At 45.0% G+C, this 72,089-nt stretch overlaps 1 protein-coding gene across 1 annotated transcript; it reads right to left on the minus strand.

The window, feature by feature from the left end:
- Positions 1-9,904: 9,904 nt before the first annotated feature.
- MRPL20 (mitochondrial ribosomal protein L20) lies at positions 9,905-47,690 on the minus strand. Its single transcript, XM_086921454.1, has 4 exons — positions 47,504-47,690; positions 23,020-23,130; positions 17,189-17,266; positions 9,905-10,740 (listed from the first exon to the last, which is right to left on the minus strand). The coding sequence occupies exons 1-4, from the start codon at positions 47,588-47,590 to the stop codon at positions 10,567-10,569; spliced, it is 450 nt and encodes a 149-aa protein (XP_086777580.1). The 5' UTR covers positions 47,591-47,690; the 3' UTR covers positions 9,905-10,566.
- Positions 47,691-72,089: the final 24,399 nt, after the last annotated feature.

Genomic DNA, 72,089 nt, shown 5'->3' on the forward strand with positions numbered 1-72,089 from the left:
CACGTTCTAGACCCCACCCAGACGGGCTTCAGACCGAAACACGGGACTGAGACCGCTCTCCTCATGGTCACCGAGGAAGCTAGAAAAATCCTGGATCAAGGAGGATCAGTGGCAGTGATCCTCCTTGATCTAAGCGCGGCATTTGACACGGTCAGTCATGACACCCTACTGGACCGTATGTCCTGCGCCGGGATTAAGGACAAAGTCTGGATATGGTTTAAATCCTTTCTGGAGAACAGATCCTTTAGAGTCTTTGAGGGTGAGTCCGTGTCCTCTAGCAGACCTCTAAAGTGCGGAGTTCCTCAGGGCTCCTCTCGGAGCACCGCACTCTTCAACCTGTATATGAGGCCACTGGCTGATGTCGTCCGCCCATTCGGAGTTAAGATCATCTCTTATGCGGACGACACGCAGCTGGTGGTCTCACTGGCGCAGGAGGCAAACCACCCTGCGCCAGGTGGGCTTAGAGAATGCCTAGAGGAGGTGAAGGCTTGGATGTCTTCATCATCCCTCAAGTCGAATGGGGACATAACGGAGCTGATGCTCCTAGGCCCCACAGATCTTGGCCTCCCCCCCCCTCCTTGTGGCCTCCGTGTCTGGGTCCCCCCCCCAGCCCTCAAAAACAAGATTAAGAGCCTTGGAGTGTGGCTGGACAGATCTCTGTCCTTCAACGTTCAAGCCACAAAACTATTGGCCACCTTCTTTGGCATCATGAAGATGTTAAATAAAATATTCCCCCTCCTTCCCATGGAAGCCAAACAGGTGGCCATACAAGGTCTCATACACCCACGCCTCGATTTTAACAATGTGCTCTATCTCGGTGCCCCAGAGTACACTCTGCACAGACTGCAGATAGTGCAGAACTGCGCAGCGCGCTTACTGCTCAAGATCCCTCGTAGACAATCAGTGAGGGCCGGACTGGCTAGCCTTCACTGGCTACCGGTTCGGCAGAGTTCTTTTTAAAGCAATGTGCATAGCCCACCAAGCATTCTGGGACACAGGCCCCAGCATTGCCCGTGACTTAGTTACTCACTACATTCCCAACAGAAGCCTTCGCTCCAGCCAGACATTTCTATCAGTGGCGCAAAGAATAAAAAGATCCAGATCAGGCGGAAGGACGTTCGCCTACAATGCGTCCAGAACCTGGAACACTGCCACTACATCTCAGAGCCAATCCGAACCTCACTGTGTTTCGTAAACAATTAAAGACTTACTTGTTTAATTCCCCCCACTAACCCTTAGTTTCCTCCTCCTCCTCTGCTCTTCGGTAGGTTCTGGTTACTTTAGCGCTTGGACGCCTCCGGGCAGCAATTTGCGCTCTACAAGTTTACATCTATTCTATTCTATTCCTTCTGCTGCAACTGCCCTTTCCAGCGCTGTATTGGGTGTTGTGATTGGTGCTGTGGTTCCTGAGATTACCCGCCTCAAAGGTTTGGGCTCTCTCTTGATAATATTAGTATAGATATAGATGGATGGTCTGCTACCTTAAAACTTGTTTAACTATTAGCAAACTGTCAGCTGAATCAAAAAGCTCCCAGCCCCACTTCACTCACAGAGCTGTCTGACTTTTGTTATATAGTCTTTTTGACTAACTTTTCTGTTGCTGTCTTGAAGAAAAAAAAACTCACTATATTCATTCACTGATTAAATGATTCGATATATTCTATACTACCGCCAGGGGATAAGGGGATACTTATCAGACTACAATTGGCAACGTTTACCATATACTATAGATGCCGATATCATCCCATAACTCCTTTAGTAAATATCTGTGAATATTTTTCAGTGCAGGTTCCAAACATGTTCCCTCACACCGATTTGTTATTTTCTTAGTACCGTTACCAATCAAAGCATTCTCTTCAAGATTTAAAAGCTCTTCTCCACTTCCATTTTGGAAAGCACAAGTAATTCGGTCTAGGAACTAAAGGAATTAATAATGCTCTAGTGTCAAGAAAACTAAGGCACATTGTTCAACAGCATAAATTAGGAATATAAAATCATTAGGACAATCATGCAAGGAAAAGAATACATGTTCCCTGAATTTTCCAACGCTTCAGATCCGGTCTTTCCCTGTGAAGGAATGGTTTATTACCACAGTAAATCCCCTGTTGACCTTAATGGCTCACAATTGCAGGGGAGTAATTCGTGATAGGTCTCGAAAGAAATCAGGTTTGTGTAAATGTGTTTGTAGATATCAATGCAATGGAGTCAAACCAATGTTTTGATGGTGGTTTAAAATCATGAAATCTTGTGGCAAATTCAGGTTTACTATCACACGTTTGTAGGTCAGCAAATACGTTCTTTATAGTGTCCCTATCCCAGTCACTTACAAAGATCCTTTCTGATAAGACGTCACCTAGCTTTAAATGAAGTGTGTAGCACAAGTACAGTCTGTGTGGCCCAAGGATCTGATGACTCTGGTCTTTTCAACAAATACCATCTTTCAGCGGGTTAGCCATTATCTTGACTGTAGACTCATTTAACACTCCTGGTGACTGTATAGATTAGTTTGTATAGCATCCAAATTTATTAGGGTCACACATGGCACCCCAATTAATTGGGGTCATATACATGCCTTAACCCTCAAAATGTAATACCAGCCATTGCGGAGAAAAGAACGGAGAGGTGTGGCTTCCCTACGGAGTTTAATTTGAGTGGAAATGAGCCTTTAGAGTCAGACCCTTTCCTGTTCAGAATCTTACCCGTGTGTTGCCGCCAAATCAGCAAGGAAAAACGCCAGTTTCTCTCGCAGCCTCCCCGTGTCCCTGGAGGGATTGACCGCCCGCCGCTATTCAACAACTTGCAGCACCCGCTTCGCGGGTGCCGCTACGCGGCGTGGGGTCGAGGCTGCTGGAGTGCTGATGAGCCAGAGGAAGGAGGAGGGAGTACAGCGAATCAACAGAGGGCGCGCGCTGCAGGGACTCTCTACACCAGGAGTCCCTGCGCTGCACAGGTGTGCACGGCCGCGCCCTCAGCAAGACACGCCCACCGGCTGACCAAAGCTTTTAAGCGGGAAGACACCCTGTTTGCATTGGGACCCTTTCCTGTTAAGAATCTTACCCGTGTATTGCCGCCAAATCAGCAAGGAAAAACGCCGGTTTCTCTCGCAGCCTCCCCGTGTCCCTGGAGGGATTAACCGCCCCGCCGCTATTCAACAACTTGCAGCACCCGCTTCGCGGGTGCCGCTGCGCGGCGTGGGGTCGAGGCTGCTGGAGTGCTGGTGAGCCAGAGGAAGGAGGAGGGAGTACAGCGAATCAACAGAGGGCGCGCGCTGCAGGGACTCTCTAGACCAGGAGTCCCTGCGCTGCACAGGTGTGCACGGCCGCGCCCCCAGCAAGACACGCCCACCGGCTGCAACACCCCCCCTTTAAGAACAGCGTTCTACCGCTCAGCGGGACGCCGAGCGAAGCCCGGGCAAAGGGCGGGCCCTCAGAGGCTGGGCTGGGCCACCCCCCTAAAATCTCCTAAGGAACCGCGTACATCAGGTATCAAAACGTGACTTATTTACTTCAGTCTAATCCATCCACCGCCCCAAAACCCTTTATCAGGGGATTATGAGGAAGACTGCAAAGAAGTCCAAGATGCCTACCCTAAGATCAAGCACTAAATCAAAAGCAGACCCCCCCCCCACCATTACCAACTTTAACTGCTATTGACAAGATGCTTAAACAAACAAACAATAGGGGCGGTATCCAATGCAATCGCAAACACAGAGAGAAGGCTATCCTTACCACCCGTGACTATTGTCCAAGAAACCCAGGAAGCCCTTATCAATTTATCTGAAGCTTCCCTAGTCTTGACAGAGGACCCGGACAATTGCTTGGCCCTTACCCCCTCTTCTTTTGTCGATCTCCTGTGTGCCCAGGTGCCCGCAGAAACTAGCACAGAGCGAACGGGTCTACAAATAAACAACCATAAGAAGAAATCAAACATCTCAGATAAAATCTTGCTCAAGGAAGGCTCCAAAAGGTGGGGTTAAAAAAAGGACCAACCAAAACTAGAAACCACAACCTGGTAACGCCCATAAATCCATCTACACCAGGAATACCCTGTTGGATCACCAACATGGTGGCAGACCTCAAAACGGACCTTGAACACTCCATCACTGTGCTGATAAAACCTCTTATAGCTAAAATCGACAGATTAACATCACTTGTAAACAAGGGGGTCGGCCTGAAAGGCCAACCAGCACAAGAGGGCGCATTATTAAAACAGAATGAGGCTACACTCAAAAGATCAACCAAAGACAAGGCCACCCCAACACCTGACGCGGTAGTAAAGAACTCCACCAGAGTCATACAAAAAAGCACTAAAGACACACAAAAGGTCGCTACCACACCGAATACGGGTATAACTAATATACAAATAATTGCTGAAACTAACAAATTACCCCCCGGACCCCCTCAAACACTGGAAGGAAACAACGTTCAAACTCCCAAAGCGAGTCTGAAGACCAATCCGACCCCTTCTACAACAACTACTAAAGAAAATAAAACAGCAACCCGCTTCAGGACAATTAACCTCCCGCCTGAAGCCTTACCCTTCGTAGTACTCTAAGGGAGGGAAAAAGGGAAACACAAGTAGAGCTAAAAAACAAATGTGCTCAGTGGTTACAAATACACAGACCACTGCCACCCAATATTCATGGGGAGATCCTTTCAGTAAGAAGGGGGGAGTGGATCGGTAAAGGCACAAAAACCATAGCAGGGGACATAATCACGGTAAACTTCAGAGATATTGCAGCAGTTAACTTCATCTGTAACGCCCCCCCCCCCCAGTTATACTGACACACAAATTCATCCGGTACACTTATCTTATTTTTATCCATTCACACACCAAAGACCTAGGCAGAGCAATAGACCATCGATGATTAGAATGCCTCATATGGATTTCCAATATGGCCCACCCCAGTGGCAAAGGCCACATTATGTGACCCCAAACTTCGACTCTTTCCTAATGCAGCATGCACATTGGAACAGGTTTAGCGCACTTGAAGAGGTCGACTGAGAGGGACGGGAAAGCCAACCCCCCAACAATGCAAGGAGTAAGGAGGAAAGTCCACTCATAACAGGCATGAGAACGGGGGCGAAAATAGATCAGAACCCGCATCAAGCGAAGAAGGCTACACCAAGCCGCCGAACATAAGTAGGGGAAAACGCGACTTGATAAATTCCCCAAAATACAGGTCAATCACTAAACAGAGCAGATTAGCTACCCCTTGCAGTCCACAACATAGCCCTGTCATTCCACCTAAAGTGGGAAAACCGGCAACGCCCCCAGCAAGAAACCCAACAGGAATTTCAAAGGAAAAGACTCATGAAAACTTACATGTTTTATCCTGGAACATTGCAGGACTAGCGGCCAAATTTGAATCCCAGGAATGGCTTAGCTACATAAACAAATTCCAAATGATATGCCTGCAAGAAACATGGGCCACCGACCTAAATGACCATAGCTTAGAAGGCTACAAAAGCTTTTCTGTTCCAGCTAAAAAGGTAGCCTCGGGGAGAGCCAGCGGGGGACTCGTTATATGCGTCAGTCTAGACATCAAGGGCACCTGGACTAACATCAAATGGGTCTCACACAACCTCCAAGCACTAAGGTTCGACTCACCAAGACTAATTTTTTTTCTAGTCAACTGGTATAACGCCCCCATGACAGAAAAGGGAACCGCCGTAAACGAGCTGGATGCCTGCCTAAAAAATTTGAACTCTTTAAATAAGACACCAAATCCCCCAAGTCTAATACTTATGGGAGATTTTAACTGCCACCTTTGTGATAAATTAAAACCTTTTAACAAAGACTGGTCAAGATGCACCATAATGAAAGGCCCACATTTCACTCACTCGAAAGAGGGATGGGACCTGGAGAGACTAACGAAAAGGTACAACCTGACCCAAACCTTAGATCTTGTCGTGCTGGGCGAAAAAGGAGAACTAACCCCAACATACAAAGGAAGAGGTTGCCATTCCTACATTGACTACGTTCTAGTCTCTCCCACATTAAAAAGAAACATTAGCAAAACTATAATAGACGCGAGCACCTTCAGTGACCACAATCCGGTTATTATCACAATTGAGGGCTTTGATTTTAACATGGGCTCAAAGAGACCCGACACCATAGAAAAAGCAGTGGATCAAGGAAGAAGAATCAAATGGGCCAGGATCGATGGGGAAAGATTTTATAAAAAAACGATAGCAGAGGCCTCAGAAGCAATAAATATATGCCTTGACCCAAACATGGATGGAGTTTTGGTGGTCAGAGCTTTTGAAGAAATTGCGTCCCATGTAAACAATTCCCTAAAGACCACCGGGACGAACAAAGTGTCCTCAAATCCACGCTGGTTTGACTCAATTTGCACCAAGGCGCTTAAAAAACTGAAAGTTAGCCTCCACGCCAAACCAAGGGATAAAATCATGGTTGCACAGAATAGAGTTGAATACAAAAAAGCCCTGAAGAAACGTAAACAAAGCCTACAAAATCAAGCCTGGGAGGACCTAAGGGACGCTGCTGAAAAGAAAGACTATGCTAGTTTCTGGAAAGTCATTAATTCCCCATGTTTTCAGGACCAAGGGGCACCAAAAATCACGAACATTATCTTGCCGGAACAATGGCAGAAGCACTTCCAGAGCCTATACAATCACTCAAGCCACTCAACTCAGGGGGATGCATCAAGGAGCTTCCAGCCGGCCAAACTGGACTTTTCCCTGAAAGAAGTCTAAATGGGAATTGCAGGGCTCAGTAAAAATAAAGCACCTGGCCCGGATGGAATTCCACCTGATCTATTTTCAAGTAGACCCGAGCTATGGGCCCCGTTGCTCACCAGGGTGTTGAACGAGGCAGTGGTGGCAGGACTGCCTCGGTCCTGGTCAACAGCGACCATAGTCCCTATCTATAAAAAAGGGAACCGTGATGACCCTCAATGTTACCGACCCATTTCCCTCATTGATGTGACGACAAAGGTACTGGGGCGAGTCATTCTACAGCGGTTGCAAGATTGGGCTGAGGAGCACCAGGTCCTCTCGGAAATCCAATATGGCTTCAGGGAGGGCAGATCCACCACCGACCAATGCCTAAACTTATACCTCCTGACAGCTAAATACACCATCGCTGGGAAGGGGTCCATCCATATGGGGTTTATGGACCTTTCAGCGGCTTTCGACCGCGTAAACAGAAGAAAGCTCTGGTCCATGCTGTTAGAACTAGGAGTGGATCCACCGCTAGTTGACACCCTGCAAAATCTCCACTGGAATACAACTGCAAGTGTGAGGTACAACCAAGAGGGAAAAAAAGACCGATCCCTTCATCCTCGCGCCCTTCCTTTTTTCCATTTATATCAATTCGCTGGAAAAAGACCTCCTCAAACTGAAGGTGGACTCACCCCAAATCGGTCATCGTGCAGTGCCTGTATTACTATACGCTGATGACGCGGTTTTGCTCGCCAGAACCCCTTTAGGACTACAAAAACTGATCGATGGGTTTGTCTTGTTCATGGACAAGCTGGATCTGGCGACAAACTTGGAAAAATCATACATCATGTCATCAGGGCAACCGACAAAAGGGAATTTCACCTACCACATTGGGTCACACAAGATAGACCAGGTCAAGACCTTTTCATACCTGGGGGTGTTTGTTCGACAACCAGCTTAACTTCAAACCTCTGGTAGAAAAACAGGCCATGAAACTGGCAGCATCAGTAGGAGCCATCATGGGGTATGGTCAAAGACTAGGAAGATGGTCTCCAGAACAAATAATGAACCTGTACAGATCAATTTGCTGTGCGAAGGTATCTTATGGGGCAGAAGTGTGGGGCTTCTTGGACAACAAAGCACAGCAAATTCAGATAGAAGAAAATAAATTCTTGAGAAGAATTCTGAAAGTGCCCCAGAGTGTACTGGCTCACATCATCCATGAGGAGGTAGGAGAACCCTTCATAGAAGACAGGATTAAAATTAAACCCCTCCTGGCATGGGTTAAAGTATGGACCAACCCAGAGGCGGCCCTAACTAGACAAATTATATTGGACTGCCTCAAACGAGATAATGGTCACGTTATCCCCTGGCTGAAGTACGTGAAGAAATCACTAGCAGAGATTGACTGTATAAACTTTTTTACATCCCCAGACTCCTTAACAATCAAGAGCAAAGCACTGGTGAAAAAACTCTTTCCGGTACGGCTTCAGTCACTAAGGGCGGAGAAAGAAAGCCACAAACCCACTAGTTTATCTTATAGTGAACTCACAGCAAAGCAAGGAATGGAACCCTATTTGAGAGTCATGTATAACGCCCAGGATCGTTACGTCATGACCCGCTTTAGACTTAACTTGCTCCACCATCTCTTTGCGGTTCAGGCCGGGTTCACCCATACAGTGGCAGAGAAGGGTACCTGCGGCTGCGACCACAGGTCTCCGCAGGATACCCTTCACTTTGTCCTATTGTGCCCTTTTTACACTGTACCAAGACGCAAGTACCTGGTGGGGATTTTGAAAGAGTTAAAGTTCAAACATGCAAAATTGGCCTTGAGGTTCCTACAGGAAGCTGAGGATGCTTACACCCTTTTCTGCACTATAAATTTTATTCGGATGGCAATACGGCTGAGTAACACCAGAGAATCTGGACCCTAACATTACCTGTCCCCTTGAACAATTAACTCCTGCTCCCCTAGCTCAATGAACTATGGTGCTAGATAACAGACAATTTTAACTTTTATAACTTTTTAAATGGAAATTTACCTTTTTTTAAAAACATTTTTGTGTGTATTTTGTATATGTGCTTTTATGGTGTCTTTTTAAGAACCGAATAAAGATTACAAATTGAAAATTGATTCAGACAAACTGGTCAAAGAATCTCTCACTCACAGGTAGTATGTATAGCGCTCTGTCCTGCACAACTGAAATCAGTAGGCATGCACAACAGTTGGCATTTTCCTTGGGGACCTCATTATACACATAGCAATGTGCATTAGAATAATTGCGAATATCATAAATTGCTCAGGGCCAATTGTGCATATTAAGACAAAGGTCAAATGCACCTTAATCATATACCATCACTCATTTTCTATTTTATTAGTTTTGCCTAAATCGACTGCACCCAAACTTCTAAAAAACATTGCTGACTACATTTGTATTAATTATTCTTTGTATACACTTTTCTCTTTAGTGGTCGCTCTGTATAGATTGTGGTTTGTTTGCAATGCCACTTCTGGATCCAAGTAAAACAAAAGTGACAGATAAATAGCTTGAATTAATCACAGCCACTGGTAATTACTCTTAGTCGGAATCCAATCCATTGTTTTTTTTGTCCACCAAGCCACCTTAGAGATGAGCCAGCAAAATGCAAATTGGCCATGGTGCTGCTTCAGCAGACCAATTAAAACCCCAGGCTGCAGCCACGATTCTGCGCAGCACATTCCAATCGCGGGTGCGGTCATGACGGCCGGGAGCCGTCATCAGCACACGAGCACTGTGTGCCATGACGGCTCCTGGCAGTCATCAGCATGGAAGGGGTTAAAATGCCAAGTCAGACCCGACTGAGCCATAACACAAGCAACCTCAGATCAGTTCCAGCTTATTAAAGCCTCATCACTTTGGTGCAGCTTAAGGGCTATGGCTTAGTGAGCGAGTATGGTACCCACATCTGGGCACAACTGTTAAACTAAAGAAATCAGTAAACAAAATGACGGGTGGATTGCTTGAAATACTTTATGCTACTGGTAATTATTCTGGGCCACGATCCAATAAATCATTTTTTTGCCCACCGCCCCAGTATGGATTTAGCAATGTAAAGAGAAGTATGCCAACAAAGTTCACATTATTTTACTCCCAAATGAATATGGATATACAGCATTAACTAAATGTTCACTCATTTGAATTAGAGGAAAGATGCAATAAATGAAGAAGCACAAAGGATAAATTGCCTGTTTTTTTTATTAAATAAATCTGAGGCAATGCACAAAATCCTTCAATAAATAAAACTCCTTTTTATGCCTGAATTGATCTTACTATTGGTGTCACCAGACTTCCATTTACTTTAGTCTCAAAATAGGAGTCCACGTTTTTTGGACAGTTTACCACTTCATAGACCATGCTAAAGTAAAGCTCTCCAGTTGAGGTTAATATTGAGATCGCTGGAGTGTTCAGTGATTATCAAAATGTCATAAAGGTGTCTCCTGTGACACAAATGGGCTTAGTATGGTATTAGAGATCAATTGTAGGAATGCTTACAAATTGTAAAGCTTATATCGCTCCAGGGATTTCACGAAATTTCAGGACCCACCATTATAAGCTTGAAACTGCATCTAGGTAACAAAGATGCTGGAAGATAACATTGTATCTTGATCTAATCGCTACTCATACCAATCCAACCACATCAGTTAACAAAATGCTTCTGTGCAAAATCACACAAACTAGATTTTGTCTACTAAAAATATTGCGTTATTACAGCTTCCACGCCCTTCAAAAGTTTCTGGCCACAAAAGGCAGGTTTTTTTTTGCATTCCGTAGTTTTTTGAAGCTTCCCGCACCATTATCTGAACAATGTAACACTGGTCACTCCAGGTATCATGAGCTTGCTAGTGATGGCTCACAATCCGAGAAAAAATTCCTTCTGGCTCCTTCCCATCTCCAAGGGCAGCCAGGAATCCTTCTTCTCGCCTCCTCTGTGCCAGGGCTGCCAGGGATTTAAATGTCTTTGGCTCATAGATAGCAAAATCGGAGATCACTTTTCGATTCAAAGCTACTTGACTCTGACAAAAAAGTAAGAGGTGTAGATTAAAGAATTAGCAAATAATATACATTTCATTGTAAACATAATATTTACAGTCGTTTTATGTCTTAATGGGATTTGTTCTGTAAAGAACCTGAATCCAAAAATATTTTACAGTTGTAAGATTCACTTAACAGAGGCAAAAGGCTGTATTTAGGGTCAGAAATCACAATTATCAGAATCAAGATTTCAGCAATTGTCCCACTGTAATTGCACATCACCATAAAGACAAAACCAATACAGTAGATTTTCCAGTCATGTAATTAGTATTGCGAGTCGGACTATAGGTATTAGAAGAGTGGGGAGGGTGGTGTTGGGCACTGGAATGCAGTAATATTCACAAATAGTTAAACACATTCCCAATTACTTTTCATACCCGCTTGTACAGAATGCTGGAACCATATAGAAATTTACATCCATGACAGCATATAACTATGACGGTGTAGAAATGACAGGTGTTTTCTGTGAAAAGTCAACAGTGATCCCCTCTCCATATGTATCCCAGTCGGTCTACCCCTATCAGACTCCATCTCATGTGGCTTCGCAGTTTCTTCACCTCCACACAGCTATCACTGTCCCACAGAGGGGTTTCGGCTGTCAATTTGTCCCCACATCCCAGGTGTGGATTGATCACCAGTCACGCTTGCACCACCGCCTGGGTGTGGAACGGAAGTGCATCTCCCTTCCCATATAGAAGGGCCGGTATGCCTGGTCGCCCATAGCCCAGTGGCCCGTTAGTCACTTCCACCAAACACCCAGCCATTCACCACTATCAACTGAGCCGCCCAATAACAGGCTCAGAGGTCGGGGACTGTTAGACCTCCATCAAGACTCTGAGCTGTAGTTTAGCTAGGGATACACGTGCCTTACCTCCATCCCAGAGTAGCGTCCGTAGCGCACTGTTAACCTTACTTAAGAAGCTGTTGGGGACCCTACAGGGAGTATTTTGGAGAATGTAAAGCATGTGGGGAAAAGTCATCATTTTAAAAAGAGAACAGCTTTTCCCATTAAGGAAATTGGCAGCGTCTGCCATTAGTTCACGTCATCTGGAAACTATCTAATGGGGTTGGGGAGGGGGGAAGAGTTGTTTTGTAGAAAGCCCTCCTCTCTTATGGTTACGTGGCCTCCCAGATAGCGGAGCCCCTGATTTCAGGCACCAGGGCAAAAGGGCTAGCTCTCCCCTCGAGAGTGGAAAGATGAAGGACTTATCCCAATTAAATTTGGTAGCCCGAATAGATAAAAAATGTGAAGAATCTGCAGAATAGAGAGGCGGGGTCTCGTCACGTAGAGCAGGATATCGTCTGTGTATAGGGATCCTGGTGCACCAAAACTGCCAGGGGTAGGGCAAGGATCATGAGCTTCAGAGGGCAAGGATCATGTGCAACAGGGGGCAACACTGTTGCATGCTCCTGCCTAACATGTAGGCTTGGGAGGTGGCTCCATTCACACGTACTCTTGCCATTGGAGCGTTGTGTAATGGATCCATGAACAAAATGTCGGGCCAAAACCACAGTCTGCGAAAATGTAGGCCCATTCAAAGCTATCAAAGACCATTCTTGCATCTAAGGAGAGCACTGCCGCCTCCTCCGCATCTGGTTTCACGGTCATATGCATAAGTCCGTATAGGCGCCATAGTTAGAGGCGGGTGGTCCGTCTTGGCATAAAGCTGGACTGATCCGGGTGAACCACTGATGTTATAACTTTTGTCAGTTGATTTGTCAAAGCCTTGGCCAATACATTGGGTTCCATATTGCGCAGCGATATGGGGCGGGACGAAGTACAGGCCCTCCTGGGCTCGCCCTTCTTGGGAATTATCACAATTGTGGCCATTCTCTGGTCCACCAGGAATCCCCCGCAGCCAGGTACATATTGAGGAGGTGAGGTGCTATCTTATGGGTTACGCATTTAAACAATTCAAGTGGGAGGCCGTTAGGCCCCGCCGCCTTGCCCGACTGGAGATCTGCGATTGCCCAGTCAATTTCCTCTGCCATCAAGCCTCGATCCAGCTTCTCCCGTTCTTCCTCCTAGAGGATCAAGGTCCGGGTCGATAGGAGCTCCAGGAAGTTCCTCCCAGTCCTACAAGATACGCATGTGTATATGTTCTTGTAGTATGTTGCAAATGTCTAAGCTATATTCCCCACTCACAGTGTGTACACTCCCCCTTGTGGTCGAAAGGTTCGGCGACCCAGTTCCTGTTTCGATCTTGTTTGTCCAGCCAAGCAATAAGTTTGGTAGCCTGATCATGTACGTCGTACAATCTCCTCTGTACCAAAGCAGTCGTATGTCTTTCAGTTCTCGCTGACGAAGATGCAAGGGGTGAACCAGGTCTTCCTCCAGGGACTCCCCCTCAGTATTTAGTCTTCTAAGGAGCTGATCTCCCTTTCCAAGGGCTTGTATCGTGCCATGCCTTTCTTTTTCTTGACCCCAATAAAAGCCTGGGCAAATCCATGTAATACTGCCATGCAGGCTTCCCAAAGGAAGCAGGGTGATGCCACCGACCCTTCATTATGCTGAAAGTTGCATTCAGTAACCTCCACTATCTGGTCCTGCATTTTCCTGGCCTTTAAGTGCCATGCCGCTATTCGGGGTGGCAGAACTGTCTCCCTGACTGGTCCTAAGAGCAAGGTAATCACCGGGTAGTGGTCCAAAATGCTGCGGGCTAAGTGCCAGGGTCCCGGAAGTGGCCTACACCAGCGCAGTGGGTGAGCATGCAATCCAATCGGAGAGGCTACCGTGTCTAGCTGAGAGGTGGGTGTATTAGCGTTCGGTCTTATGTTGTTATCTCCATAATCCTAACAACCCCATAGAGTCTGAAAAGGATTTGAGGTGAGTACCGCTCCAAGTCTCCTCCCTTCTCGTCTCCTCCCTTCTCGGCCACCTATCGTATGTCACAGACATCACATCATTCACATCTCCCCCCAGGATCAAGGAGCCCATTGGCATATCTATGAGCGATGCACCAAGTGCAGTGAGCGTGTCTTCCTGCATTCTAGGGGGGGCGGCACTCATCGACACGTCTGGCGTACGAATCTACCCAGGGAATCACACCAGGTCTGACCTATGGTGTAGGATGTTGCAGACCTGAGCAAGATACCCATTCCCCGTGACCCTGGGGAGTAGCCCACATGTGCGATCAGAGTATATCCAAGGCGTCTCTTGCTAAGAGGAGTGCAGCCAAGAGCCGAATTCTGGACTCCTGTATGCCTTTCTAAGGATACCACTCCTGCCCAGAGTTCAGAAGAAGATCAGGAATAACCAGGCCTATGTCGTCCTTGTGAGATTGGGTGCCAAAACCGTGGTAGCCATAGCTCATGGGCTTGAGCAACTGTCTTCCGAAAGGCTGCCCCTCCGGGTGGTCCTGCTGTCACAATAGCAGGGCAGGGTTCTGCATGCACCTTCGTAATCTCCACCTTCATGCATGGAGATGGAGCGGTGACAGGTGCTTCCTCCGGAGGGGGTTGATGTCATCTTGACAAAAACCGTATATGCCCATCATTGGGAAAAATTGGTGTTTTAGTGCGGCACATTCCAAATTGACCTTTTCAGGCCAAGTTATCTGACGTTCTGTTTTGTCTGTTGCCCTGCAAGGCTTTGCTTTGGGCACACTCAATGGGTACCTTCCAGGCCTTTTTACAGTGGCTAGTCCCACCTCCTAATTGGTACTTCAACGGTATCTATTTAAAAGGTGAAGAATCTGCGGTTCGAAGTCTCTATCAGAAGAACTTGTTACTTCCCTTCAGACATACTCTTTCTGGTAGTGATCTAACTACAGATTCCTCGCGACTCTTCCATCCTCCCCAGTCTATAAATCTGGCTCTATCCATTAATAAGATCCCAAATCTAGTAATATGTATATTGGTCAAAGCCAATTTGCTGTTGGGCTCTAGGCCTGGGAATGCAGACAGCCTCAAAAGCAACTGACATCAGCGCTAGGGTGTGGCAGAGCATGACGGAGTCAGGGCGTAGCCACATGGCAATCACTACTACTCAAAAAGTTTCCAGATCTTGTCTGACGCCTGAGGAGTATTCAAAAGGTCGAGGGATCTGAGGTTAGATAGTCTTCACCAGAAATAGTGTTACTGAAGGTGAATAACTTGTTCCATAATTCTAATGAGGCAACAGTGAGTCAGTTCAAAGAAGGAGACATTCTGCAGACAATTCACTTACATCAAATAAGCGCATAAAGACCGGTCTGTGTTTTTTTTAAATGTGGATTCACTTGCGAATGGTGAACCCCCACAAATGTACAAGTTATGTGTATTCCTTAATGTTTTGATGGTATTTACCTTCCCAATCAATCATTTTGGACTTTACTCTCGTCAAGGGAAGTGCAAACCGGTTTTTTGATGAGACTGAGGAGGGCCCATCCCCAAAATTGATTGATGGGGCTGTAGGTAGAGAAATATATTTCTCTATTGTGAAAAGGTTCTGCAAAAGTATTTCCCTGTGGACTAAAAGTTTAATGTTGAACTACCCTTTAGTTTTGTTTTGTGTTCGAGAATGAAAGCCTGTATCTTTTTCAAGGCATACAACTGAATATGCAATTTAGTATTCTTGGGAGTCAGTAAAATTGCAGATTTCAAAAAGTATTTAGGGCAATCTTTGCAAATTCTTTAAAAGTTATACATCTACTCAAAACATAGGTGTAAGCCTACTGAGATGTATAAATCGGTCCAAACAAATTTAGGAAACCAGCGGTCGAACTTTTCAAAGAATCCACCATTTCCAGCTCCTCCAAACTACTAAACGAATACTGTAATTCCCTTTTCTCTCTTCCTGTTTTAAAGTCTGCTGCGTAAGAATACGATCTATTGTTCTGCTTAAATTAACATCTATATACAGTTTCTGCCTGAAACACGGTGTAAGTACAACTTAATACTTGTTCCCTTTCAAGATTGTGAATCGCAATGTTGTTATGTACAGAAGATTGGTTGGATAAGACACCTAGGGTGTAGGACATTAAACACAAGTTTCCCTTTATGTTATCTGCATTCGTAAAGCAGCAACCACAGTCTCTAATATTAAACTTAGTTCATATTACTACAGGACAGAGGCCAGTCAGAGATGAAACCCATCCATATAGCTGAAGTACTTTAATGATTGTCGAGTACCTATTTTGCCATTAAGCTGAGCTGCAAATCAAGTACATGTGGTGAACAGAGGAAAGCTCTAGGATTGACAAAGAGTTTTAATAATCTGAAGCTGGTCCAAGCTGGTGTTAAAAGCACCACACACATTTAATGACTGTTCCTTGAAAAAAGTATTAACGTTATAGCCAACGTCAGAAAATGCCAATACAACACCATTCACCAACCTCCCATTTGAAACTATCCCTGGTTTTTTTCAATTCATTTTTGGTCATTACCTTAGTCTATGTAAATCTGTCTCTGTAGAAAAAGATTAATTGTCTAGGTATGGGCTTTAAGAGAAGTTTAGCTCTCTCACTAGACTATTGGTCTAGTTTAAAGTGCGTTTTATGTTATATTTTGTATTAGATTTAAATACCAGCTATTTTGCCCCTGCACCTTGGGCGCACAGTTACCTGATGATTTACTCTGTTTGTTTTTTAAAGTTGCCATTATATTGTGTTTGTCACACTACAATATTGCAGATAACAAACATTTGAGTGCTTGGTTTTATTCTAGTGTCCTTCACAAATAATAAAGTGTATTTCATCACTGAAAACCTTTAAGTTATATCAAAAAAAAAAATTGTCAGGCCACATCATTTAAATGTTTTTTTTTAAATGTCATTACAAGTGTACAGCACTGTTTTTTTAACACTAAGGAACAGACCCTCTGCCTTCCGTTATTAGTAAAAATCGAGGGAGAATGTGATCTACATCCTAAAGTTAACAGTATAAACCAGGAAATCTATGCATTGAATATTTTCCTTAAATTTTCTGTTTTTTTATATAAATGACCACCCCACCCCCCTAAGGTTTTACAATGACATTTTTAAAAACCTAGTTAGTGCTACGATAACTGCAAAGCCTTCTTCTACCCAGACGATGAACCACATTAATCATAGTGCCAGCGGTCCCTCCCTTAACAAAGCAGATAGGCGCACTATTACCTGTTTCATTTGGCACCTCTTACAATATTGCTATCATCGTCATTAACAGCCAAACTACACTTGTGTAGCTCCAAAACATTGAGAATTGCAAGCAAGTACCTCAAATATTATTCAACCTACCCCATCCAAATAAAAAAATTATATAAACGTCTGCACAACGGCCTACTGTTTTTGCTAACATAAGCAATCCATAGCAAGTTTGAACATAGTCCTTTATATAGCGTTAGTAGGAAGGGTATCTCAAAAGTTTAAATGGTAACATTGGTCTTATGTCAGCACAAGATGGATATTTATTGGATTTTCAGGAGCTTTTCTGCCAGCACATGTAAAAAAGGAAAACAAAGCTTACTCACCTTAGCCAAATTGTAAAAGAGAATAGGATATTTAAGGCCATGTTCACGGATGGCTCCTGCGATTCGAGAGATCCACAGCTAAAGAAGAAACACATGATTTGAAATCGAAGCAAAAACAAATACAGTAAAATTTCACTTTGTGATGTTGAATACACTGTGAACATCAGTACCACTTTAGAAGTTTGCTGTTATGGCAAAACACACCGACTAACAGACATTTTCCTCTCTGCATCTTAAATGCTTGTTGGATTGCAGCAATGAATAATTTTTACAACTTCCACATTTTCTTTTTACTGTCATAACGTTTAGGAGGCCACAAAGAGATGCTTTCCTGCTTACCACAATGTAATATTGCTGGCGGAGATTGGTTCGAGAGGCTTGTAATTGCATTTAGATAGCGTTTAATACCCCTGAGGAGGCGCCAAAGCACTTTTCAGAGAGTAGTACACTACTCCGGAACCCACAGAGGATTAGTGGTGATTTAGTATAGGGAGATATGAAATTAATTTTCATGCGAGTTTGTTATTTGGATTGAAGAAGAATAGAAGAGGGAAGGGTTCGTATTTATATAAAGCTTGCTACCCCGATGAGGTGCTGAAGTGCTTTTCTGCAGGTATCACAATACTCCGGAACACTAACAGGATTAGTGGGGAATTAGTATATTGAAATATGAAATTTAATTGAGCGGTGGACATGTGAGTCTGTTAGTTGGATTGAAAAGGATAGCAGAAGAATAGAGGAGGGACTGGTCTAGAAAGTATTTGAGAAAACAGTAGGAGTTTTGGGATCAGTAAAGGGGAGGGGGAGGAGTCAAAGGGAAGGGTTTAGAAAGGCTTATTTGGGAGATCTGAATAGTAAAGGAGGTTTGAGATGATTCAAGGAGGGGTAGAGGAGGTTGGAGTCTAGAAAGGGTTATTTTAGAATGGGGTTTAGGTGCGTTGAAGAGCAGAGTTACAAGATATATTGCGAGAGGTATAGGGTGAGAAATAGTCTAGTGCACTGAAGAGAGTAGTAGAATGAGGTTTGGGGTGAGTAAGAGTGGAGGTAGAGGATACATAGAGAGGTATAGGGTAAGAAATAGGGTAGTGGACTGGAGGGAGTAGGAGAATGAGGAGAATGAGGATTTGGATGAGTCCGAGAGTGGAGGTAGAAGATATACTGAGAGAGGTATAGGGTGAGATAAGACGCAGACAGCGGAAAGCAAAAGGTCTGAACTGGTGACACATACATAGAAAAAAGCCCAACATAGTGCAAAAACGGAATCCGCATTCAAAAGCACTACACAAACACTAGCAGCCTTATTATAAACACGTCTCTCAATGTCACAGTTCGCTCTCCTCGCCTGCTCCGCGGATCAAGACAGAAAGACTAAGCCACCCTGGCTTGGAGGTTCCAGTTCTTAAGCACTTACATTTGCAAAGAGGAAATAAGCAGTTCTGTTAACAAACAGCCAGGGGTACCTCTCTAACAAGAACAATGGTCTCCTTGCCAAACGTACCTTTAAAGAGGACGAAAATTACCTGAAATTCTGTGATCAGTAAAGCAATAATCTTGATCAGATTACCCCAATGAAAACACTTTAAAATATGCATAAGTCGTCAGCCCCTAGGTAAAACGAGGAGCTAAAAAAGCCAAAGAAAGGCTGCAAACAAGCAGAAAGAAAGTGGAGGAAATTTTACGAGGAGAAGGACAAAATAGCCCTGAAGGCAGCACTGTGCAACTATAAAGGGGAAATTGCCAAAGTGAAAGTCGGGTATTACAGCAATATCATTTTAAAGGAGTCCAATCGTGTTAGAAGCATATTTAAAATAGTGAGTACCTCTCTAACCAGACTGCATAAAAAATAAGATCATTGCGACCCAAGACCTTTGTGATGGCTTGGCAGTCGCCTTTGAGGAGAAGATTACTAAAATTATCAGTGGTCTGAAAATGGACATGGTGGAGAAGACAGATGGTGAAACCAGAGCGACCGAGATGACGCTACTGATTAAGGAGGAGTGGGTTGGTGAGGGCAAGTCAGCAACTTTAGACCATTTTGAGACTCCTACCGAGGAAAATTCCAATAGACTTGCTCCAAGTATTTCATCAGGGTCACCACTGGATCCTTTCCCACACAGGGTGTGGAGGGAACTTAAGGAGGAGCTATTTCCGCAGCTTCGTCAGATCTGCTGCCAATCACTGAGTAGTGTAGTAGTACCTGCATGTTGGAAACAGGCAATGGTGACCCCTCTGTTAAATTAAACTACAATATACCCTCTGTGCCCAAATAGTTACGGTAAAGTTGGCGGGCGCTAGGCCTGCATACTAGGACACTGACCACACTGAGAGAGTTATGTATGATGCAGAACTGGCCTCGGGCACGTGCGCCCGGCCCCTTTTATTGACAGGGTCACCTGACTGGTGACGCCTGTGGTGGGTGGGTGTAAAGTGTATTAAATTTGCGGGCAGAACACTAGAACGTGTCCAGCTAGACACAACAGTTACAGACCTCTCTCTCTTCTGCCCTACCCGGTGAACATTGTAGAGCATTTGGTCAGAAGAACTCTAGCAATTTCTAGAAATATAATCACAGGCTAGAATAATCACAGGCTAGAAGATGCATAGTTTGGTTTTCGCCTAGGTCTCAGAAAAGAGAGTGCTTTAGTAACAGTCCTGGACTAACTAAGAATACGAGCAGACAAAGGACAATCAGTTATACTGATCCTATTGGATAGGTGTTCCGCATTGGATACGGTCAATCATAAAATCCTTCTAAGAAGGCTTATGGAAATTGGGATAGCGGGCATGGTACTGAAATGGTTTCAGTTATACCTATCGGATAGACAACAGGCAGTGATCTTACCCCCTTTTTTAAAATCCAAATATGCTTCCATCCAGCACAGCGTCCCTCAAGGATCTGCAATTAGTCGGATTCTGTTCAACATATATATGAGCCCGCTGATTCCAAATATCACATCCTATAAAATTAACTTGGTGAACTATGCAGATGATAATCAACTCATTTTGTCACTCGAGGGGAATCAATCGTTTCCACGAGTGTATGCAAAAAACTGCAAGATGGGTTAGAGATAACTCTTTGCAGTTCAAGGGAGATAACTGTACGGCAAAGAAAGTCCCTACCTGCTCTTGGCCAACTTCTGGCCTATCCCTACAGATAAGCCACTACTACCTTCTAAGACAGTGCGCAATCTAGGGGTGGTATTCGATGACAAATTGAGTCTAGAACCCCAAGTGAATAAAACAGTCCCAACTTGCTTTTCCCTTATCAGAGCACTACGGAACATACTTCCAATGTTACCGACTTCAGCAAGCACTTATGGTAAGAAGCGTCATTCTGAGCCCGTTAGATTATTGCCACGCCCGGTTACTGGGTGCCCCAAACTCTTTGATAAAGAAGCTTCATAGAATCCAGACAATAGCTGCAAAGCTAGCTCTAAAGAGACAGCGTAGGTCATCTGCTTCTCTGTCCCTCAAAGAGCTTCACTGGTTGCCAATAACGCAGAGAATGCATTTCAATTCGCTCTGCATAGTCTACAAGGCCTTGCATGGACATGGGCCCGTGCCATTACAGAGCAAGTTAGTCTGGTATGCCCCGACCAGAAGCCTTCGCTCTTCAGCAACAAATCTGGCGAGCACGCCCAGAATCAGAACAACAAGGTTTGGAGGAAGAGCATTCAGCTCTGTAGCTGCTCTGCAATGGAATGAACTTCCGTCCAATCTCAGACAAACAGGGGATCTATTACACTTCAGGAAGAAGCTTAAAGCATGGCGCTTTCCAAGTATGTAACGTAGCCTAGCCATCTTTCATGAACATCTGACTTTATTATGGCGACATGTGCGAACTATAGAATTAATGCAATCTAAGGCCAGGCTAACCGTGGGGTGATAGTGCGCTCTATAAGACTATATGACATAACAACAAGTTGTATTAACACACACTTCAGCCATAAATCTTTGATGAATGAAAAATTACAGATAGAAGCAAATTAGAAAAATCACTGTAATATTTAAAATCGAACAAAGGGGGAAGCCTGCTTGGTATGTAAAACCGAGCACACAGGAACGTACTCACTATCTCAGCAGGAAATATTTGGTGTCCCCAAGTAAGGCTTTTGATAGGGAAATCAAAGAAATTAAGAAAGGGATTTAATTGTGTGTAACATCTTGCTACACTGAAAGGATAAGGAAGTAGAATCAGGAAATGAGCACGAAAATTCAAACATAACCGATGTACCACTCTGAAGGGAGATTTTGGCCTCAAACCAATCACATTTTTTATCTAGGAAGGCTTGGATTTGGACAATCCCAAGCTTTCTTAGATAAGAATTTGAAGTCCAAAGAGGAGAATGAGTGGAGAAAGTGGATAAATCTGCTTATTTTCTCAAGGATCAATTGTGGAGTTCTCTACAAGTCACTCTAGAGTGCCGGTGGTGTAAGTTCAAGGAGAGGTTATGGGAAAACCCTGTTGGACATTTTAGTTGCGGGATGAAGCTGAGGGATTTGACCTGAATTTATGCTTGAATTTTCATGCTGGCAAGCACCATTAACATCTGTAGATTCACATTATCACCATAGGCACCGGTCTGCACACTTCCTTAAGCAAGTTAAATAGCCTGCATCAAATGTTTTGTTTTCCAAGTTAGAAATGAATAACTCAAGAACAACAACGTATTCGACTCTTTTTCTACTGCTCCTCCAGAAAGCACACCCAAGGAAGGAGGCATAATGCAGAGGAAGGTTACATTTATTGGGATCATCTTCCCTGTAAATAGTTGAAACAGAAATATTACTAATGTAGATGACAGCATCTGTAGCAGTATGATAGTCTGAAAGCAGATTATTAGTGGATAACCCACATCCGTTATCAGTTAATGTGTGAGTATCTTTGCAGATCTATTTCCTCCACAAGTAAATCAATAAAAAAACAACATTATTGGCATGGGTGGTGTGAAGAAAGACTATAACAAGCCTTGGTCTGATTGTCTTTTTTACTGGGGACAGAAGCAAAACCATTTCATTTAGAACAGACTTGCACATAAAAAAAACTATCAGTTGTCTCCGATACAAAAACTCTTACATAAAGTTTTAACCAGTGAAAAAGCATGCTTTTCGCATACTTGTGATCGAACAGTATATTTACTCTCTCATCAAATTTGTACTTATCTCATAGCTGGGTTGTTAGTGTCTCTGTGTGATTGTAGAGTTATAAACGTATTCTCATATTTAACGATTTTCATCCACAGTTGATTAGCGTCCTTTGAAAATTATTTTGAAAACCCTTATGACATGAGGCGTAAGATTCACAAAAGCACAAGTACGTGAAGTAGTACTTCTGTTTTAAGTACACTTAAATGCATTTGTGAATCATCACAAAAACGTACAACTCCCTAACAGTAAAAGCGCAAAAAGGCACAACCCTTTCCATTTGTAAATTTTTTTTACAATTATTCCCTGAATATTCACATTTTAGAGCCAATTCAAAAAGGCATGCAAAAAGTATGTAAAGGAGCACTACTTTACAAAATGTAAAACCTTGATTTCAACAAGACAGATTACAGAAGTATTTTCCTAGTACGAAGAGGATAGTTTCTGTTGAATGTTGCTCTTAATCAAATAATATGCATAACAAACCACTGACCCTACCCTTCCCTGAAAATAAACAGCGATGGTGGTCTTCCTGATCCTTTAGCCACAAACAATCATCATGTGTAGCAATTTAGCTCTCCCCTCTGTGTTGCCTCCCTACAATTAAATCTCATTGTGGCCACTGAACCAAGAAATTTCTGTTCCCTTCTTAATCATAAACATGGCACAGATGCTTATAAATTTACCGCTCTCATCCGTCGTCCCTTAGCTTTACGGGCCTGGGTTGATTTCACAAAAGCTCTTCGAACCGCTCGCACAGCCAGACTGTAGCACCGATTCCTCCTCCCACGAAAATGCTAAATTGGAATATACGTGAGGAAACGCATTAGTATCAAAGTCACAATCAAATATGTACTTGCTTGAAAGCACTTAATAGGAATAATACACATCTTCATACGAGAAACAAGCATTAGAAATGCAATAGATCTTGCATTTGTTTGAGTTAGAGCTAGTGGTGTCGTAATGGCAACATCTATAACGCTTGTGTTATGGAGGTATGTGGTTTGAATGGAATTATGTGGGTTGGATTGGAATTGTTAGTTGAGTCATTATGTGGTATTAAGTGGTTTTTAATACGACTCAAAGGAAATAAACTAATCAGTTGTATGGAATCCTTTTTTTAAATTGTAAATTAACAAACAAGCCAAGACATTATTTAAAAGCAGCGACAGGTGGGAGACAGACATGGCGTGAATATGGAAAGGGGTGCAAACTGTTGCAGCAGGGTGCTAGAAGTCCTTTTGAGTAACCTAAGTCAAATGTTCACATATGTTAATGGATGCGGCAACTGGAACCTGTGTCTCCAGATGTAATGTCTGCAGTCATGCCTTTTTTTTTTTTTTAAATGGAAAAGCACATGAGTAATCTTGTTTTTAAAACTAATGTTTTATTTTAAAATTAAAGTTTTCATTTACAAGGCAGCATGTTACTTAACATCAATCAGTTGTTTGTGTGGGAGTGTGCAAGTGAACGATAGCACTTGTCTGCTTATACCTCATAAGCATTTATGTGCATATAAATAGTGTATGTATATTTAAAGTTTGTATCAGGTTTTAAAGTGTTGAAAGATAGCTTTATTTTTCGCAGTTTATTTGCACATATTTCCTTTTTAACCAAATACGCCGCTTTGATGAGCAAAAGAGAAATCTTTCTAGTAATTGCATTTCAATCCCGCAGTCCGTTAGAATTGAAACATAGCGAAAAGGGAGGTTAACTTTTTTTCGTTGAATTAAAAAATAAAGGTTTCAAGCTACAAGGCAGTGTGTCGTTCGGCCGAAATGATAACAGTTAAAGTGCGGTGTCTGTAAAGCGGGTGCTTTAGAGCAAAACTAAATATAACCTTGGATGTGAAAGCAGCCACTATGTCCAAAACTGAACCCCGGGGAAACACATTCAGTTTCACAAGCAACAAAGTAACATGGCCATTTTTTTTCATTGTTATTGCCTACCAATAATTAATATAAAATTAACCAAAACTGCTTATCATGTGGAATACTTTCAAAGCTATTTCTCGGCAAGCTTTCTTTGTGACCTCTAAAGAAGATTGACGTCACCTTTTTAAAAGTTTCCATGGGATGCATTTTAAATCTATAGTCCTTTTGAACTTTAAATTCTCACTATAGGGAGATTAAAACATATGGGCCACATCTTTAATTTCCTTTAGTCTTTACAGAAACTATAGTAGTTTTAATGAATTTCGCAGAGTTTCCTTCTTTGTCTGAAAACGGCACCATATTGCTGTCACATATGGCCTAGGTAAGTAGAGGATCTGCCTGCATTCTTTTGAAATGAGCCATCTCTCAACAGCACAAGTGCTAACCAGCTCCTACCGTCAATTGTACTATAATGTACCTCAGAATCGTTGAGGGGGAATGAAATACAGGTAATAGTGTTCTTTACGCCGCATAACTGTGCCAAAACAGCACCCAATCCTATAGCACTGGCATCCACAATTACTGAACTTTTATCTGTACCATAAAAATGTTGTACCAAAGGGTTAAACCTAATCAGGTCCTTTATAGCATGAAAAAACGTCATTGTGTTCTTTTTTGATAAATACATTTTATTGATTTTAACAATAAAGAGCAAATCAGCCAATGCATGGACATCACAGTTAAATATACATTGAGTTCATCTTTATACCCCCCCAATCACGATCCCTTTAAAACCCTGGTAAAAATTAGGAGTCCAGTCAATCGGTACCTTCCACAGCCCCCAACCACTTTCCCCACACTCTACGGTATTTCTTGGCACGCCCCTTCGCAGTATACATGGTTTTCTCTTGGGTCGCACACCAGTCCACCCCTTTTCGCCACTTCTCCAGGGCGGGAGGATTAGGTCTTATCCAGGCCGCCGCAATGTCCCACTTGGCCACCATCATAGCTGTGTTGTAAAACAACTTGTCAGCCCTGGACCCATCCAGCCCATCAGTGATTCCCAACAGGTGTGACGTGAATCGTGGGGGCCCTCCCAGCCCAGCACCTCGGTTAGTTCCACCTCGATGGAACCTCAGAATTGCCCCAAGCGGGGGCATGACCAAACCATGTGGAGGAAATCGGCTGGAGCATGCTGGCATCGCGCGCAGCACGCATCGGGGCGCAACCCTGCTAGGTGTAAGCGCACGGGGCTGAGGTACGCTGCATGTAGGTAGTAGAGCTGTATCAGCTTGAGTTTGGCAGAGACAGTATCTATTCTAGGGGCCATAAGGCCATCGAGCCAGTCCGCATAGTCAAGAGGGCCCACTCATTCCACCGATTGACCCCTCAGTTTGTCTAGTGATGTGGAGGTGTTATTGACTAGAGTGTGGTAGATTCAGGAACCCCCCCCCCCCCCATTCCCAAGTCGCCCATCAGCATCTGAGCTTCAGGGGGGCTGTATTCGGGGAGCCTCGTGTCACCTGTAATGTGTGTGAGGAAAGCGTTTCTCAACTGTAGATATTTATAGTGTTGAGAGGAATGTAGGGAGTAGGTGGTTTGGAGCATCTGGAAGGATAACATCTGGCCTTTTTCCCCCAGACACCCCCTAATTGGGAGATACCAATAAGATCCCAAGATTTAAAACTCCTCAGCCCACTGACTTCTCGAAGCCAGGTTCGCTGCCAAAGGGGGGTGCACTGGGTCAACTTCCCCAACCACCCCGTGTGGCGGAGCGAGGAGCACAGAGCGCGTCACCACAGGAAGTCTGGAGGGAATGGGTTCTCCATATAGCATGGCTTGGACGTCCATTATCCCCATTTCGCTCAGCTCAAGCCTGTATGCCGGGTCCGAACAGCCCCCGTTAAACCAATCATGTATCACTAGTAGACGTACCGCTAGAAAATACAGATGTAGGTGTGTCATTCCCATTCCCCTGCCATAAGAGGGAATCTGAGAGACGGTCTGAGCCACCGGGGCCCTTCCACCACTCCAGAGGAACTTTGTGATAAGGCTGTCCAACTCCTTGAACCAAACCCTAGAGTATCAGAAGGGCGTGTTCTGGAGAACGTAGAGGAACCTAGGGAGGATCATCATTTTGAATAAAGCAACCCTCCCCAGAGGGTTTAGAGGCAGCACCCACCATTTAAGGAGATCCTCTTTAGCCCTCTTAACCAAGGGGACCACGTTGAGGGACCAGCCCAGTTCGGGGAGTAGGGTGATCCAGATCCCCAGGTACTTAAAGGACAGCCTCCGGAGGGGTATGGTGGATTGCCACTCGAAGCACTCCCTAGAGATATGCAGAGGGACCAGCACAGACTTTCCGGGGTTAAGCCGCAGCCCTATGGCCCACTTGAAGTTGTGCAAGATTCGGAGACACTGTGGCCTGGAGGAGGCAGAGTCGGAGAGGAACACCAGCACATCGTCCGCGTATAGCACGATCTTGTGTCCGTATGTGGCCATTCCCACCTACAAGCACGTTCCTCATCCCGCATCAGGGACGCCAGGGGTTCCATCGCCAGGGCGAATAGCAAGGGAGAAAGAGGACAACCCTGCCTATTGCCCCTGGCGATGGGAAAGGCCTCCAACAGCACTCCATTAACTAGGACTCGCGCTCTCGGGTGAGCGTAGAATACACGAACGAGAGAACAAAAGTGGGGTCCAAATCCCATCTTGACCAGTACCCACAACAGATACTCCCAATCCACAGAATCAAAGGCTTTTTCAAAGTCTATGGACATGAGGGCCAAGGAAGGGGTTATCAGAGGTCGGTGTGCCAGGGCCGACTGCAGTCTTCGGAGACAATGGCGGGTCCCCTGCTGCAGCATGAATCCGCATTGGTCCAGGTGCACCAATAAGGTCAAGGAAGATTTCAGTCGATGGAGCCAGAATGGTGGCGTAGAGTTTAATTTCGGTATTAATCAGGGATATGGGGCGGTACTCAGCTCAGGAGCGGGAGGGAGGTTGGGATATCGGGATAACCACAATGGTGGCGATGTCCGTCTCTGGTGGAAATTATCCCCAGACTACCGCTTCTTAAATAGGTTTGCTAAGTGATGGACCAAGGTGCCGCTATAGGCCGCGTAATATTCCTGTGGCAGGCCATCCAGGCCCGGGGTCTTACCCGATGGAGTCAGGCTGATCGCTTCCTTAATCTCTTTTAGGGAGATGGGGATTTCCAAATCTTTCTGGGCAGCCTGATCCAACGTCGGGAGGCGCACTCCGCCCCTGTCAAGTAGAGCAGTGATGGTCAGCCTGGGGGTCCGTGCCGTGTATAATTGCCTATAATACGCAGCAAGGTATTTGCCATTGCCGTAGGAGCACGGTGCACCACCCCAGCTGTGTCGACCACCTTCGGAATTATGCGGTTCGCTTTGGGGTACGTGCCCAACCTGTGCAGTCCCCCCAGCCATATACTCTGGCCACTGAGGACAGCCAAAGGAGCTTGGCCGCATCAAGGATAATTGCCTGATTTCGCCCAGAAAAAAAGGCCAGTTGCCGAGCACGGGGGGGGCATCCTCCGATATAGAGAGAAGCTGTTCCAAGCGAAGCGCCTGCGCTTCCTTGGCAGTGATTTCCTGCAGCTGCGCTTGTCTCTGGATTTTAAGTTGGCGTTTAGCAAAGCCCCTAACGGTCGCCTTCCCCGCCTTCCACAGGGTACCTGGGGATGACACTGACCCGTCTTTATTGTCAAAGTATCAGATGAGTTCCTTTCCAACCTCTTTCTTGAAGTCATTATCCTGGAGGAACCAGGCATTCATTCTCCATGTTTGCCGGGCCGCGGGGGGGGGGGGGGGGGGCCCAAACTAAGAAGGGACGGGGAGTGGTTGGAGATGCCCCTAGGGAGGACACAGACCCCATTATCTGAGAACAGTCAAGTGCGGGGGCATCTATGCAGGCATGGGTGTGGTGGGCCATAGATGTGTGCGTGAATTGGACAGTGCCCGGGTGCCAAGTGCGCCACGCATCACAAAGCCCCAGGGACTCGAACCATCGTCGTAACTGCTTTGCATTTGTTACGCGGGTCGCCGAAGGGGGCCCGGACGTATCAAGGGTTGGGGCTAAGACTGAGTTAAAGTCGCCCACAATGATCATATTACCTGTAGGCATGTCGTATAGCAGGGAGGCTGTGCGTGTCAGAGTGGTCGCAAGCAAGGAGGGCGGGGCGTATTATGACAGGAGAGTGAGGGATGTACCGGATAATGATCCACATACTGCCACAAACGAGCCGTGGGGATCATGCACCACCTGGGAAAGAACAAAGGGCAGGGAACGCCTCAGGAGTACTGCCACCCCGATGTGAGCCCCTGGAGAAGCCAGAGTGCCAAACCCTGTCGTAGCCATACCGAGCCAGGAAAGGGCAACAATTACCCAACAAGTGCGTTTCCTGGAACAGGAGGATGTCTATGTGGAGAAGCTGCGCATGCCTTTAAACCTCTGTACGCTTGTGGCAGTCCAGCAGACCGTTGACATTCCTCAACAAGACGTGGAGTGATCCCACGGGGAAGGTATTATCTGTCATGGTGAAGTGCACCTAGTCTGTGGTTTTGCGTGTGCATACGTGCCAAGGATATTGCATGTGGGTACAGACCACTGGAACTCACCCGTCCCACCCATCGATGCTTTGTGTTAATCCATGCTTGCTGAAACAAATAACAATACATACTAGAACAACATAACAGACGAAACCGTCCGGAACTCACCCCTCACCCCCACCCTATACTTCAAGAACAGAAGCATCTGTCGTCCCCCCAATCAACAATAACACCCAGGTTATTGGGCGAACAACCAAACTAAAACGCCTGGGAATAGTGGAGGACCCCATCTCTTGCGCGGATGCTTAATGACAAAGATCAACGGGAAGCTAGAAACAATCAGGAACTGCCTGCCGTCGCCGGCCGCGGAGCTAGGCCCGGCGGGCAGAGGACGGCTCAAGCAGGGTCCCCTCAGCAGCATCGGGCTACGGGAGAGGTCTGTGTCCGGAAGGTCAATCACAGAGGGCCGGGTCGTAGCAACTCCGTCGTCCTGCCGGCCTGATGATCCAGAGCGCCTCCCAGGCAATGTGCCTTCCTCAACCTGCGTGGACTGTTGTGTGTGACCTGGCGGGGAGTCGGAGCGGGCCCGCCTCCGATCACGGCGCCTATGGGAGCGGTTGCGGGGAGGCTGGAGAGCAGACCGGTGTAGCCCATCCCTCACCCCCCCTCCTCCATGACTCGGCCGTCGACCCGCAGAGGACGCTCTTCCGTAGCCCAGGTCCACGCCTCTGTCAGATTGTCGAAGAACAGAGTCTTGATTCCAAAAATCACCCTCAGGCGAGCCAGGAAGAGGAGCTGATACTGGATGTTAAGTGCCCTAAGCTTTTGCTTAACCTCACTAAAGGAGCGCTTCTGGCCCTGAATCTCGCAGGTGTAATCCGGGAAGATCATAATGACGCAGCTTTCATGTAGGAGCCGTTTTTGCTTATGGGCTTCAGCTAGGATGATGTCACGGTCTTTGAAGTTAAGGGTCCGCATTATAATCCGGCAAGGAGGAGCACCCGGCAGTGGCTTGGGGGCCAGGGACCGATGGGCCCACTCAGTCGCAAACCACAGGGAAAGGGTTTCCTCTGGGACCCAGGATCTCAACCATCGTTTTAGGAAATCCACTGCATGACCCTGCTCCGCCCCCTCAGGAAAGCCCACCAGGCGGAGGTTGTTGCGCCTGGACCTATTTTCCGAGTCCTCCGTCCGGCGGTGCAGCTCCCGAGTATGCGCCACCTGAGCCTTCAGGTGCTGCACGTCGTCCTCCACCGAGGAGATCCTAGATTCAGTCTCCTTAATCCGGGCATTTGCATTACGGAGGTCCTGCCTAATGAGCGTCATGTCCACCCCGACTCTGCAATTTTGCCTTCAACCGAGGTCCGGGATGTGTGGATAGCCGAGAGGATCGTTGCCAGTTCGGCGGACGGAGGCTTCCTGTCCTGCCACCCCCCCAGCAGCCCCCCCTTTGGGGTGGTGAAGCAGTCCATTTTAGTCTGGGTGGCCAGAACGTTTGCGGCCCTGTCTGTTCTGCCCATGATCCGACCCCAGGGAGGACCGGGTCCCAGTGGTCCTCAGGCCGGGCCCCTCTCCGGACCCTCTTAACGTGCGCTCGACAAGTGGAGGGTCCAAGGATGTTGTGCCAGATGATCCTTGGTGTGCACCTTTGCGCAGCATCCGGTTCAGCCCGGTCAATTCACCTCGGCCTCAGATTGTGGGTAGGGCGCCAGGAGTGCGAGAGGGAAGAGGAGATGGGACAATCAAAGGAAGCCGCAGCGACTAGGGCCCCCCCCCCCCCAACAACCGCCTGACCGGCCAAATCCTCCACCCCAACCCCGGCACCTCAGTGCCCCAATCGTTACCTCCACTTCCGGGCACCGGAGCTTGTCGTAGAGGTAGACCTCCCACCATCCGCCGGCAGGATACCGCAGTGGCCACTCCTGCTCTAGGTCCAACAGGGCGAACAGGGATCAAGCCGTCATAGTCGCCTGTCTACCACGGGTGCAGTACCTCCAAGGACGAGGCACGGGCCCTGGCTCCACAGTCCCATTTGCTGGTCAAGGAGATCCGGCCGAGGGTGTGCCTGGGTAAGGATGGAGTTAGGTGGTAGTGGGGGAAGAGAGGAGTTCGAGAGCTGAATAGGAGTCATACAAGACGATTTGTTAATTAGGTTAGGTAATTTGGACTCCAATATGGTTGGCAAATGGCCCTGGGGGGAGATTTGGGAGTGCAAGCAGGACCCGCGAAGGTGAGTTCGAAGACGGGGGTATGGTCGTGGGGGTGGTATTAGAGCCAGGATTATATATGTCTGTGGCCAGGATTATATAAGTCTGTGCTCACTGTTCTAGAGGAGTAGTGCCAATGTCATCTGGTTCTGTGCTTCAAGGGTGAGCAACGGTCCACGCAGAAGGTGTTGCATCTAAGGTATTGTAGGAGGGGGTTATGGTGCGGGAGCAGGGGCTGGTCAATATTTCTAGATTGCTATTTGAAGAGTGTAGAAGGATGATCCCATTGTTATATAGGGATATGGTAGCCTCTGCTCTACAGAAGGGCGAGGGAGCTACTGATAGTCTAAGACCTAGTGGTGTTTTCCTGGAATTGGTGATCCAGAGAATGGAGTATAAGGCTTTCCTCCATTGCGCTCCTCTTTTTGTGTAGAACATGAGGTCTCTAATTATAGTTCCTTCATTAGAGCATTAATGTGGGGCGGAGAGAAGAGTTTCTATGTGAGATTTGAGGAGTCTGTGTTTTAGGCTTTTAGATGCATTTTTAGTTAGATTAGGAGGGTACTTAATTATGTAGGCATTAAGTCCTGTAGGCTTTATCTAGTTTGTTGTCCACTACTCTAGGGGAATTGGGGCCCATGTTGAGCGAGCAGCTAACGATCAATGGGAGAACTAGGTTAATCAGGCTAGGCGTCAGAGTGGTGAGAAAAAAAAGGGCAGTCTGTACCTTGTATAGAAGAACAAGTCAACAGACCTTTGTTTCTCTAGAAGCAATGCCTGGGTCACGAGCTTAGGTAGCGGCCCTCATACCCGAGACAAAGAGAGGGGATGCTAAAATGGCCAAAAGGCAACAGCACAAGGATCTGAGCCACAAAATAATACAAGGCCCCAACAACTCAAATCGCCCATGCAGGGGACTCCAGATAGCCACTAATGCTATCTGCCAAAATTCACCATTAAAGCAAGATCTCCCAACTGGGAGTCTCAATGCTCTGAGGGAGAGGGTGCCCCAATACCTGCAGACCTCGGTGTGAGCAAGTGAAAGGAAGGCTGCTGGGCCCCCTACCCTTGACGGCTTGAAGCTGGCCTCAAAATAAAGGGGTCGGAGAAAGCAGGCAAATGAAATGGAGGGAGCCACAACTCCTGTGGTCTACCGCTCAGTGCTGTCACACAGAGTGGGGAGAAAGAGGCTTGTGTGAGTGTCTCGGGGAGGGGGTGGTCAACGGTCAAAACAGTTGGCTGCCACCGGTTCAGCGCTGCTGGGCACTCCAAAACAGCTGCTGGGCACTCCAAAACAGGCCAGATCATGGCACGATGGGTAGACGGGTGATGCAAATCGACCCAAACAAAGGTGAATAATGGGTGCCTGCACCAACAAGGTGGAACAGCTCGCTGTGCCCTCTGAAATCCTCTGCACAGTCTCAGCCGCTGAGCAACCTCGTCCCCAAATCCACAATCAAAGCCAGCCACTGGCCCTTCTAAAAACAGTGATGGGAAAGGGCAGAGCACGCCCAGTGGTGATTATCTTCAGCAATTGCCCTGGTGGCCGTGGGAAGAGCTAGAAACTGATCTGAAGACAGCCACTTGGTCCACGCGGTATCATCGTCAGGGAAGGAGAATTGTTCGCCAAATACAAACCATGGATGGTGGGGGCAAATTAAGTAAAGTCCTTTGTAGAATGTTCTGTGAGCGGTTGTATGAAAGCAGGTTGAATGGCTAGGTTAAGATAGGGATATCTATTGATTATTGATCCTAAATCAAGGAGCTCTACGAGGTCCATATCGGTGGCCATCTTGCCCGGGTAGAGGATGGGATGACCATCTACTACAATGTTCTTGTTCAAAGACTGCAAGTCAGCACACAAATGAAACTTCCTAGACTTGATCTGAGCTAAGACTACACCTTAAACCAACTACTCTGAATTAAACCAATTCAGAGTAGTCTGTAGATTGAATTATACAATTATTTACACGTCATCCAACAACTGCTTCAGTACTTCTCCAACACTGGGTGGTACAGGCTTGAATTTATGTTTAACAGAAAAGGCACCAGAGTTTCGCTTAATGTTGCATGTTGGACTCCTTTGACGCTGTAGTATGGGTGTAGTATAATTTAATAGGGCATATTTCTCTGATGCTTAGAATTTACGTATTTTAGAATTTACTTGTGTCATGTTTGTGGGTAATTCTAGATTGTTGCAACTGTTTAGTCTCACTGACTGTGCTGCCGTTGTGGCAAGCGGTCCTGGGCCCTTTACTGGAATAAAACCAGCAATTGCAATTATCAAAGCAGCTTTCAGGAATGGTTCTTTTGTTTAGACAATGCTACATTTATATGGCGATAAGCGATTGGTGAATTAAGGAGCTTTTGGGACCCACTGACAACTAACATATGTCAAGAGACCATACTTTTATGGATGAGAGATGGATGTTAGGATATTGGATTTACTTGCTCATGTGAGTGGGTTGGATTTCTTTGCACATGTGAGTTTTTTAGGGTGATGAAATACCTGCATTCCTTAGTGTTTACATATGGATCATGTGAGGGGATCGGTATTTACTTAAGCTGTTCCACAGTCTGCTCTGTATTTCAAAACATGCACTACCAACTGGTCTTCTGCTGTGGAGCATGACTGTTTGCGAGCACGACTGTCCTGTGAGCGAGATCCGGCTGATGCTAATCAGTCTCTGCGCGTTGGCGCGTCTTGATTTCCTGTGCTTCTAATTCCTTTAGAAAACCATGTTTACCATTTTTTCCTGCAGCTATTTTGATTCGTTGGGCTGCTCCTCATTGGGATGTTAGAACAACACGTTGTTCTTTCCTTGCAATTCCTGATCATCAGGGGATAGCCTGTTTCCGTGACGGGCACCTGATACACATTCAGAGTTGTACCGTGTTGCTTCGACCCTACATTATGAATTCCACTGATTCAATTCTACTTCTCGCTTATTTCCATGACGGGCACACATACTTCATTCTGTGACAGGCACATATTTCTAAGTGGATTCTACACAAGACTCAGTTTCTTTGCTATTTGAAGGTACTTTGGTTTTCTCCGGTGAATTACAAGTGTTTCTTGTTGGGCTTATTTGCTATGGCTATGCCCAATAATGCTGTACAACATTTTTAAAGAATCCAGGTAAACCGTCAATGGCATGGCATAAATAGTATAGGATCTTTAAAAAATATTTGGTGGCAATAGACGGATCTAAATAAATTACAGAGGTCTTCAATCTGTGGGGCGCGACCCCCAGGGGGGTCGTGGAGTCCTTTGAAGGGGGTCGCAGATTCTGTCCCTGGCTTGGGCTGATGAGGGTGCTCATGGCGAAGCCTAATTCACACCGAGGTGTGAAAAACATCGAAGCCTCATTAACAAGTAAAAGACTTGTAAAGTACTCGGGTGTGGCTGTGTGTGTCCCTGAAGCCGTTTCGAGCTGGGGGAAGTCGGGGAGGGGGGCTGGGGGAGCAGGCTGTAGTGTAGCCTGCCCTTTGAGGTCAATGGATAATGCGCGCCTGGAGCTGTGGGTCCTGTGACACATCCCACACCTGCAGCAGGGAGGCACAGAGATGCCCTCCCATGATCGGGAAAGAAGGAAAAACACGCAGAGAGATACTGACCCACCCCCCTCCCCCATGAGAAAGGCACAGAAAAGGTGGGTGAATGAATGATGGGTGGATGGATGGATGTAAGGATGAAGGATGGATGGATGTGTGAAAAGGTGGGTGGATGAATGATGAATGGGTGGATGAAAGGGTGGGTGGATGAAAGGGTGGATGGATGAAAGGGTGGATGGATGAAAGGGTGGATGGATGAAAGGGTGGATGGATGAAAGGGTGGATGGAAGGGTAGCTGGATGAAGGATGTATGGATGGATAAAAGGTTGCATGGATGAATAATGGATGGATGGATGGATGTGTGAAAAGATGGGTGGATGAATGATGGGTGAATGGATGGATGAAAGGGTGGATGGATGAACGATGGATGTATGGATGGATAAAAGATTGCATGGATGAATGATGCATGGATGGATGTGTGAAAAGGTGGGGGGATGAATGATGGGGGATGGATGAAAGGGTGGGTGGGTGGATAGATGAAAGGGTGGATGGATGATGCATCGATGTATGGATGGGAGGATGAATGGGTGGATGGATGTATGTATGGATAAAAGGTTGCATGGATGAATGATGGATGGATGTGTGAAAAGGTGGGTGGATGAATGATGGGTGGGTGGATGGATGGAAGGGTGGATGGGTAAAGGATGGATGTATGGATGGAAGGAAGAAAGGGTGGATGGATGAAGGATGGATGTATGGATGTATGGATGAAAGGTTGGATGGGTGAAGGATAGATGGATGAAGGATAGATGTATGGATGTAAGGATGAAAGGGTGGACGGATGAAGGATGGATGGATGAAAGGGTGGATGGATGGAAGGAAGGATGAAAGGGTGGACGGATGGATGGATAAAAGGTTGCATGGATGAATGATGCATGGATGGATGTGTGAAAAGGTGGGGGATGAATGATGGATGGATGGATGAAAAGGTGAGTGGATGAAGAAGGGATGTATGGATGGATAAAAGATTGCATGGATGAATGATACATGGATGGATGTGTGAAAAGGTGGGGGGATAAATGATGGGTGGATGGATGGATGAAAGGGTGGGTGGATGGATGAAAGGGTGGATGGATGATGGATAGAAGTATGAATGGGAGGATGAAAGGGTGGATGGAAGGGTGGATGGATGTATGGATGGATAAAAGGTTGCATGGAGGAATGATGGATGGATGTGTAAAAATCTGGGTGGATGAATGATGGGTGGATGGATGAAGGGTGGATGGATGAAGGGTGGATGGATGAATGGAAGGATGAAAGGGTGGATGGTGAAGGATGGATGTAAGGATGAAAGGGTGGATGGGTGAAGAATAGATGGATGAAGGATAGATGTATGGATGTAAGGATGAAAGGGTGGACCGATGGATGGATGTATGGATGGATAAAAGGTTGCATGGATGAATGATGCATGGATGGATGTGTGAAAAGGTGGGAGGATGAATGATGGGTGGGTGGATGGATGAAAGGGTGGACCGATGGATGGATGGACTTATGGATGAAAGGGTGGATGAATTAGGGATGCATGTATGGATGGGAGGATGAAAGGGTGGATTGATGTATGGATGGATAAAAGGTTGCATGGATGGATGGATGGATGTGTGAAAAAGTGGGTGGATGAATGATGGGTGGATGGATGCAAGGGTGGATGGGTAAAGGATGGATGTATGGATGGAAAGATGAAAGGGTGGATGGATGAAGGATGGATGGATGGATGGAAGGATGAAAGGATGGATGAATGTGTGAAAGTGTGGGTGGATGATAAAAGGAAAGCTTTGTTTTTCAATGGTCTGGGGGAAACAGGACAACAAGGTTTTGATAATGTACCTGTTGTAGCTGCGGGTGATGATACTTGGGATGTTTATGAGGAAGCCTTAGCTTGTATGCGCAAACAGTATGTGGATGAGCAGTCTGTCATGTTAGAGAGAGTTATTATTTTTTAACGTAAACCGATGCCGGAGGTATCTATTGAAGATTATTTAGGGTGTTAGCAACTAAATGTGAATGTAGCACCAATTTAGATGCATCTTTACGTGATCAACTTGTATTTAACAATAAAATTCAATAACTCATATTAACTTGTGAAAAACAGTCTTTAAATGAAGTAATGGCTATTGTGCCCAGTAAAGAACATTCTGTGATTTCTTCTTGAATTTTCACTTAGGATTGCAAGAGTAAATCTTTAGGTTTACATCTTTTTATTGATTCAACAGCTGGTTGCCAGTGTACATTACATAGAGTAATCAAGCAGGAGCTACGCAGAGCCCAGGTAGCTGATATACCAAGGTATCAACAAGTAAAGTAAAAGTGTGAATGAAAGCCTCCACCCTCCCTACCCCCGTTTACTGTAAATTAAAGATCACTTGCGGAGCAAGTGTGTCCTATTGTTGTTGGTTAGCTGGCTGGGTGGTAGTGGTGTCAGGTGCGGTCAACCGTAGTAAGCGCAGGTACCTGGGGGCACGTGACTTCCCGAAACTATTGGACTAGTATGTTCAAGAATGATTGCCACAATTCTCCAAAGGTAAAGCCTTTCCCCGCTAGTGTAAGAGAAATCTTCTCCATCCCTATTATAAGCCATAAGTGTTGAAGCCAGCCTGTGTGTGTAGGAATGCGAGGTGTTTTCCAATGCAGCAGGATGTTTTGAATGGCCGTCCCCAAGGCTATCACAATTTGGCTTCCTCTTTTCAACTTGAGGGGGTAGATTAGTTTGGCACCCCTAAAAGGATACAGGCAGGGAATCTTGGCAGTTCAGTATCCAGATGTTGGTCAATTTCCGCCAGGATTTGGGTCCAGTAAAGGTGTAAATGCTCACAATCCAAAAGCAGATGGACTAGCGTGCCAGGTTTCCCACAACCCCTCCAGCAGTCCTGGCTTTGTGTGGGACCTACCTTGTGAATCCACTCCGGGGTATAGTACCAGTAGGTGACTATTTTGGTTAATGTTTCAATTAGGTCCGTATTGCTGGCTGTATGCCGTGCTCTATAGTATGCCCCCTCCCACTCCTTGCTACAGAGTGCTTGACCTAGGTCTTTCTCCCAGCGCGTGAGTCTAGCGTTGTACGTGTAGGTGTAGCGTGTAAGGAGCATCTTGTACAGGTCGGAAATTAGTTTTTTGTCAGATGTTCCTTTGAGGAGCCAACGATCATAAGGGGTAAGGTGTCTCTGCGCCTGCGATTTGTTGTCGGGTGTGATGCCCAGTGTCGGAGTTGCAGATAGCACAACCGTTCTGATTCTGGGATTCCATATTTAGTTCTAACTCGTGGAAAGGAGTTCACCCCTCGTTCATCATAGAGATGGCCCAAGGCGTGACACTCTGCAGCGCGCCAATGGGAGAAGGTGGTCTTGCCCATTCCCGGACCAAATTCTGGGTTGTCAAAGAGCGGGGTGAAAGGAGAGGGAAAGGTAGTGAGCCCACATCTTGTGTTGACCTGGTCCCAAACCGTTAACCTCATAGATGCTATTAAACATTCCTCCCCAGTGCTGCGCTGTCCATTGGAACTAGTGCTGAATGGACGTCCAATGGTCGTGCGCAGCACTGGGGAGGTAGTGCTGCCGTCGGCCAATGCACCGAGGCAGCACTTAAGGGGTTAATATAAATCGTGTGACAAGGGAAGCGCATAGGTTAGGTGGTCTGTGTGGTTTCTTCTGAAATGGGATTTTTCTGAGCGACATGCCAGCCACCGCCTGAAAGAGCAAATGTTTCTCAGACTTAGTTCAGTTCCATTCAAGTGTCGCAGCTGCTCTGCTTTATACTAAAGGTGAATGTCCGGAATCCCCAGCCTTCCTGCGGTGGGTGGGAGAGTGCTAAGGATCTTCTTCATCCGTGGTTTACGGCCCTGCCATATGAAAAAAGAGAGTTCCGACTGTACCCGGTTTAGCCATCCCACTGGGGGCTGTAGAGGGAGCGTCTGAAACAAGTAGAGGATCTTGGGTAAGACGGTCATTTTAACAGCTGCTATTCTTCCTAACCACGATATAGGGTAATGCTTCCACCGCATCAGATTTGAGCAAATTTGAGTGTGTAACCTGGCGTAATTAACTTTTTCAATAGTTTGTAGAGTATGTGCCAACTGGATTCCCAAATAGGGGACCATGTCCTCTGTCTTGGGTGCCTCCGTTGGAGGCTGGCAAGTATGTGTGGTGACAGCGAGAGGTTGAGAGCCACAGACTTTCCAATGTTGACCTTGATCCCCGAGGCCCGCACAAATTAATCAAGTTCCATCAGGAAGGCCCTCCAGAGATACCTTTGGGTCCGAAAAGGTGACCAGCACATCGTCCTCATACAAGCTTATGGTGTGAACGTCGCCTCCACATCGGATTCAAGTAATTTGTGGATGGTCCCTACACCTTTAGGCCAGCGGCTCCATCTACATTGCAAAGAGCAGGGGTGACAGGGGGCACCCCTGCCGTGTGCCTCTGGCCATGAGGAACGAAGTCGAGGTGTGCCCATTTACCCTAAAGAAAGCCGTGGGAGAATGGTAGCAGTTCAGTATTAGAGTCCTCATTTTCTCGCTAAGTCCAGCGTGAGTCAACTAAGTCCAGCGTGAGTCAATACCCGCTACAAATAAGGCCTTCTCCACATCAACGGTGAGGAGCATGAAATCTCCTGGGATCCGTAACGCCTTCTCGATTAGGTGCAAGACCCTCAGTGTTGTCACTCATCTGCCTGTACGGAAAGAATCCCGCCTGATCAGGGTCAATCATTCCTGGCATGTGAATAGCTAATCGACGCGCCAAGATCCCTGGGTATAATTTTAGATCTATATTCAGGAGGGATATGGAGCGGTATGCCCCGCAGCTGGTTTTGTTCTTTTGAGGCTTAGGATTTACTTCTATGGCTGCCTTGAGCATAGATTCGGAATTGCCCTAGGGGAGGCGAAGGAATTAAAAAACCTGGTCAGAAGTGGTGCGAGCGTAGAGCAAAATTGTTTGTAAAAGGCCACGGTGTAACCGTCGGGTCCAGGAGGTTCGGCTAATTGGAGTCTTGATAAAGCCACTATGACTTTGTTTATTAAAATGTCCCCCTCTAGTTGCTCTGAGTGGGTCGAAGCCAGTGTATGGAGTTGCACTTCCGCGAGGTACGCATGCATCCCTTCTGCTTCCTCCAGCTTTTGCCCTGCTTGTAGCTGGGTATAGAAGTCTCAAAATGCTACAGCTATGGCTGCGTCCTCTGACCAGGCTCCTGTGCGGTCTCCGATCACCTGCATTCCAGGCGCCTGTCGGGCCTCGCAAGAGTAAATCTTTAGAAGGTAGGAGTGGAATGCAGGTAGCAGAGGTGGAAGATACTAATGTTAATGCTAGCTTACAAAAGAACAAAAGTAAGAAAACCACATATAAGAAGATGACTGGAGCATGCTATATATGGGATTCTAAATATCATATGGTTAATAGTAGTACAAGTCCTGCACAAGGAAAGAGGTCCAACAATTTCAAAAAAATTGGGAATTTTTACACTAAGCAAATCTACTAAAGCTAAGTACAGAGTGTATCAGCTCAGTGAAGAAGAGTCAGCAGGTGAAGGGTTAAATGAGTTATTAAATGTGGAGCTCAATACACGGAATGGTTCTCGCAAAATTGATAAAAGGTCCTATTTGTGTGGTTCCGATTGGTGCCGTTAATTTGGGTGTCATGGCTGACTCTGGTTCACCTATTACCATTCTTGCAGATATCAGATTTGATATATTTTGGTCTAATACCTTATTGAGACCAATGGATGCCAACCAAAAGCATTCAGGGAGTATGATATCATTATAAATAGGTGATTTTACTGAGGTGGTTAAGTTTAAAGGTAGAGAGATTTATACCAAGATATATGTCGCACTGAATGGATGCAATATTTTGGGATGACAAGATCAAGCTAACATGGGTATTATTCTTACACCAGGACATTCAGAGCGAGTTGTACTAGGAGATTTACCCATTTTGTTATTGGAACATATTGTATTGTAATAGCTTTTATATAGCGCTTACTAACCCTGACAAAGCACTTTTTCGGTGAGTAGCTAGCTACTCCGGAACCCATAAAGGATTAATGTTGAATTAGTATAGTGAAAAATGAAAGTAATTTCAGTGGTGGATAGGTAAGTTAATTATTTGGATGCGAAAGGATAGAAGAGGGAAAGTGGTTTGCATTTATATAGCGCTTGCTACCCCTGATGGGGTGTTGAAGCGCTTTTTAGGCAAGTAGCATGCTACTCTGGAACCCATAAAGGATTAGTATTGAATTAGTATAGTGAAATATGAAATTAATTTGAGTGGTGGATATGTTCGGAGGTTATTTGGATTGGGAAGGGTTGCGGAGGGATAGAAGAGGGAAAAGGTTTGCATTTATATAGTGCTTGCTACCCCCTGATGAGATGTTGACGCATGTTTTCAGCGGGTAGCAGGCTAAACTGGAACCCATAAAGGATTAGTGGTGAATTACTACAGGGAAATATAAAATTTGAGAAGTGGACATGTTAGTCTGTTTTGGTTGAAAAGGATAGTGGAGGGATAGAAGAATTAATGATTTAGACTTTTTTTGTTTGTTTTGGAGGGAATAGCAGTAGGAGGAGGCTTGGGATAAGTAAAACAGGATGTGGAGGGGAAGAGTCAGAGGGAAGAGTTTACAAAGGCTTATTTTGGGGGATCTGTATAGTAAAAGAGGTGTCAGATGATGCAAGGAGGGTTAGAGTAGGGGAGAGTCTAGAAAGGGTTATTTTGGGGATCACAGTAGTGGTATGGGATAAATGAGAGAGTGGATATATTGATAGAGGTATAAGGTGAGAAATATGGAGCTGCATTGGAAAGAGTAGTAAAAAGAAGTTTGAGATGTGTCAGAAAGTTGAAGTAGAATATATATTGAGAAAGGAATATATAGGGTGAGAAATAGGGAAGTGGATTTGATCTGCTGAATTAGAAGAAAGTAATAAAAAGATCCATTCGTACATGGAAAGTATATAGATGCATAAAGGAGGTAAGTATATGTAGATTAAAGATATTGATAGAGGTACAGGATGAGAAATAAGGTAGTGCATTGAATATTTGAATATGCTTTTTTAGGAGAAAAGTAATAAATATATTGAACCAAGTACAAGGAAGGTATATAGATTCATAAAGGAAGTAAGTATATGTAGATTAAAGATACATTAGATAACCTCTGGTTTTCAAGTGCTGTTGTACTTAAAACAAAAAAATAATTTTAAACAACATAATTATTCTACATGTTTATACAAAGCAAAACACAAAGATAGGTACATATCTACATTACAAATACATGTGCATAAAGGTGATCATGGTAGCGTATTGCATGGTCAGTTTTCCATGTTTGCTTCTGTGTTCAGTGACAAAGTTGGAACTGTTAAAGGTTCAGCACACCATCAAATTGAAAAATAATGTCACTCTAGTTGCTCAAAAGAAAAAGTCAGACCAGTCCCCATTCCAGCTAGGGAAGATCTTAAAAAAATATTGGAGGAAATGTGTTCCCAAAGTATTATTACACCAGTAGAGTCATCTGAATGGGTTTCCACTGCCGTAATAACACGCAAACGATCAGGTGACATATGTTTATGTGCGAGTTTGAGAGCTCTCAGTCGCAATAATCTAGTTGATTGCCATCCTCTTCCTACGATTCATGATATGCTAGCCAGCCTTGGAGGAAGTAATTACTTCACTACCATTGATTTACATTCAGTATACCACCAGATCCTGCTCTCTTAAGAATCTCAACCTATGAAGACGTTTGCAACGCCGTTTGGAATCTATACATACATATGTATGCTGTTCAGCCTGTCGTCGGCGGCCAGTGTTTTTTAAAGGTTGATGGATCAGATGTTTGGTGGGGAGGATGGTACCAAACTTTCAGGATGATATTCTTATTCACTCAGAGTTTGGAGCACACTAACTTTTGTAAGACAACGAGATGGATAAACTGGGGAAACATGGTTCGACTGTCAACTAGGGCAAGTGCAAATTGGTCAATGAGGAAGTGAATTATTTTGGGCATCGTATTTCACATGGAGGGATAAAACCTAAATTGTTATTCATGACAGCTATCAATGATGCTCCTATACCTACAGAGAAGGATTCCTCCAGAGCATCCTTGGTCTTATGGAGTACTATGCTAGGTTTGTTCTAAGGTATATGAATGAGGATAAGTTATTTTAACTGTGTGACGTTACAGAAGACTTCAGCATTAGTGAAAATGAGTGGTGTGAGTGTTGTATCAAGAATGAATGATTGAATAATGTGACGACGTTTTTGACTGAAGGGTGGCCATGTGATAGAAGTTTGTCTTTATAGATTAGGTCTTTGTTCAGGTAGCATCCAAATTATCTCTAGTTAATGGCATTCTAGTAAGACAAGACATGTTTATACCACCTGAAAGTTTGCAGGGAAAGATTATTACACTCGCTCAAGAAGGGCATCTTGGCATTACAGCTTCTATCAGAAAGATTAAACAGAGCTATTGATGACCTGGTATCGATGGTCAGGTTAAACAACTTCTTGTGAAGTGTGCTGAATGTTTGTGTTCCATCAATCATTGGAAGACCACCACTGCACCTTTGTGTCCGATTGAATTGCCTAAGGGTGCTTGGGAGAAAATAGGTTTGGATTTTGCTGGTCCATTCAATGTTTTGGGCAGTGATAAGAAATCTCATTTTGGCCATTGACTACTTTTCAAATTGGTGATATTTTGCTTTTGTCAAGGTTGCTCACACCAGTAGTGTGACCTCATTTTTGGAACGTTTATTTCTCATTGAAGGCATGACCAGGGAGATAGTTACTGACAATGGAATGCCCTTTGTTGCGGAAGAGATGGCTAGATTTCTTAGAAAGTGGGGCATCAAGTATACTCAAGTGCTAATATATAGTCCTTCCTCCATTGGACTTGTTGAGAGGGTAACTTACTTGTAGAATGAAGGGGTGCAACAGCAGTTGCTAAAAAACATAATGTAGCATATTTGCACCACAAAGTCTGGAGTTACATAACCACTCCGCATAGTGCAACAGGTGTTTCTCCATATGCGCTTTTGAGGAGGAGATACCCTATTTCCACTTTAAATTTTCACTTTAAATCCTGTGTGGTTACTATATAGTGTGGGACAAGCCCGATAGTTTGGATTTAAAGGTGGTTACTGAACATGTGGAAGAAAAGCAAGCTGCCTGCAAAAGAAATTATGATCAGCGTAAGCATGTGAAAGTGATGAGGCTGGTGTCTGGTGATTGGGTGTTAAACAAAAAAACGGTAAAGGTAATGAAAGGACACTCAATTTCCTGAAGAACCTGTTAAAAGTACTTAAAAGGTGTCCAAAATGGCTTTGTTGTTGCAAGACAAGGGGTGACAAAATGCTCGTCAAGTTGAGCAAAGAACAGACAGCCATTATAAATCCCAGTTTCAGACAAGACGTGTATGGAAGAAGAATGATGCTGATGATTGGTTTGGACCAATTCTTTTAATGACAGTATTTGCGCTGTTCCTGGCACAGTTTCTCTAAATTCTTGTGGTGGCAGAGGGGATAATGACTGTCACTCCCAGATCTGTTATGCAGAGTACTGGTGGTTGTGATGCTCCGAGTGTAAGTGGTAGTAATGTGCATAGTAGTAGTAGGATTAGAACAGCTCCCATCAGTTTTAGAGATTTTGTACCTTATTGATGTTTTCATTTTCTGTAAATAAAAGGGGGATGGTGAAGTGTAATTTAATATGCCGTGTTTCTTTAATGAATCTACTTGTGTCCTGTTTGTGGGGAATTCTAGAATTGTTGCAACTCTTTAGTCTCACTGACTGTGCTCCTGTTGTGGCAAGCGGTCGTGGGTCCTTTAATGGAATAAAACTTGCAACTGAAATATCACAACAGCTTCCAGAATATATTCTTTTATTTGGACAATGCTACACATACCCAACATTAGACTTGAAAATGTAAGAATATTTGTCCAAAATCGATTTATTTTATTTCCCAGTGCTATCACATTCTATTTCAATAGTCAAAATAAGCATGTCACCCAAAACAATGGGATTATCAGTGCCAGGTTTCAAAATTATACTCACTCTACCAAGATCACGCCAGCCTACTGCATCACAAATTGTGAGAGCTACATACATTTTTGTGAAAACTAAGCAGCCTTTGAATTGTAAGGTTCTTGAAAATATCCCAAAATGTCAATAGCTTTACCACCTAAGGCCTTTGAATGAACATCGGGCCCCAACAACTCCTTGTTAAATGTCTTCATATAAAAAGGCGGCATCCGATAGAATTGCTATGAAAGACCCAGAGTCCACCGTAAATTTCAATACAATCCCACCAATAAGAACCATAGCAAATGGTGTATTCAATTATACAGATTCATTAACACTACATTCACTATCAAACTGTAAGCACCAAGTTATTAACAAAATAATATTCTACATCCTTCACTCTATTAATCCTTACAGTAGAAGTGCTCCTGCTAGACCGACAAACTCCTTGAAAAAAGCAACTTTTTTGCATTTCTTCTCAAAGCTGGACATGTAGGATTATTCCGAAGATGACATTTTGACCCACAGCTGAAACACGCTGGTTTTCCTTGTTGCATAAACATGTTACTTCCTTTGTCAAAGAAAGTCTCTTTAGCTTTATCAGAAATGACACAAACTTCCCCACTACTTGCTGTACTACCAGCTATGGCTTTTGTGGATATGGAAGAATGTTATATGTTTTTCGCAATGTCTAACACCTCTGAAAAATAGTATTCATGCAAGCCAATATCTATGTTTGGATGTTTTTGTTTTTTTTACAAAAAACAGTTGAAAACAAAATTGGTCACTCAAGTAAGTATCAATGTTTTCACCAAGTTCACATTTTGACACTAAAATGCATATAGTGAAAAAATACTCTTCTATGCTTTCAACTGCAAATTGTTACCTTTGATAGAAACTATGCGGCTCCAATATAATGCTTGGTTGTGCAGTAAATGTTTCCTCTAAGAGTGTAATAGCTTCAGTATAAACATGGAATAAACTGCCCGCTGGTGGTTCAATTTCAGGTAAATTGTGAAAAATCTCTTGACTTGCATCTCCTAGCAGACATGTTTTCTTTCAGGAGCAACATTATTTTTGTCAGTGACAATGTAGTTCTTAAATGTTTTAAGCCATTGTTGCCATTTTACACTAGGTTTTCCTGTGCTTTGTAGAAAAAAAGAACCTGGTTGAAGTTGGAACACCGGATTAGATGCCATAATGAAAGTCACCTGCCAGAAGAGCACAAAATAAAATGACCCACCTCCTAATGAGGCGGTCTGTAGGCTGAAAAATAAATGGTCACTTAGTCTGAAGGAGCTCCCAAATTACTGCATGGTACTTTTGAAATAGCACTCGTCTTTGGACTGAGCTCTGTAATCTGCTTACCCTCGGGCTGGGCGGAACTCGCAGTGTTTCACTCCATGGAGTTACATAAAAACTCAGCAAGATTCCGCTGAGCTCTACGATCGGGTAGAATTCAGCACATTGCTCTGCTCGTCCGGATTTTTAGCACCGGGACCTTATTCTGTGCTGTAAAAATCAGCGCAAACTGCACCATGCGGGATGCCCGAGGATGCTGCTTCATTTTGCAGCTCAAGGAGATTTTCTATTCGAGCAACAGTTTTCTCAATGCGGACCTGCCGCAGCCACCCGCATTGAGAAATCTCACTGGGAGGTGTTCTAGAGCCTGAAAATCGCACTAAGGACGCAAATTCCCCCTCGAGCTCGCCAACTTTAAGATGACGAGCCAAGCGGGAAAAATATCCACCATGCAGTGAGTGGTTCGTAGATTTTGCTGGAACTCTGTGTTCCAAGCGGAATACAGAGTGGGTTAAACTCCACTGGCGAAGCAAAATTTTTTGCTCAACCCTAACTGCAGAGCGCACACTGCCAAAGTGAAGTGGGAGTTTCAAAATCAGCTACAGGTAACTGTACATTTTCCAAAAAGATGTTATTTAAAATATTGAAACTTTAATGAGACAGCACATACCAGGTAATCCAATGAGAAGAGAGGCCGCGCCAAATGAAACAGGCCGAAATGTAGAAAATATTAACTACTGAAATGCGCTTCGGTGGGCTTCACAGGAGTCCGTAATCCTCACTGCAGTCCTTTTAATCCTAGTCACTAATAAATTGTGGCAATCGCATGACAGGATCACGAAGAAGTGGATGAATACAGGTTTAGTTGATATTCCAGCATACAAATAGAATAAGTCCACAAAGCAGCCAATACACAGAGCTCCAAGGTAAACTGCTGTCCAGCGAGTCCTTCAAAGCCAAAATGACTCGCTAGGCAACATTAGGACCCTAAACCAAGCAGGATGCTATGACGTCAGGGAGTGTCAAGGAAAACCACACAAAGAAAACGTAACCCACAAATACGACGTAGTGCAATATGTTAAACTAGTGAGACGTTTTATACCGGGGATGTATTTCATCAGAACATTAATATATAATATAATATGGGCTAAACATCGACTGTTGCATTAGTGTCACAACATATCGGTTGTTCAAGATGTGTGAGAAAGCAGCGTTTTAAACAGAATTATAGAAGTACAGGTACTCAGAATATAAAGTAACGATTTGCTCTAAGACGTGCGGGCACTGCCTCATTACATATATTGCAGCAGTGCTGATAAGTGCAGATACTCTACCATTCAAACTAACGAAGTGCAGGTACTCAGTCCCTGCCCATTAAAAGCACGGTGACAAAGGGAAAATCCGCTTAGCATCCATCGAGTCATCGCCCCATGCCTTAAAACATGATTCTGAAATTATGTAATGTAATGTAATATAGTGCTCATGTAAAGCACTTCAATGCCTTTGTGCCGAGCTCGAGCAATATACAACTGTAAATGAAGGTCAGCAGTGCACCGCCCAAAATCGGAAGTCGAGAACTGTTCCGACATGTGTTTTTCTGGCTCACCCGAGCATGCTTCAGTACTTCCTGCACCCGCCAGTACCGGTCTGGGCCTCTGCTCCGTACCCAACGTGACAAACTAAGGAACACCATCCTTCGGTCGGCAGGGACCACCGGTCTACAATTTCTCTTGACTGTACGGGTATTCAATATCCTATATCCTCATTGATTGCATTTTGAACAGACAGCGTTCGCCCAATAATTAAAGCGGACACAAACGGAGACTGGAACGCGCACAGCCAATGGAACAGTAAGAACCGCTGCCTCTAGTTGGAGGGAGTGTTGCGATCTTGCATTGGTTAGAAGAGCTATGTATTGTTGGATTGGCTAGCTGAACGCTGTCAGCTTTTTATTGACTGAGAGTGCGCGAAGATTGTCCTTGGCTGGTGATTGGCTAAACATATATATTTTAATGTCTAAGTGGCTGTGATTCTGGGAAAATCAATTAATCTCTCCGTGCCTACCAAAAATAAATGTGCCCCTCTGTATTGCAGCTGGTATTTATGTAAAGCGCTCCAATACCTTCGGGTCGAGTTCGTGCTGTATAAATCTGCAAAAAAATAAAACGGTTCCGATCTGAAAGAGCACGTTACAGACTGCTTTAAGCACTCATTTACACATCACCTAGACCTGTTCTTATTTAAACCGCGGAGAAAGGCAGCCGTTTCAAGACACAAATTAATTAGGCGAGACTGCACCACGCCTTTCCGTACACTCATTTCTTCTCTCTTCTTGACTTGCGCTAGAAGTTTAAGGCCTGTCTCTTCGAGTAAGCCCCCAAGGGCTGCTAGAAACACCTTCTATGGAGCGCATAGATACCCTGACGAGTGATTCGAGACGAGCGCTAGAAAAACACATATAATATATAAAAACACCGGTAACATATAAGCAGTATAGAGACTGTTTATACCTTGCTATGATGTGAGACCAAAACAATGGCGGTACGAAAGCAAGACATAAGATGTCATGATTATCAGCATCAATATGTTTTTTATGCTGTGAGACAAGACTTAAAGATATGTTTAATAATTGTCCTGACTTGTTTCCCGGGACAGAGGAAATCAAGTAAAATCTGAATAACTTTTTAACAATAAATGATAACAAATACATTAAATTGGACAGATACATAACTCTACAGGATCTCGGCAGGGCACCACTGCCACTCCTAAAACTACCATCACGCTATCCCATCTTCCGGAGCTTTCCATGGAGGAGTTCAACAAACTTGTTATTAGAGTGAAGTCAGGCTCCCCTAAAGACCCTCTGCGGCCCGCACAATCTAGAGAATCTGCCTCTCTTTGCCTTCCCCGGATCTGTAAGCTTATCAATCTGTCCCTGTCATTGGGTTCTGTTCCCTGTGCCTGGAAACAGGCTCAGGTAATCCCTATTTAAAAAAAACCTGCTCTAGACCCTAAAAAAGCTAAAAATTATCGTCCCATTTCTCTCCTCCCGTGGGCTGCTAAACTGACTGAGGCCCATGTCAATACCATCTTAGCCAACCATCTCCATTCTGCGAATATTTTACATCCCTCGCAGAATGGCTTTAGGCCCGGTCACAGCACCGAGACTGCGCTCCTGTACATGGCCGAACATCTTCGCATGTTGGTGGATTCAGGTCACACGGCAGCACTAGTGCTCCTTGATCTAAGTGCCGCCTTCGACACAGTCTCCCATGACATTTTACTCCAACGTCTGGTTGAGGCCGGGGTGGACAATCTGGCTCTTGAATGGTTCAGATCTTTTTTATCTGATCGCTCCTTCAGGGTCACCACCCCCCCTTTCGAATCTAAACCACATGCGATTACCCAGGGAGTTCCACAGGGATCGGCCCTTAGCCCCACTTTATTCAACCTTTATGTTCAACCGCTAGCTGATGTCGCCATGCGTGGGAACCTATCCATCGTGTCCTACGCAGACGACACGCAGCTGGCGGTTGCTATTAGTGGGGCTTCCGATCTTGAGGCAGCCAAGTTCCGTGAGGGACTCATACCCGTGGCCCACTGGATGAATGACAATTTCCTGCAATTGAACGCCAAGAAAACCGAGGTGCTCATTGTGGGGAAACAAACTCATTTATGGGGCGATAACTGGTGGCCGCATGAGCTCGGTCCGACTCCTACCCCATCACTGAAGTTAAAAACCTTGGGGTGTGGTTTGACTCCCAACTGAGCTTTTCCACCCATACTAAAAAGATTGCTGCATCATGCTTTGGGATTTTGCGTCAGCTTCGGTCCACCTTTAAATACTTCGACGCTCCCACCCGACAACTCATTGTGCAAGCCATGATCCTGTCTAAACTAGATTATGCTAGCTCTCTTTTTCTTGGAGTCAATCAGGCTGAACTATCCCGTCTCCAACGCGTCCAAAACGCTGCCGCCAGGGCTCTGGTTGGCTTACCCAAATTTTGCTCAGCTAGGAAAACCATTTATAATCTCCACTGGCTTCCGGTGGCTCAGAGAATTATGTTTAAATCACTGACTCTGACTTTTAAAATCCTCAAACTTTCATCTCCTCAGATTCTGGAGCCTCTTATCTTCCCCTATGTTCCAGCACGCTCTCTGAGGTCCTCCGCCCACCACCTAGCCATCGTGCCTCGCTTTAAGAGATCCAGGATTGGCGGACGCTCCTTCCGAGTTCTTGCCGCCAAACTGTGGAATTCCCTGCCTGCCCATATTCGTGCCATCGATGGGCTCCTTGCTTTCAGGAAGGCTGTCAAAACCTTTCTCTTCCCCTCAGCTCCTTAGTTCTGTTGTGTTGTGTTTTGTCTCTCACTCTTGTCCGGCTTTTCTGTTCTGTACCAGCGCCAGGACGCCCCTTTGCTGGGGCATCTGTGCGCTCAATAAATCTGGATAACATAACATAACATAACATTTTGCAAACAATGCAGGTCATGAGATCGTGCATCTCAGTTTGAATCCCTACTTAAGGTATAAAAGGTAAAGAAAAATCGAATTTTGCTGGGAGCTCTTACTGGACGAGGTGAAAGATAAGCCGCTCCAGTGTGTCGTGGTTGACCTGCGGGAGCTGTTCTATGACCTTGTAAAGCGCACACAGTTGTTCCTGTTTTCCAGGGAAGTCTGTGAAAAGAGAAAGGGGGTGGCATATGGGGAACTTATTGAGAGGTGGCCAAAAGCCTTCACAGCTCAGCACTAGAACAGGTGCAAAATGCCACACAAATTCAGCGTGGCACGTAGAATCACCGAGCATGAAAGAATACATCTTGATTGCCGTACTAATCTCCCACAACAGGCGGCTCATCCTCAAACATTTTTCTAAAAGGAAGTTAGAATGCACTTTGCAAGCAACCTTCACATTGTGAGCATTACATCATAGAGACTTATACATCCTTTTTTATTTTCAAAGAAAAACACTATATTTTCAGCTTTTTATCAACAAGATATTTTTATTTGCTTAGCAGTAACCACACCACCTCCCGCAGCAGGAATTCTTTTGACTTTAGGTACTGCCTACTGAGGTCCGCTGACAATCTTCTGAAGAGAGATCTGTGCGGTTGCATGTTCGCCTGCGCCTAGTCGAGACAGAAGCACAGGGCTCTTCTCCACAGAGAATGGGGGCCATTGCAAGATTGTAAGGGCTTCTCCTGGCTGGCCAAAAGCATGATCATGAAAAACATAGTCAAGAAACATACCCACAGCTCGCAGGTAGTCATTGTACTGGCTGAAAGTCATAAGCGGCTCCGGCAGCTCTTGCTTGGAGCTCTCAAGTTTCACAGGTCCAAGCACGACTAACTCGTCCGGATCAGGTTTTGTTGGTTGCATTTTGAGACTTATAGTCCTGTGTATAGCTATAAAAAGCTACTGTTCTAAGGACCCAGGGAGCTTCATAGTTATTACTGTATAGTAGCGTGCGTGGTGGCAACCAGACTTGGTGCAGTGGCATGTATGTGCAGCATATAGTTGTGGTTGTAGGCAAAGGAGTTTGAAGATAGAATTGCTAGCAGCAAGTACAAAAAACTCAGTATTGTGCGAGAGTCAGTTGTGTCCATTATTTGGCAAGTTGGTGAAAGCCAAGTGCTAAAATCTTTTTGACTAGGCATGATGCTCAACCTAGTCCTGGTTTAACAAACCAAATGTTGAAGTCCCTTGGGATGCAGAGGTTTTGTGTTAATTGACTTGTCTGTTGTGGAGTCCAAAAGAATTTCCGCCAAAAGCTGGCCTATGCGAGGTTAACTTTAATTAAAAAAAACAACATATGTAGCATTTTATTCTTGTGGCCCAAAGCTAGTCTGCCTTTCATTTTCCTGTTTAGTCAATTTCTGAAGACAGGTGACCATGAAGGGGTGCTTCTTCCAGTATGGATGCCATGTCATCGTCTGAGCATGTTTCTGGGCTGAAAAAGAGGTCTGTTTTAAGGTCTACTAATATATCACATCTGTGGTTTCTGTTTTTTCTTAGTGATTTAACAAATATGCATCACACATGCTTATCTCGAGTTTCTATGTCTTTTTGATTGTGTACTGTTATTGTTCAGGATTTTGGACATCTATGGTGATTTGTTGAAGGTCCTGTGATTTTGCTTTACACTTTCTCTTTCTTTGCATATTTATCGAGCGCACGGCTACCCCCTGGAGTGTCCCGGTGCTAAAAAACATCCAAGTGTCAAGTAACATGAAACACAACCAGAACACTGCCAACGACGCACAACTGGAAGACCCAAGTTTTAAGCCTTTTCCTAAAGGTAAGAAGGTCAGGACTCTGTCTAATTGCGAAAGGGAGACAGTTCCACAACCGTGAGGCAGCTGCGTGAAAAGATCTACCCCCTATCCGGGCCCCTAGCACCCTGGGAGTAATGATCAAAAGTTGAGATGAAGATCTCAGGGAGCGCTGTGGGAGATAAGGCTGAAATCTTTCCCTAAGATAAGGAGCTCCGATCTTATGGAAGGCTTTAAAAACCAGAACCAGTGCTTTAAACTGAATTCTTTTCTGGACTGGAACCCAATGAAGAGAAGACAGAAGCTGGGTGGTGTGAGTTCCAGAACAGGAAAATGGCCTTGGCTGCTGAGTTCTGGATCACTTGTAGTCGGCTCAAAAGATATTCGATCAGGCCAAGTTACAAGGAATTAACATAGTCCAATCTGGACATTATCAACGCCTGAACCACTGTCTTCCTGTATGGGATAGAGATTAATGGGAGGAAATTTCACAGCATTTTCAGCAACCCAAAGCATACCCGGCTACCGAGTGTACTTGGGCCTTCATGGAAAGGGTGGAATCCATCTTGACTCCCAGATTTTCACTGTAGGAACGGATGACACAGGGGGAGACATATCCTGGGGCCACAAATAATGCCAGATATCAGGTGGCTGAGGCCCAAAAAAGATAATCTCAGACTTCTCGGGGTAGCCTTTTAAATGATTGTGACTTAACCAAGAGAAGACTTTGGAAAGACAGGTGTTATTTAAGTTGCCATCAAACTCAGCTCCCTTCTCGCAGGTAAACCAACAGCTGAGTGTTATCTGCACATGACACTATTTTGGCACCAAAACCCTCAGCAAGAGGGTCCAGGGGGGCCATGTACAAATTAAAAAGCGGAGGGCTCAAAATAGAGCACCCCCACATTCAGAAAAGGAACTACCACTGAGAAGGGAGGAGCCCAGATGGTTTGAGAGTGGTTAGCCAAAAAGGATGCAAACCAACTCAACACTATGCCTCCAATACCACTATCACTGAGTCTTTCCAGTAGTCTCGGGTGGGGCACGGTGTCGAAAGCTGCAGAGAGGTCCAGTAGCACAAAAACAGCACTACCTCCTCTGTCCAATGCAGTTTTAATAGTGTCTGCAACTTCCAATAAAGCCGTCTCAGTACTAAAATTGGCTCAAAAGCCGGACTGGCTAGGGTGCAGCAAATCATTGGTTTCCCCAAAGTTCGTTAAGACTTTGTTGAAATTTTTTCCAGAACCTTCGAAAAGAAAAGCAAAAGCAAGATTGGTCTGTAATTACATGCTACCTCAGGCTCTGCCGAAGGTTTCTTCAATAATGGAAGGATGTTTGCATGTTTCCACCTATGTGGCATCAGCCCCTCCCGTAGAGCCGTGTTCAGAATAGTATTCACACAAGGGTTAATCACCATCGCCGGATTGGTAACGGGGGCATTCGGGCAATGCCCGAGGGGCCGGGGTCCGAGTTCCAGCTGAGGGCTGCTGTTGAGCAGCCTGGGGGCCGATTTGGGTGGTGTCTCTGTTGTTCGACTACACCGCCAACGGCCCAGTGGGCGTTCGAGTGGCCTTTCTGGAGGGAGATGGACACTCATTACCTCCCGTATAGCAGCAACAGGTAGAGGTGTCACCGCTTTTCTCTCGCTGGGCCTCCCATTAATGTAGGCATACTGAGCGGGGCAGGGGCCTGAGCAGAAGTGGCCTCACTTGTTTTCAGGTGTGTTTAACTAGTGTAAACTGATGCATGCATTCCTCCCCCTCCCCCTCCATTTTTATGTAAAATTACACTGAAGCAGTGATTTAAGGGAAGGCATTATGCTAATGTGGGCCGATTTTTTTATGCCTGCCAGGGCTGATTTTTAATCCTAATCCAACCCTGTTAATCACATCTGCTAGTGAAGATAAGACCTTTGCTGGGCAAGGGTCTGTAGGCCAGTCAGATTTCAGAGCTTTCATAAACATCAGATATTGCTCTTGCTAGAGCGCGCAGTTTTCCCCAGGTCACCCGGGATACCAATTCTCTAACACGCACTGGGCCCTTGGCGTGAAGAACTCATTAATTTCGTTTGGGTGAAACTGGGTGAGGATTTCTCCTCCTGCACGCTGCTAGGAGTAATAAAGTTTGGATTTACCTCTGCTTACCATGCACCCGACTTACCACAGGCGCAATTCTTTGACGGACCTGGAGCTGTTAAGGAAAAGTAGACAGGCCTAACATCCAATACACCTTAAAATCCACAATATACTTTCCACAGTTTTTTGTAAAATGACCACAGACACCTGATTAAGTTCTAGTTTTTATATAAGAATTCAAAGTGAAGACGCCAAAATAATAAGCGATACACAGAGTAATATATCAAACATCAAAATCAATACCAAAAGATAACTTTGCACAAATAATATGACCATTTAGAATATATGGGAAACTACAGGGAGAAGTTTAGCACATACTATTCACTGCAACTTTACACTAGAACATAGGATGGGAATGGGACCTAGAACATGTACTTGACCTAAGTATTGAACTATTCTTGCTACTTTCACTGCAATCCACTAAAGGAAAGGGAAAAACGGGAACATACTATGGATTATAAAATCAATGAATTTCTAAAGGAAAGGGAAGTGAAGGAACCAACTAAAATTCAGGCACATATAAGTTCAATGGCAATAAGGCAATAACATAGGTAAGAATGCTTTAATAGATCAGAGAGAGAGAGAGGAAGAAAGAGATAAAAAGATACGCAAACCCACAATCTATATTTACCTAATTCAGACTGAAGACCAACCCTGGCCACGGGTCAGTTGGGAAGACGGGGACAGGGACCCTCAGAAAAGGAATGCCAGACTGTGAGCAGGTACAGCTCACGGAGAATAAGGACAGGATACCCCTCAGGTTCGGATCAAGGACTGGCCTCCCAGGGTACGACCATCACCCACAGCTTCGGACAGCAACGCCTGCGTTACCCCCTCCTGCAAGTAATCTGCCAGAAACCCCGATTGGATTTCGAATTCCCCAGCAAAGTGCTTCGCCAGCACTTAGGATTTTCCACCCCTTGGGAGTTTGTGGAAAGTATGGACAAAGTGCTCCGCAGCACTTTCAGAATGAGCACCTATTGAGATCGTAGGGTCAGTGACAGGTCTGCTACTCGGACAAGTCGGACAATTTTCCTAAGCTAAACTAGGGTAATTATACAATTTTGGGGACCCTCAGACCACCCCCTAATGTTGCAAGTGACAGTTTCCCATATTGTGATTGGTCAGGAGAGGTGGTGTGGTCTTCACCACCTCCTAGAATTCAGTTTCACATGATAAATATGCAATTTTGAATACCCGCCCCTCAGGTTCACGTTCCCATGCATAGAATACAGCAGTACAGAACAGTTTTCAATAGGTAGCAACAGTATTGCGATTTCCAAGGTGAGGCGCCGTATTCCCAGCGTCGTTCCCAAGCGCATTGTGCTTCAGGTGCCAGCTGGCTAGGCTTAGCTTCTGCGCAGATGGAACTTTCTCCGGTCACGTGACAGTGCCCAGCAGAGCTTCAAGCATGGCTCCGCTCATGATTACCCAGCCCACAAAGACGCGGTACATGAAAAGTAAGCGAAAACAAATTAGAATCATACATAAAAATGATCGCACTGTATACCACGATAAGAGATAACCAACCCTTACTTTTATAATAACTATAGCATTAGGGATTAATGCGAAAGAATAGATAGGCTAAAGCTGCTGCAGTAAGCAGAGAGCGTGGTGAGAGACAAGCGGCCATATTCAGCATCCATGCGCATGAGCACAGAATCCCTCCAGAATGCGAGTGCGTCACATCACATGGGTATGACCGACGCATGCGCAGACTGAATTGCGGCAAAGCAGCCATTTTCAGTGCAAGCTTCATTAGTACGTGAAAAGACAAACAAGCAAGCATCCTAGGGACACCCGCGTGTAGGGAAAACACTTTACAAATGACGAACAATGGTGTTAATATTATTATGCCATTTAGATAAGGGTTTTGCATACGAGCAGAGCGCTATACGTGCGAATCCTTGCTCCATCAATCCCCTCTTTGATGATATTTACTATCATCACTACACGAAGGAAACAGATGCCAACTTTTCTCATTCATTCATATCGTCCATTTCGATTTCAATAAACTTATTGTTTAGTTTTCTTTCAGCTTCCTTATGAGAGTGGTGATTTTTCGCCTTTTTATAAATTGCACTTTTCAGTTCTTCTAATTCTAATTCATCAATGTTTCTTTTCACCCCCCTCGGATTGACTGTATATTTCTTCTTACACTTCTGACATTTGCAGCAGATAAAAATGATCAATACAATCACACCTATTATGACTATTGGCATCAGTATTTTCCATAAAATATTTCTACCTAGATTAGTAAACCAACTACCTATAGAGGAGAGACCTCCAGTCAGTCTCGTCCAGGCACTGTCAACCTCCAATGGTTTGAGTTCCTTTTCCAAATTAGTTATGTTCCTCACATATTGTTTTAATTCAATACTTTTATCAGGAATGTAGGTGCAACAATGTTGCGCTCTCAGCATTCTACAGACTCCGCCCTCTTTTGCTAATAGGGTGTCAAGGGCAAGACGGTTTTGTAAAACCATTGATCTGATCGCAACCATTTCAGTATTGACCAGCAGGAAACCAGCAGCAGTGTCCGTTGATAACCGGTCCACCACTGTAGACAATTTGCAGATTCTATGGGTGTTCAGAACTACCCCCATTCCAGGTATCAGTGCACTAAAAATATCACCTACAATTTCGCCTACACTTTCGCGTCTACTACGCACTAAGCCATTAGTTTCATCATCGCTTCCAGCTGCATTGTTCACATGGTATATTTTCGGGAAAACAATGCCAAAGTAGCAGCTCCCATACCAGTGATCCGGCAATTTGAAATAAGCCTTGTTCCCACATATATAATATATTCCGGGAAACACAGGTTCTGACCCATTTTTGAAACCCCAACCCCCAATTACCTTATAATTATGTTCACACTCGCTGGAACCGATGAATACATTGTTATAGTACTCTGTCTTTTCCCTATGGATACAAAGTTTCCCCTTTCTTTCAAAATCCAGCAACAAGGCAGGACTGGCTTCGCCTTCTGAGGTGTTATTCATGTGCTCTGCCCACTTAGGGATTCTATCCTTCTCGTCATCTGCCTTCTTCTGAAACTTTTCTCTCCTTCTGTCTGCCATCTTTATAAACATCTTTTCCTGCTCTTGCAGTGAACAGGTCAGATTGTCTTCCCTTGCTTGATCTAAGTCTATGTTACCTATAGTCAGGAAATATTCTCCCATATAGCGGGTCACGTCACTTGTAGTATGTACACGGTTCAAATGTCCTCTAATAGGAAGTTCAGAAAATACTACGTCATCATTTGAATAATAGTACTGCAAGGTGCTTCTATAGAACAAGCTAGCTAATATACTACAGGATATTCCATAGGTCAAAGGTAGGTGGTGGTATGTCACGCCTTCAGCCACTGAAGTTGGCAGCTTCATGCAGACATAACAGTCCTCTATTTCCATAGCTTCTACATAATGCACTAACAAGTTAGCAAAAACATTTAAGTGCGTCCTGTTCTTCATTTTGTGAAAATGTAGTCCATCCTCATCTGGTGCTTCTAAATCAGGTCGTGTGTGTGTCAGTCCTACTCTTTTGTCGCGTCTCTCTAGTCTTCGTGGTGTTTCTGCAGTCGGTACAACCCCTACATCTACTGCTTCGGGTTCAGTAGGGGACAAGTTAGGATTCTTACTTATCATAAAAGGTAGAAAAACTGTTAGTCCTATCCACATTACTATTAGCATAGCTACACTACACAAGCATATCTTACAACAGGTTTTGAGACACCCACAGCGGGATCTCCCAGAGACACTCGGATCAGACATATTTAGCTTACAGGTGGCTTTTGCTACCCCTCTTCGTTTCTCTGCACCAAAGGCTCACTTCGGCTCTCTTAAGGAGGGTCTTCGTCCGAACTCCGATCAGCAATGGACTCGTGGTCACTGTTGCCACTGTGGTGAGGCTCGTCAATCTCTTCCAACACAAAGTACGTCCACTCAGGGCTCCGATACAGTCGGTTCTGTTTCTTTATTCTGTCGCTCTTTCTCAGCGATTTGCCTTGGGCTGCACTCCTTTCACTTAAAGCCCTTTTTCGGTCTTTATCGTTTTCTTCGACTGTTTTTAGTCTGAGCCTTAGTCTCTTGACGTATCGAGGTGTACTTCTTCCTCCGTGCCTCCCAGTGGTTGAGGAGACTTCTCCTTCTTCGTGCACTCTTTTCACTTTTTGTTGTGGCACTTCTGTTTTCCTGCCTGTCTGACTAGTTCCAGGTCTTTCATCTATTTCTTCTGCCTGGTCGCTAATCTGTTCCTGCTCAGATTCAAATCGCACTTTCTTCTTACTTTTTTTTACTGTTGTTTCCGTTGTCTGAGCACTTTGATCTAGTTCTATCTGTTCCTGTTCATGCTCTTCGACCTCTTCTCTTTCTTCTGCATGAACGTCAGCCCTAATTTCTAACTGTCCCTCTCCCTTCTCGGGAGTTTCAGGAGGAGTGTCGATGTCCTGATCTGACCCTACTTGGCCTACTTCCTGATCAGGTGGGTTATGGCTTTCGTTGACCTGACCTGCTTCTTCTATTTCTGACTCACCTGGACTATCCCACTCACTGTCTAAGTAAGAATATTTCCGGGTTCGTATTGGATCATGAACCGGTTCGTCGGCGGGATACCATTCAACGTCTCGACTTGTGCTCGGCAGTTCGATGTCAGCTAGCTCCGGACTCTCTTCCTCGGAGGTCTCTTCAGCTGTGCTGCCTTCAGCTCCCGTCGCGTTTTCTCCAGATACCCGCTTTGTGTGGCTGGCGTGGATCCACTTCGGTACACCAGCGCACTTTACAGCAGTGGTAGTGACGAGGATCACTTGTCGTCGCTTTCCCCACCTTGGCTTCAAACAGCTGCTCCGGGTGTGTTTCTTTAACACCACCCAGTCTCCTGGCTGCAGGTTGTGTGCTGGAGTCTTTGGCCACTCGTCTTCAGTCTCTCCAATCTGCTGAGAGAGAGAACGCACTTGGTCACCCAACTGCTTGCAGTATTCTAGCACCATATCATCAGAAATGCTTAGCAGTTTGTTTCCGGGTACCCATGCCTGGCGCATCACTCTTCCCATCAACACTTCATGGGGACTCAGGCCAGTCTTTCGATTTGGGATACTTCTCAAACTCATCAGTACCAGGGGTAAAGCTTCTATCCAGTTCATTTTTGTGGAATCACACATTTTTCCCAGTCTGGACTTCAGAGTGCCATTTATTTGTTCCACTACCCCAGAAGCCTCTGGGTGGTAGGCGCAGTGCAATCTTTGCTTCATTTTGAATGCTCTACAGAGTTCCAATAGGACATCGTTGGCAAAATGCCCACCTTGGTCCGTTTCGATTGTCTCTGGGATCCCATACCTAGGTATCAACTCCCTGAGCAATAGCTTGGCTGTGGTGATAGCGTCATTTTTCTTAGCTGGATATGCTTCCACCCACCTAGAGAATAGACAAACTATGACTAAAACATATCTGTATCCGTTGCATCTGGGCATGGTTATGAAGTCTGCCTGTATTCTTACGAAGGGACCTACTGCCTTTCCAATAGTACTCTGTTTCACTACAGTCTTCTTTCCTGCATTGAATTGCTGACACACTAGGCACCTCTGGCAAAACCTGTCCGCCTGGTCCCTGAACCTTGAATTGCAAAACACTTGTTCAAACACCCGGCACATCGCATCTCTTCCCATATGTGTTGGCTCATGTATCATTCTGACCATGGGGTCGATCAAGCTATCAGGTAGTACAGGCACTCCATCCGGATTTACCACCACACCATCTTCTCGCAACTCGCATTCCTTTGCGGCCCACCTGCCTTTTTCTTGCCTGTCTGTGGCTTGTTGTATCTCTCTTAATTCTTCCCACGTTGACACATTATCAAACAACATGAGTTGGCAGCTGGTTCCATCCCACCGGGCAATTTGTAGGGACATCTGGTGTCGGGCACAAAACTGTGCAATTTTGTCAGCGTACCTATTACCGGCAGTCACGTCGTCATTTCCAGACCTGTGAGCCGCACACTTGACCACAGCCAATTCTTTGGGTAATTGGATAGCTTCCAGTAGGTTATGCACTACTTTCCCATTTCGGATAGGTGTGCCAGAGGAAGTCATGAATTCTCTTTGCAACCACAATTGGCCGAAGTCATGAACAACCCCGAAACAGTACTGACTGTCGGTGTAAACAGTAATTCTTTTGTTTTTTCCCCTCTTGCATGCTCGAGTTAACGCTATAAGCTCCGCCACTTGTGCAGATTTCACCTCGCGCAAGTAAGATGCCTCGATGACTCCTGTCAGAGTAACCACAGCATAGGCAGCACTCAGACTCCCACTCTCATGTCTCAAACACGAGCCATCCACAAACATTGTTTTATCCCCGTCCCGTAGTGCTATTTCACGAATGTCAGGACGGGGCTTGGTGCTATATTCAGTCAGATCAATGCAATTATGTTCCCCACCCTCATCCGATTCTGCGTCCAGAGGGACAGGTAACAGTGTCGCAGGATTTAGGACATTGCACCGGGAGATAGTTATATTTTCAGCACCAATCAATATTCTCTCATACTTAGTCAGCCGACTAGGTGTGAGGTACTGGGTCCTAGTTCTAGTCAGTAGGATGACAACAGAGTGAGGAACATAGACAGTGACGGGATGTCCCATGACAATGCTCTCGCTCTGTTCCAGACTGACGCAAGTAGCAGCCACGGCTTTTAAGCAGCCAGGCAGTCCAGCCGCCACTGGATCTAGGGTGGCCGAAAAGTAGGCGACTGGCCTTCTGACTGATCCGTGCTCCTGGGTTAGGACTGAAAGAGCACAATTTTCTCTAGTGTCACAGAACAGTTCGAATGGTCTATTGTACTCAGGCATACCCAATGCAGGTGCGGTACACAGACAGTTTCTCAGAGTTACCCAAGCATTCATACTTTCACTGTCCCAATGGACGGGGTCTTCCACTCCTTTCTTTGTCATATTTATCAGGGGTCGGGCTAGAGCCGCAAATCCTGCAATCCATTGCCTGCAGTAACCCACAACTCCCAAGAACATTCTCACCTCTTTCTGAGTTTTGGGCAGTTCCATTCCTCTAATTATTTTGATTCTTTCGGTAGTTACTTTCCTGATTCCTTTTTCTATCTGGTGCCCCAGATACTTCACTGAGTTTTTACAAAACTGCAATTTGTCAGGCGACACTTTATGTCCTCCCTTTCCTAGGTGATTCAGCAAGGCAATTGTGTCAGTGACACAGTCAGACTGGGTTTTAGATGCCACTAACAGGTCATCTATGTACTGCACCAAAACAGACTCTCTTGGCAGCACTAGGGATTCAAGGCACTTTTTCAGTATCTGGTTGAAAATCGATGGACTTTCAGTGTACCCCTGGGGGACACGATTCCAGACATAGATATGGCTGTCGAATTCAAAACTGAAAAGGAATTTGCTTTCAGGGTGCAATGGGATGGAAAAGAATGCGTGGCACAGATCAATGACAGTGAACCATTCTGCATTCCAGGGAATCTGGTAGAGAATGACTGCAGGGTTGGGTACAATAGGACAGCAAGGCACAACAATTTGGTTTACCTTGCGCAAATCTTGCACCACCCGGTACTTCCCACTAGGCTTTTTGATCCCAATGATAGGCGAATTACAGGGGCTGCTCAACACTTCTTCTATTATTTCTGCTTCTAGCAGCCTCGTTATTTCAGTCGCTACTCCTGCCTTCACTTCTGCACTCATCTTGTACTGTCTTGTTTTGGGGTATACAGCATTTGTTTTTATTGCTATTTTAACCGGGTCCACATTTGCCATCAGGCCTACATCTTTTCCCGTGAAATCCCACACTTCAGGTACTACTCTTAGCTGTAGTTCCTCAGGTAAATCCTCAATTGTCAAAGGCTTGATATCAGCATCTTGTCTGACCAACATTAGTTTGTACAGGCCATCTTCATCGGGGGTCTGAATTTCAACGCCATTTGGTGTGCAGTAAATGGTACAACGCATCTTGCACAACAGATCACGTCCCAGTAGGTTTACAGGACTGGAATCACAGACCACAAATCTGTGCATTTCCTTGAAATTTCCTATGGAAATCTCCATTGGTTCAGTTACAGGGGTACTTATTATCTGATTTGATACGCCCACTACTTGGATCGCTTCTCCCGAGAGGGGTAGGTTAGGAACATCCACTGTTCTTACAGTAGATCTGGTAGCACCAGTGTCCAACAGAAAGGTGACATCTCTGCCTTCAACCTTTCCTTCAATGTATGGTCCAGTCTGGTCTACCGGTAAGGAGGCGCCAAGTACGCACTCCTCATCCTCCCCTCTCAGGCCCCGTCAATCTTGATCTTCACAAAGGAAGGTATCACTTAGCAGGTACTGTGGAATGACTGCATTTCTTTCACTCTCAACCTCCCATACTTCCGCCCTCTCATTCTGCTGACCCTGATTCTTAAAATTCTGTCTAGGAGCGCGAGGTACTGGAGGTAATTTTACCTGTTGCTGGGTTTTCCTTGTCCCCTCTTTCGGCACCTGTGGATTTAAACCATTTACAGGGGCATTACCAGCCTGTAGGTGTGGACACTCGTCTCTCCAATGCCCCATCTGGCCGCACCCATGGCACGGAAACTTTTTCATGGCCTCCTCACGACTCATTTTAGGTCTGGGCTTTCCTCCCCCCCCAGAATTGGTATTCTGAACATTATTATCAGAAGTCATTTTACTTAACTGTTTTTCTTGCTGTTCAGCTAATTTCACCTGTGCCCACATCACTTTCTCCTTGAGGGCTTTCTTTTTATTTTCGATTTCATCTTCGCAGTATTTTGCATATTTCAGGACATCATCTATGGGCTTTCCCTGCCAACTGATTTTGTTATCTCGAATCCACTGTGATATTTCAGGCCTTAATCCTAGCACAAATCTGTAACTGAAATGGGTCATGTCTTTCATGTCCACATTATCAATACCACTGTAAGTTTTGAATACCTGTAGTAACCTTTCGTAAAATGAATGCACTGTCTCATCACGTTCCTGGGTGGTTCTATCTATTCGGGTCCAATCTGTCTCTTTGGCTGGCACCTTTTTCTTAAGATACTGTATGACCTGGTCATATTTCCTCATCACATCCGGTGAAGGGGCTCCCGTTCTCTCATCTCTGGGGTATTCATCATTAGGCCAATCAATTTCTATCTTACACTCCGTCCACAGATCCACAGGGACCACAATATCGAAAAACCCATCCAGGTCTTTCAACAGGCATTTCTGAACCTTTATGAACCGCTCTACCTGTCGGTACCAGTCAACTGGTTTCTCACGTAATTTTGGGAAGTCATTTGTAAATGACACAATGTCTTGTCTGGACCAAGGGACATGGACATACTTTCCTCCCGGGACCTCCCTCATGGGACACAACTTTTCTGTTGGGGTTACTTCCTTTAATACAAATTCTGAGGTTACTGACCCAGCCCTGCTGCCTTCCTTTTTCTTTGCCCACCTTGTTCTCCACTTCCCCACTTCGCCCCATTTCTGCAGGAGTTTCAATAATTCCTTTACTTGGATCTGTTTCCCCATCACATTCAGGCTTTCTAGGTCTTTGTCTGTGAAGTCTACTCTGTAAGGTTTCTGAAGAACTTTGGAGCGACTAACATCAACTCCCATTTCTGTAGCGGCATCCATTATCTTTTCGTGGAGCACCCTAGCACTCCGGGTAAGATTTTTACTGATGAATAGTAACTCTTCTTCATTATACGAGCTCAGGCGCTCAACTCCCACGTTCCCAGCCATCATTTCTTCTATTTCTATTCTTAATTTATATATTTCCAATGTTTTAGGTTGAGAAGTGGTCTCTTTCTCTATCTCCTTTGTCCACCTGTCTAATTCTTCAGGGGAAACTAAAGAGGCGTTCCTAATTCCAGATGCACTTTCAATCACCACTTCCTTTTGTCTGGGCTGACTCCTTGTCCCTATTACACTGGCCCTCGACTCCCTTATGGGCAAATCCATTAAACTTCCAGATTCACACTCACTTTCCTGATCCTCATCTATGAATACTTCTTTCCTCGGGGTCTGGCAGCTAGGGGTAGGCAGTATTGGGGTGATGACAGGAGGAAGGGGACTAATCAAGTCATTCTTATACATCGGGATAGCAGGACCAATAGTTACCGGAATGGTCAAGGCCTCAGGATGGGGATGCATCTGTGCAATGGTTCTGGCTAAATCCTCTCGTTGTTTACAGAGGACTTCTCTCTCTTTTTCCTGCAACCCCCTTTCAACAGTATTGCCATGTAATACCTGGGGTACTAAGGAGGGATAAATACTCGGGGCAGTCGGGGTAACCAATCGAGGGGGACTTTCCCCGAATGGCTGATAATTCGGGACTGTGGACTTGGGTCTGCAAAACTCATCCCTTCCACTAGGTTTACCGCTTATAGCTATCCTGTCTGTATCACTTTCCCTCCTACTCCGGGGGTAAGTGGTAACAGAGCTTTGAGAATGCATCGAATCTGATTCTGCTACATAGGGAGGTGGATCCTTCATTAACAAGTCTTCCAGGTGTTCATCTTCTACATCCCCCATAGGTGCTAGGTGATGGGTTTTTGCTTTACATTTTCCTTTTTTCTCCTCTAATACTCCCATCATGGGAAACAGTCCTTCAGTTAACATAGACTGCCTCCACTGTTTCATTTTCTGCTCTTTGGTCGGCGTGGGAAGTCTGGGATACCACTTACTCACTCCTTTATCCATTCGGGGTTTATCTCGCTCTGCAGCCTCAATCTCCCATTCCTCCAAAGCTTCGTACTGGGTCAACCTAGGTCTAGGGTGTAATTCATTCATGCGGGTCCTTAAGTTGAACAGGATCCGACCATTAAATGTACCTTCAACAGGGAATGCCAGGACTCCGTCATCTAGAGTATACTTTGCCCAATTTTCTAGCCAGACACAAGTGTGATACCCTTTATCAAACAACATAAAAGAAGCAGGGGTATTTGGCGGGGGAATGAGTACACCTTCTCTCGTTCTAATGGGCTTGTCAGTTTTGAAAAAATTCTTTACCTTATCCGAAAATGACAATTTTCTCTTTATTCCATACATCATGTGCGGTCTACCTCGTCTAAGCTGATCCTTATAAAATCCTAGGTATTTGGGATGAGGTATAAAATCTGGATACCACATATAATCTTCGGGATTCTCTTTGAACTCGGCTTGATCAATTTTGTTTACTTTTGTACTTCCAATGCTAGCGCGACTTTTATTTCGCGCCACCCAATCAGGTCAGAGAATACAACTACAGTCAACCAATGGGTGCGCGGCCTTTTCGCAAGACAGAGTCTCCTGCTTCGGCGCTCACCCCTCCTTCTCAAATTCAGCTTCACTACACGCCCGTTGTCCTGACCAATACCAGCGCGGCACGGAGTGACGTCAGGGCAGCTCTCCGACTGACTCCCGCCTTCACAAGGTAACGGAAACTTTTTACTCTCTCTAAAGTGCGAGTGCAAGTTTTAGTTAATAACACGCAACGTTTGCCACTATGTCTGAGTGTTCTAAAAAGAGAAAAGACTTTTCTTTCGCTACTAGTAAACCACTTCTGTCTACTTTTCATTCACTCTGGATAGACTTCTTTGCCTGTCCCTTCACACTAGTAACATAGAACCCGTTATTCTTCTAGCTCATCCACCTTAGTCGGGGATATGTACTGAGCCAGGATTTCACCAGCGAACTATTTTACTTACCAGACAAGCCTCGGAGACCCTACTACTCCTTCCGTATGCGACCCTTACTAGGTGATATCGCAATGAAAGTTTTATAACGGACTCGTAGCTATCATTCACTCCAGAAACAAAGGTCCTAATTAGTGCTTCCAGTTATCCTTAACCCTGCACTAATTATTCAAACTTAGTGACTTCAACAGCTAACCGGATTCTACTCACCGTTAGCTAAAATACTTCCCCGGGGATTCAGACTACACTGAACATTCACAAACAATTCTGGGTTAATTCAACATGCAGTATTTATAACAGCAATGCAAATTCATGAACATTTACATATAAAAACATATTTCAAAAATATTGTAAAAATACAGTAACAATCAGCAGCACGTTTTTGTATTCACGGTTTGTTTATGACTATCCTGTCTACCTAATCTAACTAGTCCAAACCATCCTCTGCTAGCCAGAAATTACTGCTAGAGCGCGCAGTTTTCCCCAGGTCACCCGGGATACCAATTCTCTAACACGCACTGGGCCCTTGGCGTGAAGAACTCATTAATTTCGTTTGGGTGAAACTGGGTGAGGATTTCTCCTCCTGCACGCTGCTAGGAGTAATAAAGTTTGGATTTACCTCTGCTTACCATGCACCCGACTTACCACAGGCGCAATTCTTTGACGGACCTGGAGCTGTTAAGGAAAAGTAGACAGGCCTAACATCCAATACACCTTAAAATCCACAATATACTTTCCACAGTTTTTTGTAAAATGACCACAGACACCTGATTAAGTTCTAGTTTTTATATAAGAATTCAAAGTGAAGACGCCAAAATAATAAGCGACACACAGAGTAATATATCAAACATCAAAATCAATACCAAAAGATAACTTTGCACAAATAATATGACCATTTAGAATATATGGGAAACTACAGGGAGAAGTTTAGCACATACTATTCACTGCAACTTTACACTAGAACATAGGATGGGAATGGGACCTAGAACATGTACTTGACCTAAGTATTGAACTATTCTTGCTACTTTCACTGCAATCCACTAAAGGAAAGGGAAAAACGGGAACATACTATGGATTATAAAATCAATGAATTTCTAAAGGAAAGGGAAGTGAAGGAACCAACTAAAATTCAGGCACATATAAGTTCAATGGCAATAAGGCAATAACATAGGTAAGAATGCTTTAATAGATCAGAGAGAGAGAGAGGAAGAAAGAGATAAAAAGATACGCAAACCCACAATCTATATTTACCTAATTCAGACTGAAGACCAACCCTGGCCACGGGTCAGTTGGGAAGACGGGGACAGGGACCCTCAGAAAAGGAATGCCAGACTGTGAGCAGGTACAGCTCACGGAGAATAAGGACAGGATACCCCTCAGGTTCGGATCAAGGACTGGCCTCCCAGGGTACGACCATCACCCACAGCTTCGGACAGCAACGCCTGCGTTACCCCCTCCTGCAAGTAATCTGCCAGAAACCCCGATTGGATTTCGAATTCCCCAGCAAAGTGCTTCGCCAGCACTTAGGATTTTCCACCCCTTGGGAGTTTGTGGAAAGTATGGACAAAGTGCTCCGCAGCACTTTCAGAATGAGCACCTATTGAGATCGTAGGGTCAGTGACAGGTCTGCTACTCGGACAAGTCGGACAATTTTCCTAAGCTAAACTAGGGTAATTATACAATTTTGGGGACCCTCAGACCACCCCCTAATGTTGCAAGTGACAGTTTCCCATATTGTGATTGGTCAGGAGAGGTGGTGTGGTCTTCACCACCTCCTAGAATTCAGTTTCACATGATAAATATGCAATTTTGAATACCCGCCCCTCAGGTTCACGTTCCCATGCATAGAATACAGCAGTACAGAACAGTTTTCAATAGGTAGCAACAGTATTGCGATTTCCAAGGTGAGGCGCCGTATTCCCAGCGTCGTTCCCAAGCGCATTGTGCTTCAGGTGCCAGCTGGCTAGGCTTAGCTTCTGCGCAGATGGAACTTTCTCCGGTCACGTGACAGTGCCCAGCAGAGCTTCAAGCATGGCTCCGCTCATGATTACCCAGCCCACAAAGACGCGGTACATGAAAAGTAAGCGAAAACAAATTAGAATCATACATAAAAATGATCGCACTGTATACCACGATAAGAGATAACCAACCCTTACTTTTATAATAACTATAGCATTAGGGATTAATGCGAAAGAATAGATAGGCTAAAGCTGCTGCAGTAAGCAGAGAGCGTGGTGAGAGACAAGCGGCCATATTCAGCATCCATGCGCATGAGCACAGAATCCCTCCAGAATGCGAGTGCGTCACATCACATGGGTATGACCGACGCATGCGCAGACTGAATTGCGGCAAAGCAGCCATTTTCAGTGCAAGCTTCATTAGTACGTGAAAAGACAAACAAGCAAGCATCCTAGGGACACCCGCGTGTAGGGAAAACACTTTACAAATGACGAACAATGGTGTTAATATTATTATGCCATTTAGATAAGGGTTTTGCATACGAGCAGAGCGCTATACGTGCGAATCCTTGCTCCATCACTCTAAGGTAATCTCTGGATATTACCTCAGGAAGGCCCTAGGGCTGGAGCAGTCCACTAGGTGGGAGTCCTCAACACCCTCCCGATCCAGTGATTGAGATTCAAAGGAATCCTGGATCAGTTACATTTTTTCATAGAAAAAGAGGGCCATTCGTTCCGTCCAATCGCTTGTAGGAGCAAACGGTTGGCTTACAGAGGCAGGGGAGGTAAAGGTGTTTACAACATTAAAAAGGGGTTTACTCTTATTAGCTGCCATATCTATTTTTGTGGACAAAAAAGTTTCTTTGCCTCACGTATACTCTTATAATAATTGTTCAATGCTAGATTGTAAATCAATTTGTCTGTGGGATTATAGTTCCTCCGCCACTCTCTTTCACGATGTTTACAGGCTCTTTTACTATCTCTTAGAGCTTCAGAGAACCAAGGGGCTTAGACTCGAGTAGATTTGACAGGTCTCACACAAGGGGGGGGGGGGGGGGCAATTCAGTGGCTTGTTGCTGTAGTCAATCCTCTAAAGTCTTCACATCCTGTTCCAGGACGCCGCTTAGGAGAATCGGCAACTGTCGCAACACAAGCTGAATGGCCTCAGGTGTCATCAAGTGAAATTGTCTAAAGCAATGATTCACCTTGGCTATATCTGAAGGTTGAGGCCTAACTGTGGAAAAAGGTAGGGCCGATGACCTTTTTCAGAGTTGCCTGGCGTTAACCGCCTCTATTACCACTCAAGTTACCAAACAAAGAGGCAGGCGCTGGAGACTGGAAGGCAGGAAACAGAAGTTTTATTCTGACGGAGCAGAACACATCAAATCAGACAACAGGGTATCTTCTCGAGGTGCTCTCACCGCATCTCTGAGGCCTGGCCTCTTATACACAGGTTTATGATCTTTATTACAGTTTATTGCATGTGGCACATTCTTGCAAATGCTTTGAAGTATGAAAGTGTAAGCAAAAACAATTCCCAACAGGTATCATGCAAAGACAATTTAAATGATGTATGCAATATGCATTACACAAAGGAAGAAACCAAGGAGTCATTTGAGTTTTTTGATAAAAGGCAGTATTATTCACCAAGAGACAAGGGGGAATGGTCTTTCACATGGCAATACAGTTAAAACAGCACTGTACAGAGCAGATCATGTGACAACCCGGTGGCACTTGGTGCAAGGTGCTATATACAATTAGTGATGGTGAAGGTGCACGTGCTAAAGTGAACAGCGTGATTGACGCATGAAAATGAAGTATTTACATCAAATAATAGCTCCACAGAAACAAGTTCTAATCACTTTAAATTAAGATTTTTCAAAATTTGAACCGGAGCACAAAACGTGAAATGTGTCATATAATTCCAGCTGTGAAGTCGACGGCGTTTCGATCCCCTTTAGTCGGGATCGTCATCAGGACAGGGTTGTCGATGGAACCAGTGCTGAGGGCGAGAGAAGGGCAGTTTGAGCGGGGACCCGAGGACTGGGGTGTGGAGTGCGGTGGGTGGGTGGGTGGGTGAAAGGTCCGGTATAGTTATCAGAACAGAACCCTTTCCCGCCTCCCGCGCTAACCTAACTCCGCCCCCGCCACTCACTTCCTCATTTATATGCAGACCTCATACCTGCACAGGTAGCTCCAGCCTTTACTGCTTGCAGCCTCCCCCAGAAGAGCCCCAATTGCCTTCAACAGCCCTGATTCACTCAGGTAAGCGCGTTTCCCGCACAATTGGTGCGATCGGAGTAGGAGGTTTATAAACGATCTTACTCGCAAACCGACTCTCTCTTACTCCCAGTACTTTTCCTCCCCGTAGGCGCTGAAAATATCCCGCCTGCTGATCAGATACAATCTACGATCAGGTAACTCCACCTTTAAACGTGGTTTTCTATCTACCCTTTGCCCTGGACTTGGCCAAGTTTTGTAACCCCCCGCTTGCTCCCCCGCAGTTTTCGACTTCTGAGCGACCGCTTGGACTTCGGCTACCCACGCCTCCCGGCCTGGGTACCACTGTAAGTTTTCTCCCTTCCGTTACCCTCGCACTCCCACACCGCCCAGTTCTTACCTCGCACTTATCAGCGTAAGTCTGAATCACTCTCACTTTACTGCCACTTGTGATTTATATTATTTTAACTCTCCAACCCTTGATATCTACACCCATTGTAGTCACCCCCAACCCACTTCCCAACTCCCTGCTCTGGCCTCCACCCCCACCACGCCACATCCACATCTAGACTTTCACTGTTCTGATAACTATACCGGACCTTTCACCCACCCACCCACCCACCGCACTCCACACCCCAGTCCTCGGTTCCCCGCTCAAACTGCCCTTCTCTCGCCCTCAGCACTGGTTCCATCGACAACCCTGTCCTGTTGACGATCCCGACTAAAGGGGATCGAAACGCCGTCGACTTCACAGCTGGAATTATATGACGCATTTCACGTTTTGTGCTCTGGTTCAAATTTTGAAAAATCTTAATTTAAAGTGATTACAACTTGTTTCTGTGGAGCTATTATTTGATGTAAATACTTCATTTTCATGCATCAATCATGCTGTTCACTTTAGCACTTGCACCTTCACCATCACTAATTGTATATAGCACCTTGCACCAAGTGCCACCGGGTTGTCACATGATCTGCTCTGTACAGTGCTGTTTTAACTGTATTGCCATGTGAAAGACCATTCCCCCTTGTCTCTTGGTGAATAATACTGCCTTTTATCAAAAAACTCAAATGACTCCTTGGTTTCTTCCTTTGTGTAATGCATATTGCATACATCATTGAAATTGTCTTTGCATGATACCTGTAGGGAATTGTTTTTGCTTACACGACACACCCATCCCAACGAGGTTTATGGGTCCTCTCCTGTTGTTCTCATACATTGAAGTATGAAAGGACATCCTCGGAATCCCCGCTTCAGGCCCGTTCCCACACACATTTACAGTTGAAGTCCCCTCCCCGGTCACAACAGGTGACGATTGTTGCGCAGCTGGGCATTCCGCAGATTCACGGAATGTATGTGGCTGATCGGATCTCATGGGGTGGGGGCTTTGATCAACTCTGGAGGTAAGTAATTCTTTATTGTTTGATTAATTAAAATCTTACAATACTTCCATTACAAAAACATTTTCAATTTATACAATACAATACAATACTATAAAAAAAGAAGGTATTTCTTTTATCCTTAAAATTGAGATGATTGGACTTAAATAAAAATATAGTAAAATTTTTAAAAATTATCTATTTATTTGTTTGTGATTTCATAAAAGCTTTTTTTCCTCATCTACTTTTCTAATTTGGTAGTTATAATTTTAAAAAATTTTACAAAGGCAACGTTCATAACTATATCATTTGGATCAAGACACTTTTTCAATGCCTGCCTGCATGTTCTTGTGGCCCGAAGATTAAAATGAGGTTTAAGTAATGCACATCTTTCCCTGCTAAGGCCAGGACAGATACATAGGAGATGTACAATATTTTCTTCTCCACCTTTGCAAAGTCTACACAATCAACTCGGGGATCCTTTGATGGGAGAAGCTTCCTACTGTATGGGGGGCAATAAACAGCATCCGCAGGGCCAGGTGGCGGCG

The sequence above is a fragment of the Lissotriton vulgaris genome, chromosome 5 (assembly GCF_964263255.1).
Source record: "Lissotriton vulgaris chromosome 5, aLisVul1.2, whole genome shotgun sequence".
In the NCBI taxonomy this organism is placed as follows: Eukaryota; Metazoa; Chordata; class Amphibia; order Caudata; family Salamandridae; genus Lissotriton; species Lissotriton vulgaris.

Excerpts from the sequence above, each read along its gene's own strand:
- MRPL20 (XM_086921454.1), bottom strand. The coding sequence starts at position 47,590 with ATGGTGTTCCTTAGTTTGTCACGTTGGGTACGGAGCAGAGGCCCAGAC. Across the intron at positions 23,131-47,503 it reads AAGTACTGAAGCATGCTCGG|CATTTTCGTGGGAGGAGGAA; the intron begins GTGAGCCAGAAA and ends ATTCCAATTTAG. Across the intron at positions 17,267-23,019 it reads AGGGACGACGGATGAGAGCG|CTGTGGATCTCTCGAATCGC; the intron begins GTAAATTTATAA and ends TTTCTTCTTTAG.